At 47.6% G+C, this 72,089-nt stretch overlaps 3 protein-coding genes across 3 annotated transcripts; all 3 read left to right on the top strand.

Moving 5' to 3' along the window:
* Window positions 1–17,212: 17,212 nt before the first annotated feature.
* On the top strand, window positions 17,213–18,898 carry LOC123136179 (50S ribosomal protein L3, chloroplastic). Its single transcript, XM_044555496.1, has 2 exons — window positions 17,213–17,819; window positions 18,410–18,898. Exons 1-2 carry the CDS (start codon window positions 17,315–17,317, stop codon window positions 18,697–18,699), a joined length of 795 nt encoding a protein of 264 aa, XP_044411431.1. The 5' UTR covers window positions 17,213–17,314; the 3' UTR covers window positions 18,700–18,898.
* Window positions 18,899–20,285: 1,387 nt separating this feature from the next.
* Window positions 20,286–32,051, top strand: LOC123138966 (BTB/POZ and MATH domain-containing protein 2-like; the record flags this gene model as incomplete). The annotated part of the gene is made up of 2 exons (XM_044558809.1): window positions 20,286–20,884; window positions 31,802–32,051. Coding segments are annotated over exons 1-2 (849 nt in total), but the record flags the coding sequence as incomplete, so codon positions are not given.
* Window positions 32,052–35,546: 3,495 nt separating this feature from the next.
* Window positions 35,547–36,841, top strand: LOC123133770 (BTB/POZ and MATH domain-containing protein 1). Its single transcript, XM_044553176.1, has one exon. The coding sequence runs from the start codon at window positions 35,615–35,617 to the stop codon at window positions 36,668–36,670; it is 1,056 nt and encodes a 351-aa protein (XP_044409111.1). The 5' UTR covers window positions 35,547–35,614; the 3' UTR covers window positions 36,671–36,841.
* The last annotated feature ends 35,248 nt before the right edge of the window (window positions 36,842–72,089 follow it).

Here is a 72,089-nt window from a genome sequence, read left to right as displayed (position 1 = left end):
CATGTTATGCACTTGTTTGCCCTGTATTTACTGTTTCTTCCCCCTCTTCTCTCCGGTAGACCCCGAGACCGATGTTGCTGCTGTGATCGACTACGTACCGACGACCCCTCTTCCCTTTCAGCGGAGCTTCCAGGAAAGCCCCCCCTTTGATCATCCCAATATCGCCCATTCTATACTCTCATGCTTGCATTAGATTTTGCTACTGTTATAGTTTTCTCCTATTTTGATGCATAGTCTGCTTTTGTACTTGCTGTTGTACCTTATCTGCTTATCCAAAACTGCTTAGTATAGGTTGGTTAGTGATCCATCAGTGACCCCCACCTTGTCCTTGTTGCCCCTGCTTCATCATCGACGACTCGATCAACGTGATCAACGACCAGAGCCCGACACCTCACATCACGTCACCCCCCTATTGATGCTCGACTCTGCAGAGTTACCATCGAGTGCCGAGGGTGGAACCTCATACATCACTGCTGATGAGATCTCTGTAGTGTAGCTATTCGGTCGTGGTCAACGAGGGTGGTTCCTCTTTCACCATTCCCGATGCGGCTGTCGTGCAACACCTCAAGTGTGAACCTCGAGGGTGGATCCTCTTACGTTCACCTTGATGATTACATCAAGTGGAATCCTCCGTGGGTGATTCATCGGGTTTCCCCCTTGATGTTTGGTCACACGGTTACCTTGACTTTACTTGAGACCATTGTCAAAGTCGGGTCGGCCCTGAGGGGTACCCGCGAGTTGATGTGAAAGTCAGGCGGGCCTGTAGAGCACCCGCGAGTTTTCCACGTGGCACGGCCGGGCAGTCTGGGCCCTTGCCGTAAGTCCACGAGGCGGGGCGACGGGGTCACGTTATCGTGAGTCTCTGCTCGTCTCCGTGAGCCCCCAATGCACTAACAAGTTTGGGTATTTGTTCTGAGTTGGCCTTTGGTATTTACGCACTAACCACCACGCGAGAATAGATATGGGCCTCAACGTGGCAGTATCAGCCGAAGCTTTGTCAGACGTCTAGTTCAGCATGGCGGCACGGTCAGATCGTGCTGGCAATCCGAGGCGGTGCTGGTATCCACCCTGCGCACAACGACCCAGAGTGCTACGGGCGATGGGCCCAAGACTCCGGAGCACTTAGGATGTAAACCGGCGGGGACCTCTCTGTTGAGCCTAGGTAGGGCTGCGACGTGTTGATATTCCGAGGCCGGGCATTGACACCAGAAAGGTGTGTCCGGCCAGAGTGATCGAGCGTGTTGGGTATGAAGGAAATATGCCCTAGAGGCAATAATAAAGTTATTATTTATTTCCTTATATCATGATAAATGTTTATTATTCATGCTAGAATTGTATTAACCGGAAACATAATACATATGTGAATATATAGACAAACAGAGTGTCACTAGTATGCCTCTACTTGACTAGCTTGTTAATCAAAGATGGTTATGTTTCCTAACCATGGACAAAGAGTTGTTATTTGATTAACGGGATCACATCATTAGTTGAATGATCTGATTGACATGACCCATTCAGTTAGCTTAGCACCCTATCGTTTAGTATGTTGCTATTGCTTTCTTCATGACTTATACATGTTCCTATGACTATGAGATTATGCAACTCCCGTTTACCGGAGGAACACTTTGTGTGCTACCAAACGTCACAACGTAACTGGGTGATTATAAAGGTGCTCTACAGGTGTCTCCAAAGGTACTTGTTGGGTTGGCGTATTTCGAGATTAGGATTTGTCACTCCGAATGTCGGAGAGGTATCTCTGGGCCCTCTCGGTAATGCACATCACTTAAGCCTTGCAAGCATTGCAACTAATGAGTTAGTTGCGAGATGATGTATTACGGAACGAGTAAAGAGACTTGCCGGTAACGAGATTGAACTAGGTATTGGATACCGACGATCGAATCTCGGGCAAGTAACATACCGATGACAAAGGGAACAACGTATGTTGTTATGCGGTCTGACCGATAAAGATCTTCGTAGAATATGTAGGAACCAATATGGGCATCCAGGTCCCGCTATTGGTTATTGACCGGAGACGTGTCTCGGTCATGTCTACATTGTTCTCGAACCGTAGGGTCCGCACGCTTAAGGTTTCGATGACAGTTATATTATGAGTTTATGAGTTTTGATGTACCGAAGGAGTTCGGAGTCCCGGATGAGATCGGGGACATGACGAGGAGTCTCGAAATGGTCGAGACGTAAAGATCGATATATTGGACGACTATATTCGGAGTTCGGAAAGGTTCCGAGTGATTCGGGTATTTTTCGGAGTACCGAAGAGTTACGGGAATTCGTATTGGGCCTCATTGGGCCATACGGGAAAGGAGAGAAAGGGCCAAAAGGGTGGCCGCACCCTCCCCTTGGACTAGTCCGAATTGGACTAGGGAGGGGGGGCGCCCCCTTCCTTCCTTCTCCTTCTCTCTTCCTTTCCTTCTCTCCTACTCCTACTACATGGAAGGGGTTCCTAGTTGGACTAGGAAAGGGGGAATCCCACTCCCGGTGGGAGTAGGACTCCCCTAGGGCGCGCCATAGAGAGGGGCCGGCCCTCCCCCTCCTCCACTCCTTTATGTACGGGGGCAGGGGCACCCCATAGACACACAAGTTGATCTTCGTAATCGTTCCTTAGCCGTGTGCGGTGCCCCCCTCCATGATATTACACCTCGGTCATATTATAGCGGTGCTTAGGCAAGCCCTGCGACAGTTGAACATAAAGATCGTCACCACGCCGTCGTGCTGACGGAACTCTCCCTCGAAGATCTGCTGGATTAGAGTTCGTGGGACGTCATCGAGCTGAATGTGTGCTAAACTCGGAGGTGCTGTACGTTCGGTACTGGATCGGTTGGGTCGTGAAGACGGATGACTACATCAACCGCGTTGTTCTAACGCTTCCGCTTTTGGTCTACGAGGGTACGTGGACACACTCTCCCCTCTCGTTGCTATGCATCACCATGATCTTACGTGTTCGTAGGAATTTTTTTGAAATTACTACATTCCCCAATAGTGGCATCCGAGCCAGGTTTATGCGTAGATGTTATATACACGAGTAGAACACAAGTGAGTTGTGGGCGATACAAGTCATACTGCTTACCACAATGTCATACTTTGGTTCGGCAGTATTGTTGGATGAAGCGGCCCGGACCGACATTACATGTACGCTTACGCGAGACTAGTTCTACCAACGTGCTTTGCACACAGGTGGCTGGCAGGTGTCAGTTTCTCCAACTTTAGTTGAATCGAGTGTGACTACGCCCGGTCCTTGAGAAGGTTAAAATAGCACTAACTTGATGAACTATCATTGTGGTTTTGATGCGTAGGTAAGAACGGTTCTTGCTCAGCCCGTAGCAGCCATGTAAACTTGCAACAACAAAGTAGAGGACGTCTAACTTGTTTTTGCAGGGCATGTTGTGATGTGATATGGTCAAGGCATGATGCTATATTTTATTGTATGAGATGATCATGTTTTGTAACAGAGTTATCAGCAACTTGTAGGAGCCTTATGGTTGTCTCTTTATTGCATAAGATGCAAGTGCCATGTAATTGCTTTACTTTATCGCTATGCGATAGCAATAGTTGCAAAAGCAATAGCTGGTGAGACGACCATGTGACAACATGTTGATAAAAGATCAAGATGATGGAGATCATGGTGTCATGCCGGTAACAATGAAGATCATGACAGTACTTTGGAGATGGAGATCAAAAGCACAAGATGATTGATGATGTTTATCTTTATACATCTTATTTTGCTTAGTTCGACTGTAGCTTTATAAGATGATCTCTCACTAAATTTCAAGGTAAAAGTGTTCTCCCTGAGTATGCACCATTGCCAAAGTTCGTCGTGCCGAGACACCACGTGATGATCGGGTGTGATAAGCTCAACGTCCATCTACAACAAGTGTAAGACAGTTTTTGCACACGCAGAATACTCGGGTTAAACTTGACGAGCCTAGCATATGCAGATATGGCCTCGGAACATTGAGACCGAAAGGTCGAGCGTGAATCATATAGTAGATATGATCAACATAGTGATGTTCACCATTGAAAACTACTCCATCTCACGTGATGATCGGTTATGGTTTAGTTGATATGGATCACGTGATCACTTAGATGATTAGAGAGATGTCTATCTAAGTAGGAGTTCTTAAGTAATATGATTAATTGAACTTTAATTTATCATGAACTTAGTCCTGATAGTATTTTGCAAATAATGTTGTAGATCAATAGCTCGCGTTGTTGCTTCCCTATGTTTATTTGATATGTTCCTAGAGAAAATTAGTTGAAAAATGTTAGTAGCAATGATGCGGATTGGATCCGTGATCTGAGGTTTATCCTCATTGCTGCACAGAAGAATTATGTCCTTGATGCACCGCTAGGTGACAGACCTATTGCAGGAGCAGATGCAGACGTTATGAACGTTTGGCTAGCTCAATATGATGACTACTTGATAGTTTAGTGCACCATGCTTAATGGCTTAGAATCGGGACTTCAAAGACGTTTTGAACATCATGGACCATATGAGATGTTCCAGGAGTTGAAGTTAATATTTCAAGCAAATACCCGAGTTGAGAGATATGAAGTCTCCAACAAGTTCTATAGCTAAAAGATGGAGGAGAATAGCTCAAGCAGTGAGCATGTGCTCAGATTGTCTGGGTACTACAATCGCTTGAATCAAGTGGGAGTTAATCTTCCAGATAAAATAGTGATTGACAGAATTCTCTAGTCACCATCACCAAGTTAGTAGAAATTCGTGATGAACTATAGTATGCAAGGGATGACGAGAACGATTCCTGAGCTTTTCATGATGATGAAATTGATGAAGGTAGAAATCAAGAAAGAGCATCAAGTGTTGATGATTAACAAGACCACTAGTTTCAAGAAAAGGGCAAAGGGAAAGAAAGGGAACTTCATGTAGAATGACAAGCAAGTTGTCACTTCCGTGAAGAAGCCCAAAGCTAGACTAAAGCCTGAAACTGAGTGCTTCTACTGCAAAGAAAATGGTCACTTGAAGCAGAAATGCCCTGAATATTTGGTGGATAAGAAGGATGGAAAAGTGAACAAGGGTATATTTGATATACAGGTTATTGATGTGTACCTTACTAGTGTTTATAGTAGCCCCTAGGTATTTGATACTTGTTCGGTTGCTAAAAATTAGTAACTCGAAAAAGGAGTTACATAATAAATAGAGACTAGTTGAGGGTGAAGTGACGATGTGTGTTGGAAGTGGTTCCAAGATTGATATGATCATCATCGCACACTCCCTATACTTTCGGGATTAGTGTTAAACCTAAATAAATGTTATTTGGTGTTTGCGTTGAGCATGAATATGATTTGATCATGTTTATTGCAATACGATTATTCATTTAAAGTCAGAGAATAAATTGTTGTTCTGTTTACATGAATAAAACCTTCGATGGTCATACACCCAATGAAAATAGTTCGTTGGATCTCGATCGTAGTGATACACATATTCATAATATTGAAAGCCAAAAGATGCAAAGTTAATAATGATAGTGCAACTTATTTGTCGCACTGCCGTTTAGGTCATATTGGTGTAAAGCGCATGAAGAAAATCCATGCTGATGGGCTTTTGGAATCACTTGATTATGAATCAGTTGATGCTTGCGAACCATGCCTCATGGGCAAGATGACTAAGACTCCGTTCTCCGGAACAATGGAGTGAGCAACAGACTTGTTGGAAATAATACATACTGATGTATGCAGTCCGATGAGTGTTGAGGCTCGCGGCGAGTATCGTTATTTTCTGACCTTCACAGATGATTTGAGCAGATATAGGTATATGTACTTGATGAAACATAAGTCTGAAACATTTGAAAAGTTCAAAGAATTTCAGAGTGAAGTGTAAAATCATCATAACAAGAAAATAAAGTTTCTACGATCTGATCCCGGAGATGAATATTGAGTTACGAGTTTGGTATTCAATTAAAACAATGTGGAATAGTTTCACAAATTTATGCCCCTGGAACACCACAATAATAGTGTGTCCGAACATCGTAACCGTACTTTATTAGATATGGTGCAATCTATGATGTCTCTTACCGATTTACCACTATCGTTTTGGGGTTATACATTAGAGACAACTGCATTCACGTTAAGTAGGGCACCATCTAAATCCGTTGAGATGATATGAACTGTGGTTTGGCAAGAAACCAAAGTTGTTGTTTCTTAAAGTTTGGGGTTGCGATGCTTATGTGAAAAAGTTTCATCCTGATAAGCTCAAACCCAAATCGGAGAAATGTGTCTTCATAGGATACCCAAAGGAGACATGTTGGGTACACCTTCTATCACATATCCGAAGGCAAGACATTCGTTGCTAAGAATGGATCCTTTCTAGAGAAGGAGTTTCTCTCGAAAGAAGTGAGTGGGAGGAAAGTAGAACTTGATGAGGTAACTGTACCTGCTCCCTTATTGGGAAAGTAGTTCATCACAGAAATTTGTTCCTGTGACTCCTACACCGATTAGTGAGGAAGCTAATGATGATGATCATGTAACTTCAGATCAAGTTACTACCGAACCACGTAGGTAAACCAGAGTGAGATCCGCACTAGAGTGGTACGGTTAATCCTATTCTGGAGGTCATGTTACTTGACCATGACGAACCTACGAACTATGAGGAAGCGATGATGAGCCCAGATTCCGCAAAATGGCTTGAGGCCATGAAATCTGAGATGGAATCCATGTATGAGAACAAAGTGTGGACTTTGGCTGACTTGCCGATGATCAGCAAGCCATGTAATTAAATGGATCTTCAAGAGGAAGACGGACGCTGATAGTAGTGTTACTATCTACAAAGCTAGAATTGTCGCAAAAGGTTTTCGACAAGTTCAAGGTGTTGACTACAATGAGAGTTTCTCACTCGTATCTATGCTTAAGTCTGTCCGAATCATGTTAGCAATTGCCGCATTTTATGAAATCTGGCAAATGGATAAACAAAACTGCATTCCTTAATGGAGTTATTAAAGAAAAGTTGTATGTCATGCAACCAAGAGGTTTTGTCGATCCTAAAGGTGTTAACAAAATGTGCAAGCTCCAGCGATCCATTTATGGACTGGTGCAAGCATCTCGGAGTTGGAATATACGCTTTGATAAGTTGATCAAAGCATATAGTTTTATACAGACTTGCGGTGAAGCCTGTATTTACTAGAAAGTGAGTGGGAGCACTACAACATTTCTGATGAGTATATGTGAATGACATATTGTAGATCAGAAATAATATAGAATTATTCTGCAAAGCATAAAGGAGTGTTTGAAAGAAGTTTTTCAAAGAAAGACCTCGGTGAAGCTGCTTACATATTGAGCATCAAGATCTATAGAGATAGATCAAGACGCTTGATAAGTTTTTTCAATGAGTACATACCTTGACAAAATTTTGAAGTAGTTCAAAATGGAACAGTCAAAGAAAGAGTTCTTGTTGTGTTACAAGGTGTGAAATTGAGTAAGACTCAAAACCCGACCACGGCAGAAGATAGAAAGAGAATGAAAGTCATTCCCTATGCCTTGGCCATAGGTTCTATGAAGTATGCCATGCTGTGTACCAGATCTATTGTATACCCTACACTGAGTTTGGCAAGGGAATACAATAGTGATCTAGGAGTAGATCACTGGACAGCGGTCAAAATTATCCTTAGTGGAATAAGGATATGTTTCTCGATTATGGAAGTGACAAAAGGTTCGTCGTAAAGGGTTACGTCGATGCAAGTTTTGACACCGATCTAGATGACTCTAAGTCTCGATCTGGATACATATTGAAAGTGGGAGCAATTAGCTAGAGTAGCTCCGTGCAGAGCATTGTAGACATAGAAATTGCAAAATACATAACGGATCTGAATGTGACAGACCCGTTGACTAAATTCTCTCACAAGCAAAACATGATCACACCTTAGTACTCTTTGGGTGTTAATCACATAGCGATGTGAACTAGATTACTGAATCTAGTAAACCCTTTGGGTGTTGGTTACATGGCGATGTGAACTATGGGTGTTAATCACATGATGATGTGAACTATCGATGTTAATCACATGGTGATGTGAACTAGATTATTGACTCTAGTGCAAGTGGGAGACTGAAGGAAATATGCCCTAGAGGCAATAATAAAGTTATTATTTATTTCCTTATATCATGATAAATGTTTATTATTCATGCTAGAATTGTATTAACCGGAAACATAATACATGTGTGAATACATAGACAAACAGAGTGTCACTAGTATGCCTCTACTTGACTAGCTTGTTAATCAAAGATGGTTATGTTTCCTAACCATGGACAAAGAGTTGTTATTTGATTAACGGGATCACATCATTAGTTGAATGATCTGATTGACATGACTCATTCAGTTAGCTTAGCACCCGATCGTTTAGTATGTTGCTATTGCTTTCTTCATGACTTATACATGTTCCTATGACTATGAGATTATGCAACTCCCGTTTACCGGAGGAACACTTTGTATGCTACCAAACGTCACAACGTAACTGGGTGATTATAAAGGTGCTCTACAGGTGTCTCCAAAGGTACTTGTTGGGTTGGCGTATTTCGAGATTAGGATTTGTCACTCCGAATGTCGGAGAGGTATCTCTGGGCCCTATCGGTAATGCACATCACTTAAGCCTTGCAAGCATTGCAACTAATGAGTTAGTTGCGAGATGATGTATTACGGAACGAGTAAAGAGACTTGCCGGTAACGAGATTGAACTAGGTATTGGATACCGACGATCATATCTCGTGCAAGTAACATACCGATGACAAAGGGAACAACGTATGTTGTTATGCGGTCTGACCGATAAAGATCTTCGTAGAATATGTAGGATCCAATATGGGCATCCAGGTCCCGCTATTGGCTATTGACCGGAGACGTGTCTCGGTCATGTCTACATTGTTCTCGAACCGTAGGGTCCGCAAGATTTCAGCCACAAGAGGCAAGATTTCAGCAAAGCAGAGTTTACACAGCTTCTGTACCCTCCAGTGTTTTGCAAACTGCTCTTAAACCGCTGAACCAAACAACACCAAATTTGGCAGACAAATAGACACACGAGTTCCTGAGATCCCCTCCAAATTTCAGCTCAATCGGACATCGTTGGCCTACCCAAACTGTTCGTCTCCCAAAACTACTCTGTTCTAAAACTGCAGCAGTCAGAGCTGACAAAACCACTCTCAAATCTGATGCTCCACTGACCCAATCCTCAAACCAGCTAACCAAATCGAAGTACTCAAAGTAAGGAACGAGCTCACCAAGTTTGGGGTCAATCCAACCACGTTTGAGCCTCCAATCACCAGCTTGAACACTGTCTAGTCAGATGCAGTAAATCTGGACAGAACCTCTGCTTCTTCTTCTTCCTCTCTCTCAGGTTGTGTTTTCTCTTGTGTGCTCTCTCTCTCACTCTCACGAATGGCAGCCACCACCAGCAAGGGGTGAAGTGGCTAGGGTTTTCTTCTTGCTTCACTTCCCTTGGAAGCGCTCTCAACCGTTGGATGCAGCGAAGATCAACGGCTGACATGTGTTGGACTTATGGGCTGATGTTGGGCTGCCAACACACCTCCATGTGGAGGGACTTAGCCCAACAAACTCCCCCTCCCGACACCATGGATGGTCTTACTGCCTTCCGGCAGCCATGCCAGCGAGCCGGCGACATACTTGGAGCTTCTTCCTTGTCACCACTTTAGTCAACATATCAGCCCCATTGTCATCGGTGTGAACCTTCTCAAGTTGCATTTTCTTGGAATACAACACATCTCGAATCCAATGATAATGGACTTTGATATGCCTAGACCTTGAATGAAAGCTTGCATTCTTACTCAAGTGGATAGCACTTTGGTTGTCACAGAACAACACATACTTGTCTTGCTTAAAACCAAGCTCACAAGCCAACCGTTTCAGCCACAATAGCTCTTTGCTCGCCTCTGTTACAGCAATGAATTCAGCTTCAGTTGTAGTCAGTGCCACACACTTTTGTATCCTGCTTTGCCATGACACTGCTCCCCCTGCATATGTAACCAAGTAACCTGAGGTAGACTTCCTTCGGTCAACATCTCCAGCCATGTCAGAATCTGAAAAAGCAATCAGCTTTGCCTCACCATCACCAAAGCAAAGTTTCAGATTTGTGCTGCCCCGGAGATATCTCAAAATCCACTTCATGGCTTCCCAATGAGGTCTTCCTGGATTGTACATAAATCTGCTCACAGTACTAACCGCATGAGCAATGTCAGGCCTTGTACACATCATAGCATACATCAAACTCCCAATCGCTGAAGCATAAGGAACATGATGCATTTCCTTTTTCTGCTCATTAGTGGTAGGACATTGCTTTCTGCTCAACTTGAAATGGGCTGCTAGTGGACAACTTACAACTTTAGCATTTTCTATCCTGAACTTCTGAAGTACCTTCTCAATATACTTCTCTTGAGACAAGTACAACTTGTTGCAATTTCTGTCTCGCTCAATTCTCATTCCGAGAATGTTCTTTGCTGGACCTAAGTCTTTTATAGCAAAACATTTGCTCAACTCCTTCTTCAACTTAGCAATCCTAGAGACATTCTTGCCAACAATCAGGATATCATCAAAATAGAGCAATAATATGATGAAATCATCACCTGAAAACCTCTGAATAAACACATAATGGTCTGAGCTACACTTCTTGTAGCCTTGCTCCCCCATGACAGTTTCAAACTTCATGTACCATTGTCTTGGTGCTTGTTTCAGGCCATAGAGACTTTTCTTCAGCTTGCACACATAGTCTTCTTTGCCTTTCACAAGAAACCCCTCAGGTTGCTCCATGTATATTTCTTCCTCCAACTCACCATGAAGGAATGCAGTCTTCACATCCATTTGCTCAACCTCCAAGTTGAGACTTGCTGCCATGCCAAGGATTACTCTTATGGATGTCATCTTCACAACCGGAGAAAAGATCTCATCATAGTCAATGCCTTTTCTCTGGCCGAATCCTTTTACAACTAGCCTGGCCTTGTACCTTGGATGTGATGTGTGCTCTTCTTGCTTGATTCTGTAGACCCACTTGTTCTTCAAAATTTTCTTGCCCTTGGGCAACTTCACCAACTCATAAGTATGATTCTTATGCAAGGAATCCATCTCTTCTTGCATAGCATTTTTCCACTCCTTCTTGTGCTCATCTTCCATTGCATCTGCAAAGCATTCAGGTTCTGAACCGTCAGATAATAACACCACGTATTGATCTGAGGGATACCTGCTGGAAGGAATTCGACCCCTGTTGGATCTTCTGAGTGGAGCAGCTGGTGGACTTTCTGGTGCTGGTGCTTCCTGCTGATCCGGATCATCAACTTCAGCATCATACTCTTGTTGCTGCTGCTGGGGAGCATCTTCTTCACCTGCACCACCATGTACATCATCTTGTACATCTTCTGCATCTGCTTCAACTTGCACAGGAGCTGGAGCTGCAGGAACTGGGTCAGAATCAATCATGTCTTGCTGCTGCTGAGGAGGAACCTGCCCCTTTGTCTTCACAATATCCTCAATTGTTTGGTCTTCAACAAACACAACATCACGGCTTCTCACAACTTTCCTTGCTATAGGGTCAAACAGCTTGTAGCCAAACTCATCACCACCATAACCAAGAAAGATACATTGTCGTGTCTTCGAATCAAGCTTTGACCTTTCATCTTGAGGAATATGAACAAAGGCCTTGCACCCAAAAACCTTCAGGTGGTCATATGAGACGTCCTTGTCACACCAAACCCTGTTAGGAACATCTCCCTGCAAAGGATAACTTGGTGAGAGATTAATAAGATAAACTGCAGTCATCAAAGCCTCACCCCAAAAGTGTTTACGTAGCTTTGCACTTGACAACAAGCATCTAACTCTCTCCACAATTGTCCTGTTCATCCTCTCAGCAAGACCATTCAGCTGTGGTGTCTTCGAGGGAGTAAATTGATGCCTAATACCTTGCTGCTTGCAATATGCATCAAATGGCCCAATGTACTCTCCTCCATTATCAGTGCGAATGCACTTGATCTTCTTCTCAGTTTCTCTCTCAACCGAGGCTTGGAATTGCTTGAATACACCTAGTACTTGATCTTTGGTCCTCAAAGTGAAGGCCCAAACTTTCCTGGAAAAGTCATCAATAAAAGTCACAAAGTACTTAGCACCACCAAGAGATCTTACCGACATTTTGCAAACATCGGAATGTATCAAGTCCAGCTTCTCGAGCTTCTTGTGGGGAGGTAGAGTCTTGAAGGCAACTCGGTGTTGCTTCCCTGCTAGACAATCTGAACATTTCTTGATGTGAACTCCTTTCACACCCTTCAACAATTTTTTCTTCACTAGCACTGTCATCTGCTTCTCACTCATGTGCCCAAGTCTCTTGTGCCATAGAGCACAATGATCATCCTTCTCTAGTGCATTGACAGAAGCACTAAAGAGCTTAGCATGAACATGATACAAAACTGAGACAATTTTACCTCTTGCAACAATCATGTTGCCTTTGGTGAGCTTGTACTGCCCTTTTCCAAAACTGCTCAAGTAATTATCTCCATCAAGCAAACCAACCGAGATAATATTGAGACGAAGTGCCTCAACATGCCTCACAGATTTGAGGACTAACCTTGTACCATTTGCGGTCTCCAAATGCACATCTCCTTTTCCAATGATGTCTGCTCTATCATTGTTCCCCATCTTCACAACACCAAAATCACCTGATATATAGTTAATGAAGAGCTCTCTGCGAGATGTAGCATGAATGGTAGCACCGCTGTCCGGTATCCAAATCATCTCGTCACCATCCACAAGGTTGACGGTTTCATCAGAAACAACAGTGATCCTCTCCTCAACAGTGGAACCAAATCTGCCCTCATTTTCTTCATGCATAACAAGCATGATGTCCTCTTCTACTGCAGTAACTCGGTTGCCCTCTGTGTCACTATCACTGTCAACTTGCTTCTGATCTTGCTTCTTCTTTTTCTTTTTGTCTTTCTTCCACTTGTCACATTGCCACTTAATGTGGCCCTTCTGATGGCAGTGATGGCACTCATAATCAGCATACTTACTTTTTGATTTGCTCCTACCTCTTTCTGCCCCTTTACCTGGACCTCTGCTCTTGCTTCTCCCCCTGGACTGAGTGACTAGCACCTCTGAATGTGAGGAAGAACTGGCTTCAGCCACCTTTCTGGACTCTTCATTTAGTACCCTGGTTTTCACAAGATTCCAAGTGACAACTCCATTAGGTGCTGAATTGCAAACCGTGACCTTAAAGGTCTCCCAGCTGTCCGGTAATGAGCCTAGTAGCAGCAAAGCTCTCACTTCATATTCAAATGTTATTCCCATTGAAGAAAGCTGATTTATAATGCCTTGGAATGTGTTCACATGATCTGCAATTAGAGTGCCCTCTTTGTACCTCAAGCACATCAATTGTTTGATCAAGAACATCTTGTTTGTACCTTCTTTTCGGGAAAACAACTCTTCCAATTTCTGCCATAAGGTACGTGCATGTGTCTCATCAATGATATGGTTCAAAACATTGTCATCGACCCATTGCCGAATGAACCCACAAGCTTGGCGATGAAGTACCTTCCACTGACCTTCCTCAATGCCCTCCGGCATCTCAGTGGAGAACACTGGCTTCCAGTATTCTTTCACCTACAACAAGTCCTCCATCTTGACCTTCCATGCTTGATAATTTGTACCATTTAAAGATATCATCCTGCTGGTATTCACTTCCATCTTTCACCACAAGAAACTCAGCAATTTGCACAAGCAAACCAAGGCTCTGATGCCACTTTGTTGGGGCTGGACAGCAAAGATGCACTGCACAAGTTCACCGACACAACAAATATGCACACTACACAGCCCCCTTCACTTGTGATGAACTTTGAGGACAGCTTCAACCAACAAGTAAGTAGCGGAATAACACAAACAACATGCACAAGTGACACAGGATTTAACGTGGAAAAACCTCCTCAACTTGAGGAGTAAAAAACCACGGCTGTGCACCGACCGGTCCACACAACTTCACTATAAGAATGATGAGAACAAAGTCTTCTCTAGAACCTCTAGAGAGATTTACAACACACTCTCCATGTTGCCAACCGGCAACAGCAACAACAGCCACAAGAGGCAAGATTTCAGCAAAGCAGAGTTTACACAGCTTCTGTACCCTCCAGTGTTTTGCAAATTGCTCTTAAACCGCTGAACCAAACAGCATCAAATTTGGAAGACAAATAGACACACGAGTTCCTGAGATCCCCTCCAAATTTCAGCTCAATCGGACATCGTTGGCCTACCCAAACTGTTCGTCTCCCAAAACTACTCTGTTCTAAAACTGCAGCAGTCAGAGCTGACAAAACCACTCTCAAATCTAATGCTCCACTGACCCAATCCTCAAACCAGCTAACCAAATCGAAGTACTCAAAGTAAGGAACGAGCTCACCAAGTTTGGGGTCGATCCAACCACGTTTGAGCCTCCAATCACCAGCTTGAACACTGTCTAGTCAAATGCAACAAATCTGGACAGAACCTCTGCTTCTTATTCTTCCTCTCTCTCAGGTTGTGTTTTCTCTTGTGTGCTCTCTCTCTCACTCTCACGAATGGCAGCCACCACCAGCAAGGGGTGGAGTGGCTAGGGTTTTCTTCTTTCTTCACTTCCCTTGGAAGCGCTCTCAACCGTTGGATGCAGCGAAGATCAACGGCTGACATGTGTTGGACTTATGGGCTGATGTTGGGCTGCCAACACACCTCCATGTGGAGGGACTTAGCCCAACATATTTAACTTATGTCTGTACTCAGATATTGTTGATTCCGCTGACTCTTGTGTATCGAGCTATGTGTTCGGGCCCTCGAGTCTCCTGGCTTGTAATATAAAGTTTGTATTCTTTTATTTGTGTTTAGAGTTGTGTTGTTATCTTCCCGTGAGTCCCTGATCTTGATCATATACGTTTGCGTGTATGATTAGTGTACGATAGAATCGGGGGCGTCACAATCATCACTTAGTACTGCTGACTACATCAACTTGCATCGACCAACCTATGGTTGGATGGTTTGATGGACAATGGTATTCCCAGCTCACCAGAGTTGAAATCCCGCTGCTCACATTTATCATGGATTTATTTCAGAATTTCCGGCAATGCGCGCTCAGTGGGTGGAGACGTTCCTGTCGACTACGAGGCGCCTACGGTGACTTCGTAAAATCCCAACATGATATATCGGCTCAGTCTCTCGGAGGTGCTCATAAGGGTATGGTGTGCGTGTGTGCGTTATAGGGATGAGTGTATGCGCGTATATATGAGCACTTGCGTCTGTACTGTGTTAAAAAAAACCTTGCACCATCACTTCTTCCATTCATCTGTAAAACAATGCATGTTAAAGAAAATAACAGTTTATAGTTCAAACTTATTTTCCCCCTAATTTTTAATCTAATATGTAAAACACTGCATGTTCAATAAGTTTAACTTTTTTTTTCTAAGTGTGTGTAATAAACAGAATATAATTTGAACAATTTTTTTCTAAATGTGTGTATGTAATTTTAACTGTATTTTAATATAAATGTGTGCAATAACATAAATATAATTTTAACTATTTCTTTTCTAAATGTGTCTAATAACACAATATAATTTAAAGTAATTCTTTAAAATATGTGCTGCCTAATTTTAACTATTTTTAATCTAAATGTGTGCAATAAAAGAATTATAATTTTAACTATTTTTTCCTAAATGTGTCGAATAACACAATATAATTTTAAATATTTTTTCTAAACGTGTGTATGTAATTTTAACTACTTTTAATCTAAATGTGTGCAATAACAGAAATATAATTTAACTGTTTTGTTTTCTAAATGCGTCTAATATTACAATATATTTTTAACTATTTTTTTCTAAATGTGTGTTGTGTATGTAATTTTAACTATTTTTTAATCTAAATGTGTGCAATAACGGAAATGTAATTTTAACTATTTTTTCTAAATGTGTCTAATATCACAATATAATTTTAACTATTTTTTCCTAAATTTGTGATGTGTGTGTAATTTTAATTATTTTTAATTTAAATGTGTGCACTAATAGAAATATAATTTTAACTATTTTTTGTGATGTAACTTTTTTTTCTAAATGTTTGTACTAAACCATAATACAATTTTTCGACCTCCACGGCACGTTGGCGGACCGTGCAATCCTCGGAGAGCGGCGAGGGAAGTGGGGGGAGCGACACAGCAGGGTCACCTCCTTTGCCCTTGTATGCATCCTCCTACGTAGGTTGTCTAACGAGGCACTGGGCAGCACGTCCAGAGCCGCATCACCATGACCACGCTCGCCATGGTCCTGGCCACCCTCGCTCGCACCCTTGCCAACCGCATGACCCGCACCCTGCTCAGTGGATGCGACGCGGCATCGGCACGGCTTGACTTGTATGCCCTCCAGCGGTAGCTCTGCATCGGATTCGTCTTCGCCTCCATCATCGCCCAATAGAGGTACTCCATCGGAAGAGAGCGGTTCGGGCGCATGTGGGCCTTCTCATCGTCAGTGAGACAATTGGCGATGCCGACCGCCTCCTCGTAGAGCATCGCAAGGTCAGGGAACCAGGAGCATATCTCGCGCAGCTGGGAGAGCTTTTCCACGTTACCGACATCCACCTAAACGAGGATTTGCGCCAGCGGAGGAGTAATCTCCATTGCCGATTGGAGATTCGAAGATGACATCTGCAGATCGATTAGCGAGGGTGAGGAGATGGGTTAGGGATTTGGGGGAGATGAGGGAGAAGATGAGGAAGAGATGGAGTGAGAGGAGTGGTGGCGTGGGAGGCCGCTAGCTTGGAGTGGTGGACTGGAGACGGCTGGATTACTCCCTAAGCCTGCTGATTTGACTACTCAGTGCGGGTGGATGACAAGTGGGTCCGCGTGGCAGGGCGCATGGACCGATGAGCACGGGTTGCTTCCACAAAATGCGAGCGGGTTATACGCAAAAAGTAGCGACACACGGCGGCAGCAGAGCAGGGGACCATAGAGTGTCACGTAAAAGGACAATAAAGTGTTACGTATTCGCGTGTATAGAAACTGTACTGTAGTGTTTCTCGAGTATTGGGATTAATCGTAGTACGCCAAAGGACTTGGAGGACGAATCGTGTAATTTTCTCCCTATGTGCCAGCCGGGCAGGTGTCTTGTTGGTCCTCTGTATACGCTTTCGTCGAAAGAAGGCGTAATGCCATGAAAGCGCCTCCCACGGGCGGGAGGATAAGGGGAGGCAGCCGCAAACCCCTATCCGCACCGCATAAATCCCAAACCAAAACATCACCGGCAGCAGCAGAGTGACCGCCTCCGCCGCACGCACTAATCTCGCTCGAATCCATCGGCCATGGCCATGGCGGCCGCGAGCATCGGCGGCGCACTGGGCTTCCTCGCCCCGCGCCGTCGCGGCGTGTCCTTCGCCGCGGCGGTGGGCCGTAGGAGGCCGACGCTGGCGGTGGTGCGGGCGGCGTCGTACGAGGCGGGCGTCGGGGTGATGGCGACCAAGGTGGGGATGATGACCTACTTCGACCCGGAAAACGGGAAGCCGGTGCCGGTGACGGTGGTCGGGTTTCGGGAGGGGGGCAACGTGGTGACGCAGGTGAAGACCGCCGCCACCGACGGCTACGACGCCGTGCAGGTCGGGTACCACGGCGTGCGCGAGGACAAGCTCACCCGCCCGGAGCTGGGCCACCTCGGCAAGGCCAGCGCGCCGCCACTGCGGCACCTGCAGGAGTTCCGGCTGGTGGCCGTCGACGCCGTCGACCCCGGCCAGGCGCTCGAGTTCAACGAGCTCTTCAAGGAGGGCGACCTCGTCGACGTCTCCGCCAAATCCATCGGAAAGGGATTCCAAGGTGAGCGACGCTTCGATCCCAATTCGATTTCCTGTCAATGCTTGAACCATGCCGTGTACCAACGCCTGAAACTACCAACATAGCAATGCCATTTCCTCAATGCCATTCATGTCAATGCAATGTATTGCTTTGCAATGCCTCTAACATTCGTTTCAGTGCTTGACAGCGTTTACAGTTTCTTTATTTGCAGCTTAATGCAAGCATTGCCATGGGCCTTGGTTTAATTTTTTGAATGTTAAGAACATTGACAGTTTGTGACATGCCTGTGTTTCATTTCAGTTGATTTGTTTGTCTGAAGGTTAAGAATATTGACAGCTTGTAACATACCCATGGTTCAGTTTCTGAAGACTAGCAACATCGATCAACATCCTTTGTGCTCTTTGTTTCGAATATTGACAGCTTGTGACATGCCTTTCTGATAGCTAACTTGGGACATCATCAGTTGTGTGTGCCCTTGATTTATTTTAGTAATGGCTAAGAACATTGATAACCTGTGGCATTCTCATGCTCCATTTTCAGATGTCTAACAACATGGATCGGCATCTCTTATACTCTTAATTTTTGCCTCATGGTTTGTCATTGTTGTGCAGGTGGAATTAAGAGGCACAACTTCAAGCGTGGTCTGATGACCCACGGTTCCAAGAGCCACAGAGCCCTAGGTTCGATCGGTGCGGGGACAACCCCAGGGCGGGTGTACAAGGGGAAGAAGATGCCCGGGAGGATGGGCGGAACCAAGACCAAGATCAGGAAGCTCAAGATCGTCAGGATCGACAATGATCTCAAAGTTGTGATGATCAAGGGGGCCATTCCTGGGAAGCAGGGGAACCTTCTCCGCATCACGCCCGCGAAGATTGTCGGCAAGAACATCCCCAAGAGCTAGATCGGTGCTGCGTTTCATCTTGTAAGAGTTCATTCGTTTCTTTTTCCATGACTGGCACTGTTGTATTCCCAGGTCCAGGTTTTGTATACATGTTCAGTTTGCTAAAGCTAATCTTCGGATACAAGTGCATTCTCCTCTGTGTTGTCAACCACTTCACCTTCTTTTGGACTCAAAACTAAGCAGATTCTCTCTATTGTCATATGCTTGGGGATCAGATTTTACTGTAATTATAGGTTGATTATTGATATTGGCATGCCCAAAGGGTACATGTCAGGACCTAGGAAACAACCGATGGAATCCGAGAGGCAGCTGGCTTGCCGTGATACAGAGATACAGAGTTGTTTGTAGGGAAAAAAGTACAGACTGGAAGGGAAAATGGAAGAGAATGATTAAAAAAAATTGATAGCTTGCCTCCCACCCACCCTCTGCGCTGCCCTTTATATCAAAGAGGCAGTGCCGAGAGCAGGGTGTCACCCTGCTGGCTTGGCTCTCTCGGTGGGAGCAAGCCCACCCGGGTTCGAGTCCGGAGGTGACCCGGGTGCTTAGAGAATTTCTTCTATAAAAATATACCTCCAAGGGCTAGTCATGGATGGTCTCATTTTTTTTTAAAGAGGCAGTGCCTATGTTTGGTTTACAATGGTTAAACTCTTCTTACATACTTAAGTATGTACTTTTTTGGTGCAAAAATTGCAATTAATCCGAACACTGAGTAGCCAAGAATGTAGACCATCAGATCGACTGGCAGCACTAAGCTTGCATCCTGGTTGTTCCCTCTCTCCCTTCGCTGTTTAGCTCTGTTCTGAACATTCTGAACTTTTAAACACTTGCAAGTAGCTTCAGCCTTCAGGCACCAGGTTATACCTGGGGCCTGACAGTGCATCACTGCTTCACATATGGAATGAAGGGCAGTTCCAAAACAGTGACACAACAATAACAGTAATGAAACAGCGGTACTTAAGAAACGAAACACTGAAAAAATGTAGGTCAGCTTATATCAAGCAAAATTTACCTGCGCCGTGATGCCGCCTGTGAAATCCCCCGTTAAATCAGAAAGGACCCGAATATATATCTAACTTCAGATTTTTCTTAAATCTGGCGACCTCAGATACGTCAGATCCCGATTGGACGCACGGCAATTATCCACTGCAACATGTCAATGTTTCTGATAATTCTTATGCTACATGACAATTTTTATTGGGCGTCGCTATGCGTCTTCGGGCGGATGTATTAGAAACATCCGCCGCATGGAGCACCGTTGGATGAGCGCCCTGACAGCCGTCTGATCTAACCATCGCACGTGCGTGACTATCTCCCTACTTCCTGCAACAGCTGCTCGGTTTCTGAAACAGAATCTCCTCTCCGTCGTCATTCCACAGCTCCGCCCAGCGCGCCGGTAGTCGCCGCCACCGCAAAATCGTTGTCGTCGGCGCGCCGGGGAACTAGTCCTTGCCGTGCTCGCCGGAGTTGCTTCTCCTCCGTATCAGCCCCGCGAGCAGCTGCTAGCTCCATTCGAGCACGATGGCGGCGACCTCTCACGCCCGACGCTTCTTCGGCGATTTCTGCAACCGGAGCTATGTTTCTGAAACATGCCTCATGTTGCAATGTCTGACCACTCACTCTCTAACGTCGGGCGCTCCTGCGGCGCTGCAACTCGGGTTATGTTTTTGAAACAAGACCCTTGTTGCAGAAAAAAAAAACTTCACAACCGAAACATTTCCTATACCTTCTACCTCCAGGACCCCGCGGCGCCGGAGACCGGGGAGAAGCACATACTCAGATCCGGCCTCCAGAAGTTCTCATCCACTAATTCGGTCTGCGGTAGGTACGACTTTGTGAAGAAAGCCGATTTGGCCGCATCCGGGTGCCTCAAGGATGACTGCCTAGTGATCAAGTGCACTGTCAAGGTCATTACCAGGCTGATTGACGACCGTCAGGAGGGCGACGACAACACCAGCGTCATTGTGCCACTTGCGGACCTAAGCAAAGATCTGTCTAATCTTCTAGACAGCGGCCTCAAGGAGGACCTGACCGTCAGGATCGGCTGGTTCAAGAGATTCAAGGTGCACGCGTGCGTGCTCGCTGCGAGATCGCCGGTCTTCCGAGCCCAGCTGTGCGGCGCCATGATGGAGAGCAGAGAAAGCAGCATCCGCGTCGAGGACGTGGATGCCAAGGTTTTCAAGATCCTGCTGCATTGTTGGGTCAAACCCAGTCTACAGGATTGAACACAGCTGCCGTTGCTTAAGCTAGGCTTTCTCCAGTCCAAAAGCCTGAGGTAGCTAAGTAACGTGAGGCTTTCTCTGGTTAGAAAGGAGCTGAGTAGTGGACGATGAGTAGTAGTAGTCTTTCTCCAGTAAAAAGCCTAATGTGGAGAACTAGTATTAGACTTTATCTAGTCAAAAAGGCTGAGCTGAATTAGTACTACAGCTCATGTACTACAGCCTCATGTTTGCATGCATCCCTATAAAAGGGCATATGCACCTCCGTTGTAAATCACTCCTCCGAGCAATAGAAAAACAACAAGCCAGTTTCTTCTACTAGTGCTAGTACGTGAGCTCCTCACTTCATGTGTGTGTGCGGCAGCAGCTTGTGTGCAAACATCTAGCTAGTTCTCCTCTGTTGAGTGTACAAGTGAGAGCTATTTACTAGTACTCCGGGCTAACAATTGGCATCAAAGCCTCAGGTTATGCCGAAGCATATGCCGAAAGGAGGCGTCGCCGACGATGGTTCCAAGACCGCCGAGCAGAGCTCGGCTGAGGACACCCGTGCGGCGGACGCGCTCGCGCTGCGAGGCAGGCCGGGAGGTGAGCTGGGTGCGCCACGCTCCGTGCGAGACGTGGGCATGTCCAGCACCTCCTTCCCTCTCCTCACGCGGACCAACTACCCCAGTTGGTCGGTCATGATGAAAGTCATCATGGAGGCGCGGCATATGTGGAAAGCCGTGGAAACCGGCGGTGTCGAGTACGAGGAGGACCGGCTGGCGATGGAGGCGATCTTGCGCTCCGTCCCAGAGGAGATGGTGCTCACCCTTGGCGCCAAGGAGACGGCCAAGGAAGCATGGGAGACCATCAAGACTCTGCGCATCGGCGTGGAGCGCGTACGAGAGTCGAAGGCCCAGACCTTGCGCCTCCAGTACGAGGAGATCCGGTTCAGGACCGGTGAACAAGTTGACGACTTCGCCTTGCGGCTGCAAGGTCTCGTCAACGAGCTCGCAACGCTCGGAGATCACATCGACAACAAGATGGTGATTCTGAAGTTCCTTCGCGTCGTCCCCAGGCAGTACAAGAAACTGGCCTGGTCCATCGAGAGCTTGGCGGATCTCTCCACCATGACGATCGAGGAGCTGGTAGGGCGGCTGAAGGTCGTCGAGGAGCGCGGCGATGAAGCCGACAACCGTGCTGGCGGCGAACTACTGCTCACCAAGGAGCAGTGGGACGCGCAGCTTCAGCAGCGCGGCCGCGACGGCTCTTCCGGCAGTGGGGGAGGCGCCCCCACGGGAAGCAGAGGTCGCGGCAGAGGCAGAGGCCGCGCCCAGAGCGGTGGCGGCAACCGCGGTCGCAAGCCAAGCCGGGCAGGGCGAGGCGCTGGCAACGGTGGCAAGTGCCGCTACTGCGACATGTCGGGTCACTGGATCCGGGATTGCCACAAGAGGAAAGCCGACGAGGCAGCCGCGGCAATGGCAAACCTCGTCTAGGCTGACGTGGATGGCGGGCCGGCAATGATGCTGGCAAGAGTCGAGCCCGTGCAGGAGAGCACAGCGTCTCTCGCGACCACGGCTCCGACAACCACCCATTCCGTGCAGGAGGCACGGAACCCGTCCACGGGAACCATCACTCCAGTGACAGGCCACACCTCGACAACGACGTTTTCGGGGCCTGTCGACTGGGAGGCGATGAAGGCTCGGGTGTGGGGGAGCCACACCCCGGCGACGGCATCCCCAAACTCGGGACCCGACAAGGTCGCGCAAGTTGGCGCGACAACGACGCATATGGCGGACCATGCTCCGACCATGATGCTGGCGACCATCGACTCCGTGCAGGAGCGCACGCACACTCAGGTCAGCCACACCCCGACAACAAAGTGTTCGGGGTCCACCGAGTTGACGGGAGATGGCTCCCTGACAACGGTGTGTGCGTGCGGCTACGTCTTCCTCAACGAGGAGAGAGCCGTGACCACACCCACGCTTGCAGGCGGCAAGCAAAGTGAGGGTTGGTTCCTCGACACCGGCGCCACGAACCACATGACTGGTTCGGTCGACGCGTTCGCGGAGCTGGACCGCTCAATCACTGGGAAGGTGCGGTTCGCGGACGGATCCGTGGTGGAGATCCACGGGCGCGGGACCGTCGTCTTCGCCGACAAAGGGGGTGATCACAGGGCGTTCACGGACGTCTACTTCATCCCGGCGCTCAAGAGCAGCGTCGTGAGTGTCGGACAGCTCGACGAGGGCTGGTTCGACATCGGCATCCGCCGCGGTGTTCTCACCGTGCGCGACCAGCAGAAGAGGCTGCTCATCGAGGTAACCCACTCGGCAAACCGCCTCCATGAGCTCTTCTATCGACCCATGCATCCTATGTGCCTTGCCATGGGCCATGTCTCCGATGCATGGCATTGGCATGCCCGGCTAGGACACCAGCACTTCGACGGGTTTGCGGAAGATGGCGCGAGGCAACCTCGTTTGTGGGCTACCTCACATCGAGCACGCCGACGAGCTGTGCGATGCATGTCTTGCCGGGAAGCAGCGGCGCCTGCCCTTTCCCGAGAAGGCACGCTATGGGTCGCAGAAACCCCTGGAGCTGGATCATGGGGACCTCTGCGGCCCAATCACCCCGGCAACGCCAGGAGGGCGTCGCTACATCCTGCTGCTCGTCGACGACTATAGCAGGTTCATGTGGGTGCTGCTCCTCGCCTCCAAGGATGAGGCGGAGCAAGCCATCGTCAAGCAGCAAGCGGCAGCAGAGGTCGAGTGCGGCCACAAGCTGCGCGTGCTGCGCACGGACCGTGGCGGCGAGTTCACGTCGGCCACGTTCTACAAGCACTGCGACGAGAAAGGGGTGCAACGTCACCTCACAGCCCCTTACTCGCCGCAGCAGAATGGCGTCGTCGAGCGGAGGAACCAGACGGTGCTCGGGATGGCACGCTGCATGCTCAAGGCAAAGCAGGTGCCGAGCACGTATTGGGGGGAGGCCGTGCTCACGGCCGTCTTCATCCTCAACCGCTCCTTCACAAGGAGCGTCGACGGCAAGACGCCTTATGAGGCGTGGTATGGGAGGAAGCCCAGATGTACGCTTCCTCCGCACCTTTGGCTGCGTCGGGCACGTCAAGACGACGCGCCCACAGCTGAAGAAGCTCGACGACAGGAGCACCCCAATGGTGTTCATGGGCTACGAGATGGGCTCTAAGGCGTACAAGATGTACGACCCCGTCTCAAAGCGTGTGCATGTCTCTCGCGACGTCATCTTCGACGAAGACGCGCGATGGACTTGGGAGGCGTCGGGGGAGGCCCCGGCAAGCAGCTCCTTCACGTGGAGTACCCGATGTACTCTACGACCCCGGGAAGCAAGACCCGGGAAGTGCCACCCCGGGAAGCTCGGGAGGTGTGGATTCGGGAACAGCAACCCCGAGAACACCGTCCCCGAGTACGGTGTCGCCGGACACCATAACGTCAAGCAAGGTGGGTCCCGGGAGGCAGTTCGCAACCCCGCCAACGGCGAGGTCGGAGTTGTTCGACGCCGACGACAGTGTTGGCGCCCCACACAGGTTCCGACGCATGGGGGATCTTCTCGGCGAGCCTGCGACAACGCGGCAGCAGCCCGAGGATGAGGACGCTGATGACGACGAGGTCCTGCATCTGATGGCCGGCGAGGAGCCAACCACGTTCGCGGAGGCCGAGCAAGAGGAGTGCTGGCGCCACGCGATGCTGGACGAGTTGGCGTCGATCAACGACAACGCCTCTTGGACACTCACCACACTGCCTGCTGGGCACCGAGCCATCGGGCTCAAGTGGGTGTTCAAGGTGAAGAAGGACGAGCACGGCGCCATTTTCATGCACAAGGCGCGCCTCGTCGCCAAGGGCTACGTGCAGCGTGAGGGAGTGGACTTCGAGGAAGTCTTCGCTCCGGTGGCAAGGCTGGAGTCCGTGCGGCTCATCCTTGCCGTGGCTGCTCACTGCAGGTGGGAGGTACACCACATGGACGTCAAGTCGGCGTTTCTCAACGGCGACCTTAACGAGGAGGTGTACGTCTCCCAGCCTCCAGGGTTCGTTGCCAAGAGCCACGAGCAGGGCGTGTACAGGCTACACAAGGCCCTGTACGGTCTCCGGCAAGCCCCAAGGGCGTGGAACACCAAGCTCGATGCAAGCCTCGCATCCCTTGGGTTCTCACGCAGCGCTTCTGAGCACGGCGTGTACTCGCGTGGCACCGCGAACACGCTGCTCATCGTCGGCATCTATGTCGACGACCTGGTCATCGCCGGGGCAGAGCCCGAAGAGGTTCGACGCTTCAAGGGAGAGATGCATCGTCTCTTCAGCATGAGCGACCTCGGGCTGCTCCGGTACTACCTCGGGCTGGAGGTGAACCAGGAGGGTGGTCGCATCACGATCACGCAAGCGGCCTACGCCGCCAAGATGCTCGAGCGGGCAGGCATGAAGGACTGCCATGCCGTGCATGCTCCAATGGAGGCACGACTGAAGCTCAGCAAGGATAGCTCCGAGAAGGCGGTGGACGCTACGCTCTACCGCAACATCATCGGGAGCCTCAGGTATCTCGTGCACACCCGACCGAACATTACGTTCATTGTCGGGTACCTGAGTAGGTTCATGGAAGTCCCGGCAAGCGATCACCTCGCTGCCGTCAAGCACCTGCTCCGGTACATCGCGGGTACGCTCACGCATGGATGCGTGTATCGCCGTGGCGACGGCGAGAGCTTGGTCGGATACAGTGACTCCGACCACGCTGGTGACGTGGACTCCCGAAAGAGCACCTCGGGCATATTGTTCCTTCTTGGGAACAGTCCCGTCAGCTGGCAATCGGTGAGGCAGAAGGTTGTCGCCGCTTCTTCGTGCGAGGCGGAGTACATCGCGGCAGCTACAGCGGCATGTCAAGGTATTTGGTTTGCTCGCCTTCTCGGCGAGATGCTGAATCAGGACACCGCCCCTGCGCTCATCTTCGTCGACAACAAGTCGGCGATTTCCCTCTGCAAGAATCCAGTGCTTCACGACCGCAGCAAGCTCATCGATCTCCGCTATCACTTCATACGTGATTGCGTCGAGAAGGGCACGGTGATAGTGGAGTTCATTAGGACAGGTGAGCAGAAGGCGGACATCCTGACAAAAGCTCTTGGTCGCGTTCGGTTCCAGGAACTGTGCGACAAGGTCAGGATCGTCGACGTCAAGCCTCTTCGACAGGTTTGAGGGGGAGATTGTTGGGTCAAACCCAGTCTACAGGATTGAACACAGCTGCCGTTGCTTAAGCTAGGCTTTCTCCAGTCCAAAAGCCTGAGGTAGCTAAGTAACGTGAGGCTTTCTCTGGTTAGAAAGGAGCTGAGTAGTGGACGATGAGTAGTAGCAGTCTTTCTCCAGTAAAAAGCCTAATGTGGAGAACTAGTATTAGACTTTATCTAGTCAAAAAGGCTGAGCTGAATTAGTACTACAGCTCATGTACTACAGCCTCATGTTTGCATGCATCCCTATAAAAGGGCATATGCACCTCCGTTGTAAATCACTCCTCCGAGCAATAGAAAAACAACAAGCCAGTTTCTTCTACTAGTGCTAGTACGTGAGCTCCTCACTTCATGTGTGTGTGCGGCAGCAGCTTGTGTGCAAACATCTAGCTAGTTCTCCTCTGTTGAGTGTACAAGTGAGAGCTATTTACTAGTACTTCCGGGCTAACAATTGGCATCAAAGCCTCAGGTTATGCCGAAGCATATGCCGAAAGGAGGCGTCGCCGACGATGGTTCCAAGACCGCCGAGCAGAGCTCGGCTGAGGACACCCGTGCGGCGGACGCGCTCGCGCTGCGAGGCAGGCCGGGAGGTGAGCTGGGTGCGCCACGCTCCGTGCGAGACGTGGGCATGTCCAGCACCTCCTTCCCTCTCCTCACGCGGACCAACTACCCCAGTTGGTCGGTCATGATGAAAGTCATCATGGAGGCGCGGCATATGTGGAAAGCCGTGGAAACCGGCGATGTCGAGTACGAGGAGGACCGGCTGGCGATGGAGGCGATCTTGCGCTCCGTCCCAGAGGAGATGGTGCTCACCCTTGGCGCCAAGGAGACGGCCAAGGAAGCATGGGAGACCATCAAGACTCTGCGCATCGGCGTGGAGCGCGTACGAGAGTCGAAGGCCCAGACCTTGCGCCTCCAGTACGAGGAGATCCGGTTCAGGCCGGTGAACAAGTCGACGACTTCGCCTTGCGGCTGCAAGGTCTCGTCAACGAGCTCGCAACGCTCGGAGATCCCATCGACAACAAGATGGTGATTCTCAAGTTCCTCCGCGTCGTCCCCAGGCAGTACAAGCAACTGGCCTGGTCCATCGAGAGCTTGGTGGATCTCTCCACCATGACGATCGAGGAGCTGGTAGGGCGGCTGAAGGTCGTCGAGGAGCGCGGCGACGAAGCCGACAACCGTGCTGGCGGCGAACTACTGCTCACCAAGGAGCAGTGGGACGCGCAGCTTCAGCAGCGCGGCCGCGACGGCTCTTCCGGCAGTGGGGGAGGCGCCCCCACGGGAAGCAGAGGTCGCGGCAGAGGCGGAGGCCGCGCCCAGAGCGGTGGCGGCAACCGCGGTCGCAAGCCAAGCCAGGCAGGGCGAGGCACTGGCAACGGTGGCAAGTGCCGCTACTGCAACATGCCGGGTCACTGGATCCGGGATTGCCACAAGAGGAAAGCCGACGAGGCAGCCGCGGCAACGGCAAACCTCGTCCAGGCTGACGTGGATGGCGGGCCGGCAATGATGCTGGCAAGAGTCGAGCCCGTGCAGGAGAGCACAGCGTCTCTCGCGACCACGGCTCCGACAACCACCCATTCCGTGCAGGAGGCACGGAACCCGTCCACGGGAACCATCACTCCAGTGATAGGCCACACCTCGACAACGACGTTTTCGGGCCTGTCGACTGGGAGGCGATGAAGGCTCGGGTGTGGGGGAGCCACACCCCGGCGACGGCGTCCCCAAACTCGGGACCCGACAAGGTCGCGCAAGTTGGCGCGACAACGACGCATATGGCGGACCATGCTCCGACCATGATGCTGGCGACCATCGACTCCGTGCAGGAGCGCACGCACACTCAGGTCAGCCACACCCCGACAACAAAGTGTTCGGGGTCCACCGAGTTGACGGGAGATGGCTCCCTGACAACGGTGTGTGCGTGCGGCTACGTCTTCCTCAACGAGGAGAGAGCCGTGACCACACCCACGCTTGCAGGCGGCAAGCAAAGTGAGGGTTGGTTCCTCGACACCGGCGCCACGAACCACATGACTGGTTCGGTTGACGCGTTCGCGGAGCTGGACCGTTCAATCACCGGGAAGGTGCGGTTCGCGGACGGATCTGTGGTGGAGATCCACGGGCGCGGGACCGTCGTCTTCGCCGACAAAGGGGGTGATCACAGGGCGTTTACGGACGTCTACTTCATCCCGGCGCTCAAGAGCAGCGTCGTGAGTGTCGGACAGCTCGACGAGGGCTGGTTCGACATCGGCATCCGCCGCGGTGTTCTCACCGTGCGCGACCAGCAGAAGAGGCTGCTCATCGAGGTAACCCGCTCGGCAAACCGCCTCTACAAGCTCTTCTTTCGACCCGTGCATCCTGTGTGCCTTGCCGTGGGCCATGTCTCCAACGCGTGGCGTTGGCATGCCCGGCTAGGACACCAGCACTTCGACGGGTTTGCGGAAGATGGCGCGAGGCAACCTCGTTTGTGGGCTACCTCACATCGAGCACGCCGACGAGCTGTGCGATGCATGATCTTGCCGGGAAGCAGCGGCGCCTGCCCTTCCCGAGAAGGCACGCTATCGGGCGCAGAAACCCCTGGAGCTGGTTCATGGGGACCTCTGCGGCCCAATCACCCCGGCAACGCCAGGAGGGCGTCGCTACATCCTGCTTCTCGTCGACGACTATAGCAGGTTCATGTGGGTGATGCTACTCGCCTCCAAGGATGAGGCGGAGCGAGCCATCGTCAAGCAGCAAGCGGCAGCAGAGGTCGAGTGCGGCCACAAGCTGCGCGTGCTGCGCACAGACCGTGGCGGCGAGTTCACGTCGGCCACGTTCTACAAGCACTGCGACGAGAAAGGGGTGCAACATCACCTCACAGCCCCTTACTCGCCGCAGCAGAATGGCGTTGTCGAGCGGAGGAACCAGACGGTGCTCGGGATGGCACGCTACATGCTCAAGGCAAAGCAGGTGCCGAGCACGTATTGGGGGAAGGCCGTGCTGACGGCCGTCTTCATCCTCAACCGCTCCTTCACAAGGAGCGTCGAAGGCAAGACGCCTTATGAGGCGTGGTATGGGAGGAAGCCCGACGTACGCTTCCTCCGCACCTTTGGCTGCGTTGGGCACGTCAAGACGACGCGCCCACAGCTGAAGAAGCTCGACGACAGGAGCACCCCAATGGTGTTCATGGGCTACAAGATGGGCTCTAAGGCGTACAAGATGTACGACCCCGTCTCAAAGCGTGTGCATGTCTCTCGCGACGTCATCTTCGACGAAGACGCGCGATGGACTTGGGAGGCGTCGGGGGAGGCCCCGGCAAGCAGCTCCTTCACCGTGGAGTACCCGATGTACTCTACGACCCCGGGAAGCAAGACCCGGGAAGTGCCACCCCGGGAAGCTCGGGAGGTGTGGATTCGGGAACAGCAACCCCGAGAACACCGTCCCCGAGTACGGTGTCGCCGGACACCATAACGTCAAGCAAGGTGGGTCCCGGGAGGCAGTTCGCAACCCCGCCAACGGCGAGGTCGGAGTTGTTCGACGCCGACGACAGTGTTGGCGCCCCACACAGGTTCCGACGCATGGGGGATCTTCTCGGCGAGCCTGCGACAACGCGGCAGCAGCCCGAGGATGAGGACGCTGATGACGACGAGGTCCTGCATCTGATGGCCGGCGAGGAGCCAACCACGTTCGCGGAGGCCGAGCAAGAGGAGTGCTGGCGCCACGCGATGCTGGACGAGTTGGCGTCGATCAACGACAACGCCTCTTGGACACTCACCACACTGCCTGCTGGGCACCGAGCCATCGGGCTCAAGTGGGTGTTCAAGGTGAAGAAGGACGAGCACGGCGCCATTTTCATGCACAAGGCGCGCCTCGTCGCCAAGGGCTACGTGCAGCGTGAGGGAATGGACTTCGAGGAAGTCTTCGCTCCGGTGGCAAGGCTGGAGTCCATCCGGCTCATCCTTGCGGTGGCTGCTCACCGCGGTTGGGAGGTACACCACATGGACGTCAAGTCGGCGTTTCTCAACGGCGACCTTAACGAGGAGGTGTACGTCTCCCAGCCTCCAGGGTTCGTTGCCAAGAGCCACGAGCAGGGCGTGTACAGGCTACACAAGGCCCTGTACGGTCTCCGGCAAGCCCCAAGGGCGTGGAGCACCAAGCTCGATGCAAGCCTTGCATCCCTTGGGTTCTCACGCAACGCTTCTGAGCACGGCGTGTACTCGCGTGGCACCGCGAACACGCTGCTTATCGTCGGCATCTACGTCGATGACCTGGTCATCGCCGGGGCAGAGCCCGAAGAGGTTCGACGCTTCAAGGGAGAGATGCATCGTCTCTTCAGCATGAGCGACCTTGGGCTGCTCCGGTACTACCTCGGGCTGGAGGTGAACCAGGAGGGTGGTCGCATCACGATCACGCAGACAGCCTACGCCGCCAAGATGCTCGAGCGGGCAGGCATGAAGGACTGCCATGCCGTGCATGCTCCAATGGAGGCACGACTGAAGCTCAGCAAGGATAGCTCCGAGAAGGCGGTGGACGCTACGCTCTACCGCAACATCATCGGGAGCCTCAGGTATCTCGTGCACACCCGACCGGACATTACGTTCATTGTCGGGTACCTGAGTAGGTTCATGGAAGTCCCGGCAAGCGATCACCTCGCTGCCGTCAAGCACCTGCTCCGGTACATCGCGGGTACGCTCACGCATGGATGCGTGTATCGCCGTGGCGACGGCGAGAGCTTGGTCGGATACAGTGACTCCGACCACGCTGGTGACGTGGACTCCCGAAAGAGCACCTCGGGCATATTGTTCCTTCTTGGGAACAGTCCCGTCAGCTGGCAATCGGTGAGGCAGAAGGTTGTCGCCGCTTCTTCGTGCGAGGCGGAGTACATCGCGGCAGCTACAGCGGCATGTCAAGGTATTTGGTTTGCTCGCCTTCTCGGCGAGATGCTGAATCAGGACACCGCCCCTGCGCTCATCTTCGTCGACAACAAGTCGGCGATTTCCCTCTGCAAGAATCCAGTGCTTCACGACCGCAGCAAGCTCATCGATCTCCGCTATCACTTCATACGTGATTGCGTCGAGAAGGGCACGGTGATAGTGGAGTTCATTAGGACAGGTGAGCAGAAGGCGGACATCCTGACAAAAGCTCTTGGTCGCGTTCGGTTCCAGGAACTGTGCGACAAGGTCAGGATCGTCGACGTCAAGCCTCTTCGACAGGTTTGAGGGGGAGATTGTTGGGTCAAACCCAGTCTACAGGATTGAACACAGCTGCCGTTGCTTAAGCTAGGCTTTCTCCAGTCCAAAAGCCTGAGGTAGCTAAGTAACGTGAGGCTTTCTCTGGTTAGAAAGGAGCTGAGTAGTGGACGATGAGTAGTAGCAGTCTTTCTCCAGTAAAAAGCCTAATGTGGAGAACTAGTATTAGACTTTATCTAGTCAAAAAGGCTGAGCTGAATTAGTACTACAGCTCATGTACTACAGCCTCATGTTTGCATGCATCCCTATAAAAGGGCATATGCACCTCCGTTGTAAATCACTCCTCCGAGCAATAGAAAAACAACAAGCCAGTTTCTTCTACTAGTGCTAGTACGTGAGCTCCTCACTTCATGTGTGTGTGCGGCAGCAGCTTGCGTGCAAACATCTAGCTAGTTCTCCTCTGTTGAGTGTACAAGTGAGAGCTATTTACTAGTACTCCGGGCTAGCATGCATTACATGTACAATGATCGTCTGCTAGAGTCTATGGATGAGACAACTGAAGAGACCACAAAGATGACGCGGCATTTGCTCGTCGCGGCTGGTCGTTACGCAATGGAAAGGCTAAAGCTGGTGTACGAGAGCAGGCTGAGCAAGGGGTTAGACGTCAACACGGTGGGGTTCACCTTGGATCTTGCAGAGCAATACCACTGTTTCAGCAGCTTAAGGATTGTCGTCTCAGGTACTCCCTCCGGTCCTTCTTACTCTGCATATTAGGTTTGTCTGAAGTCAATCTCATCCAACTTTGACCAAGTTTATACAAAGAATTATTGATATTTACATAACAACACCAACATCATTAGATTCATCTCGGAATATATTTTCATATTATATTTATTAGATATCATAGATGCTAATAATTTTTAATATAAATTTGGTCAAACTTAGCTAAGTTTGACTTTCGGCAAATCCAATGTGTAGCAGAGTAAAAAGGACCGGAGGGAGTATATGACAAGTGACGGTGAGCGGTTACGAGACATTGTAAACACCAAGGGGTTTGCTCAGCTAAAGCGAAACCAACCACGCGTCGCATTCGATATTCTTGGACACGTTTTTTTTTTGCGGGAAATATTCTTGGACAAGTCACGTCCTTGGGAGCAGAAACAGATACCAGCTTCTTTTTTTAATGCAAACAGATACTAGGTTGATCTCTATATATTTACTGATGTATCATGAATTTGGTAGTTTTTATTTTTTGAGAAATTGTTCATTCAAATCACGAATCAGTATAGAGTAGGTGACCCTTACAAGCACACTGAAACGCAAAAACAAAGAACCATGAACACCTAGAGTACCCTAAGACAACCATAACACAAGAAGATCTCCGGAGCCCTGTGTCATCATCCCTGAATCTTGAGAGAAGACCCCTGCAGCAGAAGGATCTGCAACCAATCGCAAACAGGTCATCATCTTCAACCACGGTACAATTGCCGCCACGCTGCTTCCTCCTTTCTTGACACCAGCGCTGAGAGGGTATGGACATCAATCCAACACACCTGCAACGGCCGTCGTCATCTTTGGCTTTGAGTACCGCGAAAAGTGTCCCTTCCGGAAGGAAGAGAACTCGAGTCATCCGACCGGTCCGGCACCGCGGCCGGGCCATCCGCCCGGGCAAAGCAGGATCTCCCACCAGCATCAGCGTAGAGGAAGTAGAAGAACAGCAGCAGCAAATCGTACCAACAAGGAAGAAGAAAGGTCTTCGTCTCCCTACCTCCATCGCCCATCTGAGGATCCAAACGGCCAGTGCCGATGGACCTCCAACCACCATAGCCCGCGACCTCGACGAGATCCGGGGATCCCCAACACCGCTGGCTCCTAGACGAAGGCAAAAGCCTCGCCTGACCGCGAACGGAGCCCGGAGAAACTTATTTCGACGCGACACCACCGCAACGGCTTCGGCAGCGTCTCCCTCAACCCTAACCCTACCACACACCCACCTAGTGAACAGACCCGAGGTTCCCCCTCCCTCCCGCCGCCGGAGCGGCCGACGGAGAGAGAGGGAACCGGCGGCGTCACTGGCGGCGCGCAAGGGACCCCTAGTCGCCTCCCTGATCGCCTCGAGCGATCCAACTTTTCCGGACGTGCGGTTAGGAAACGATAGTTTTTATTCTTTGAGAACTATGAATTTGGCAGCTTTGTCCTTGACGCACCACTTTAAAGCATGTCCGATAGCTTATGTTTTATTTTCTAATAGGAATATTCATTTTACAAGTCCACAACCGTTCATACAACTAGTGTAATACAGTGTATGGTGACTAAATATACAAGTTGGTTCTTTACATAGTACTAGAAGCTTACTCCCTCTCCTCACAAATAGGCGTGCTACATCCCTGTATCTCTTAAGCTTACCAAAGTCCAACGATGAACAGTTTCCACAAATTCACCATGTTCACCACAGATGATTATAGATATTGGCATGCCCAGAGGGTTCATGGACCTCGCGAACTACCGATACAAATTTTCATGCAGCTAGCTTGCCGTGATACAGAGATACAGAGAGTTGTTTGCAGGAAAAGTGAAGAACTTTTTTGATAAAAGGCGCTTTTATTATCTCAAAATGTAGTATTAAGAGGACACACAACATTATGAAGAAAAGTGAAGAATTGAAAGGAAAAAATGAACAGAATGAAATTTTTGGCTTTTTCATAGCTTGCTTCCCACCGGAAGAGGCAACGCCCATGTTTGGTTTACAGTGATTAAACACTATTCACACACTTAAGCGCATTTTAGGTTAACAAAATTACAATTAATCCTAACACCGAGTGCACAAGAATGTAGACCATCAGATCGACTGGCAGCACTAAGCTTGCATCAGGGTCACTAATAAGCTTGCATCATGGTCGTTCCCTCTCTCCCTTCTCTCTTTAGCTGTCTTCTGAACATTCTGATATTTTGAACACTTGCAAGTAGCTTCAGGTTGACTTGGGGCCTGACAGTGCATCACTGCTCAAAACACACATACGGACTGAAGGACAGTGTCAACAATAACAGTATTGAAAATGTAGTACTTAAGAAAGGAAACACTGGCAAAATTGTGATCGTGATCCACCTCTATGAAAAACCGCATTAAATCTGAAAGGACTCCAATATACATGTGATGTCAGATTTTTAGGGTTAAAAATTTGGTGCCCTCATGTACGTTGGATCCCGATCGGACGCATGGGAATTACTCGCTGGAGCATGGTAATTTTTTTGATAATTTGTTTACACTGCATGACAATTGTTACTCTAGAACATGACAAATTGGTAAACACAAGCATGAAAAATCCATCTGCTTTCAGATGGCAAATCTAGCATTCGCTGTGAAATATTACAAATCTGGTGTCGATTTTTAATATTCCTGATCTGAAAAACATTTCAGCCTCACATTCGTGATTTTCTTTTGGCACAGTAACACATGCCTCATTCATATAATATTTATCAAAGGTAAAGCTATCACCCGTTGAAAGAATCTTGTTAAGGTGGTACTCTGGAGAGCCAATTTCAGATCTGATACTCCCCTCGACTAAAACGATAGAGGAGAAAACCATACCTGTCATTCACGAACCACGAACATAGCACACGATCCATTATCTTTCAGATGCCGCCGATCAAACCACAGTCTACATCTGCTCCTGGACTACATTGCAAGCTCTGCGTCGGGGCCGGAGCAAACGATCGCAATGGCAAAGCCTAAAGACATGCGTCCTCCACAAGGATGTCATCGCCACCACACCATCCTCGCTTGAATATACTGGTTTTCAAAACAATGTCTAACCATAGAGCGATAGCCTCCACCTTTTCTTTCAAAAAAAAAATAGAGCGATAGCCTCGTAGGGAAAAGATTAGCAGCTTCTTTATTTAGCCGTCCTTTGCTGTCGTCGAAGCCAAGACGTTGGACGACACCGAATCCTAACCTGCTAGGGACTAAAACCTAAAGCTACATGATTTGCCCGCACGGGTCCGCCGACCCTCAGCACCGACGTCCGGCAGTCGTCAGCGGAGGGGATCCGCCTGACGGCGCTGGTAGGCCAGACTTGTCTGGCCAAGATTGCTTTCGTTTCTTCCTGATGAAGAAAAAGGAAACGTGTCTGTCCCCCTTGGCCCGTTCTGTTGCCCTCACGTTTGTGATTACCAAGTATCCGGGTAAATCTCCGATAAATATGGGCGCAGTTAAAAACATCGATCGTTGTACGTACGTGGCTCTGTGCCTGCCCATCGATTCGTTTAGGTCGATTTTGTTTCTCGAAACCTCTACGCTACAAGTCCGCCGGCCGGCCGCCATGGTTACCAAGTCCTCCTCGGCGGTGGTAATTCACTCCGGCGAGCACATGTTCAAGGTCGTCGGCCACTCCACGATCACGGGCAAGATTACGCTTACTTCCGACACTTTCCGCGTTGCTGATCACGACTGGGCTATCCTGTACTACCCGAACGGCGACGGTAGGATCGTCGACGATCAGTTCAGTTCGGTTTTCCTTAAGCTGGTGAACGCCGGCGAGGAAGAGGTCACGGCCTACTATTCCTTCTGCCTCCAGGACCCCGCGGCGCCGGCGACAGGGGAGAAGCACAAATACAAAACCGGCCCCCACAAGTTCTCATCCACTAATTGGGCCTTGGGTAAGAGCAATTTTGTGAGTAAAGCCGATTTGTCCGGGTGCCTGGACGATGGCTGCCTAGTGATCAAGTGCACCGTGGAGGTCCCAAGACCGATGGACGACCAACAGGATGGCAACGATAATGACAGCGTTATCGTGCCACCCGCAGACCTAAGCAAAGATCTAGCTAATCTTCTAGACAGCCGGCTCAAGGCGGACCTGACCGTCAAGATCGGCTGGTTCAAGAGATTCAAGGTGCACGCGTGCGTGCTCGCTGCACGATCGCCCGTCTTCCGAGCTCAGCTGTGCGGCCCCATGATGGAGAGCAGAGAAAGCAGCATCCGCGTCGAGGACGTGGATGCCAAGGTCTTCGAGATCCTGCTGCATTACATGTACAATGATCGTCTGCCAGAGTTTATGGACGAGACAACGGAAGAGACCACAAACATGGCGCATCATTTGCTCGTCGCGGCTGATCGTTACGTAATGGAGAGGCTAAAACTGATATGCGAGAGCAGGCTGGGCAAGGCGCTGGATATCAACACGGTGGGGTTCACCTTGGATCTTGCAGAGCAATACCATTGTCACCAGCTCAAGGATTGCTGTCTGAGGTATATGACAAGAAACGGCAAGAGATTACAAGAAATTATAAACAACGAGGGGTTTGCTCAACTAAAGCGAAACCACCCACAGGCCGCATTCGATATTCTTGGACAAGTTATTGCCTTACTGGCAGCTTAGTCATCTCATATTGACATGAATCAAGTGACGATACATCTTGAAAGCAGAAGCACATACCAGCTTGATCTCTATGTATTTGCTGGTGTATCATGAATTTGGTTTGTCTAATTGGGCTGTGTGAATGACCTTGACGCACTACTTTAAAGCATCTTCCATGGCTTGTATCTTATTTTCTGGTAAGAGTGTTTATTTTACAAGACTACAACCAGTATAATACAGTGTATGGTGATTAAATATAAAAGTTGGTTCTTTACATACAAGCTTACTCCCTCTCCTCATATATGTGTGCTACATGCCGGTATCTTGACCTTTTTCGTGATCAATAATATTTTACTTGATGTACATACTTTTTTTCCAGAAACTTTTGATATATCCATCTTCAATCATGACAGTTCAACAAATATCAGACATAATAAAAATTACTCCCATATGCATAGACCACCCAGCGACGACTAAAGCAGTGAACCGTGCCTGCCGTCATCGCCCATCACTCGCCGGAGCCGAGCAAACTTGTTGTAGTAGACAGTCAGAAAGTCATCGTACTGTAGATAATGATGGATTTGACAGCGACAGCTAGGGTTTGAGAGGTATTTATAAGAGCTCTCCCAAGCTTCCTCAGTAGATGTTGGTTCTCTCCTTTGATCCAAGGGCTCAAAATGAGTCAAATCCTCTCCCCAACACATCTGAGTGTCCTTGGATATTTGTGGGCATTCGGTTTGGTGAAGACAATATTTTAATTCAAACTATACACTTTGAATAAATTTTATGCTTGAACATAATATTTTCCTCACCTAGTACTCCCTTCGATCCATAATAAGTGTAGCAGTTTTGAACTAGACGTATATTTAACCTTAGTTCAAAATTCTGACACTTATTTTGGATTAAAAGGAGAAGAATTTATGTCTAACGTATATTCTTTCCTATCCGTATTATTTATGTTTGAAACATGCTTTTTCTTTCTGAATAAATTTTATTTATTGAAAGGCATCCATGAATTTGTATTAACACCGCCTTTCAAAAGTTTCAGCCACACAGGAGTTGGGTGGACCCACCTCCAATTGCCACATGCATTAAAATTCATGTACGACCGGGTCGTACAGCCTCGACGGTGAGACCATTCTCCCGCAGAGGACATGTAGCAAAACTGATCTCAAAGCAATCTCCTTAGGCCAATTTCAACGGGTGACTCCATTTGGTCCGGCCGCGTCCATTTGGGGTGAAATGGACACAAATCGCAGCCCAACACGCGACCGCAAATGGACGGGCTTACATTTTTCGTTTGCGCTCAACCCATTTTCAGCCCAAATTTGGGTCGCATTTGCGTCGAAATGGATAGCACACGAATGCATGCGGGCGCTCTCTTTGTCCTCCACCTGACTTGCGCGTCGGTGGAACATACCCCCTTCCCTATGCGGCCTGCACCCCCCCTCCCCCCGCCATAGCCACCACCGCCCGTTTTTCTGGCTACACAATAGCCCCGCAGCATCGACACAAATCCCCCACCCCTCGCCGGCTTTCCGGGGAGTTCTTGCTGGTGTTTGTGGGCTTTCTTCGCCTCCTCATGTACTAGAGGAACCACGGCCGCCAGCAACACCCATCTGCCCCAACACCACCCGCCTCACGCTGCAAGGCCACCCGCCACACTCGTCTCGCTACTACAAGCCTACTTCCTATACGGGGAGGCCAAGGTGCTCTTCACCGGTTGCGTCTCTACCACGACCGCAAGGTGTTCGCTACTTTGCTCGCAAGTTACCATGGATAGTGCACTACAAAAAAAAGACACATCCATGACATTTTGGGCCGAACGATTTTTTTACTGTCATGCTTATGACACTTCTATGACGATAATTGTGACAAAACCCGGTATCATCATAGATGTGGTGGGCTCCTACTTCTATGACAAAAAATCATGATAGAAAATTGGCTTTTCGTCCTGGGCGGGTCGGAGACGCAGCTGCATGACATTCTTTGGGTCATCCATGACCGAAAAAATCATGAGAGAAGCGAGGGCGAGGAAAATATCGGGGAGTTCCCGGTTACGGTGGGTGGTTGGGGCCGAGTGATGCACGGAGGTTTGCTAATTTTCTCTCGTATACATACGAGCGTGTGTGTGAGGCATTGGGCTCTAACTGAACCCGAGTGTGGAGTTCGCTTATTGAACCCGAGCGATTGCACTAGCTACGTTACTGAACCCGAGCGATCGGTCCCTGGCTGTTAACTGAACACGAGCGATTCCTTCGCTACTGCTGCTAACTGAAGCCGATCGAACCTGCTGCCTCTTGATGAATAGTGAGCATTGTTGGGGGTTGGATGAACAGTTTTCTCTATTTTGCGGTACGCCAGACCCCTCCCAATGAACAGGATCCCGCAACCATAGGCGGTCGAACAGAATGCCTTTTCCTTCGTTCTGCGGTACGTCAGGCCTCGTTTCGGCTGTTCCGTTCAAGCCGGTTGGCTCCCGATGAACAGGATGTATTCCGTTGCCTCCTGATGAACAAGATGCAGTTTCTCCATTCCGACCCAGCCGGTTCGCTGCCGATGAACAGGACACCGCCGCTGTACGTGTACGAGACCCCGCCCATATGTACGTACGCAGTCGTATTTACTTTCTTGCAGCGTGGTTGTATGTGCACGTACACGATATAGAAGGGACTGCGTGACATGCTACACCCGTGCCTCTACTACGACACGTGCCGCTCCTTACTCGGTCACGGTTCATCGTTGCAGAGAGACCGATTGACCAGTATGTACGTACACGTTTGGGACTAGACAGACAACCCTACGTACGGTTCGACCGGGTGGGTCCTAGTAGTCAGGGAAGATAAGGAGGCACTTCCTTGCGTGCGAAGATATAGCTCGTGGGTCCCAACTGTCAGGGGAAAGAATCATTTTTTTGTAATATAGACACACTTCCTTGCGTGTGAAGATGTAGCTGGTGGGTCCCAGCTGTCAGTGGCAGGAATAAGGAGCCACTTCCTTCTGTGCGAAGATATACGTGGTGGGTCCCAGCTTTCAGGGGGAGGAATAATTTTATTTTCGCGTAATAAGGAGGCGGTTGCATGCGTGCGTCCATGGACCTGGTGCATCCCCATTGTCAGCCTCTCCATGTACAACCCTCTTCCGATGACTCTCGTTTGTTGACCACATTAACCACGCCGCACCAAGCGCATTCAAGGTGATGGACGACGCCGAGGCCCCGGACGGTAACGAGCCGGAGATTGGGAGACGCGGAGTGGAGTCGCAGACGGAGAAGTGTACGAGGGTTAACTGGTTCTGGTGTGGCGTGGTTCGGCAGTCGGTGAAGAATAACATGAGGTGTGGAGGGATGGCCTGGCCAGCGGTGGGGTAGCGCTTCACAGCAAAGAATGCTAAGTAGAGCTGCTAGCAGCAGGAGGTGGGAGCAGGTGGTCCCGGGGGCGCTGGAGGAAGAAGACGAGAGACTGAAGATGGATGCCGGCCGTTGGATGTAAATCCAACGGCTATCGATGTCAGAATCATTTGTTGACTAAGTTGACAACAACTTGCGTTGGCTTCGACCTGTTGGCCCACATTCCAGCCTCCAAAAATGTGGCACATATTCAACCCATTTTTTCAGAATTTACAATCCATTTGATTTTTTTTGAGAATTACGGTCCATTTGCTAGGCTGGGTGAACAAATAATGTATCGTCCATGCAACCCAATGTTTTAAAACTACAACCCATTTTCACTTTCTCGAAATATACGAATTTGCTGGGCTGGCTAAATAAATAATGTAGCATCCATGCGGCCCATTTATTTTTTTTCCTAAAAATTACAACCCATTTGCTCTTTCTTGAAATACAAGATTTTGCTGGGCTGATTCTAATTATAATGTTGGGTGGGCGCAGCAATGCTATCAAAAAAGAAACATGGGCTCAACATTTTGTTATAAATATATTTAAATAATAGGTGCATTATTATTACATTGGTCCTTAAATCTTACCAAGCTTCTGTACACAATCACCAGGATTTTCGTTGCCTTAATGTAAAAAAAACTAGGATTTTATTGGTAAAAAAATATTTTTATAAGTTAATAAGACGAGGGATATTTTTTTCTTATATATATAAGTATCTGTTAAATATATGATGACAATAACAATAATATATAATAACATATAAAATAATATAAATATATATAATATAGTTAGAAAGGAAACAAGTTGGACCTGGCGTTCCTATTCTTATATTGAAAAATAGAACATACCTCTGTGTTTTCTTCAAAAAAATACATAAGTTGGACCGCGGATGTTTCAGAAAAAAAAACCCTAGGATGGGAGGTCTATAGGCCGGTCGATACATGACGACCCTCAAGAAAATACAAACCGGCATGTCGTGGGCTGCGCATGTTAAAAAAGAAAGCCTAGACGAGGCAGCCCACAACCCAACTAATACTTGCCGGGCCACTGATAATAAATGATACCTGCCAGCTCCCCAGCTTCATTGTAAATTTATCTCCTTTAGTAACTACGTTGAAACACCTAAAAAATTTAACTATGTTGACAAACCCATGGGCCCGAACGTCAGTATAGCATTAGGAGGAAGTATTTTTTCAACGAGGCACTTTCTTGCGTACGACCATGGACCTGGTGGGTCCCGACTATCCACCTCTCCACGTATAGTCCTCTCCAGATTCCTCTCGTTTGTTTAGCATGTTCACAACGGCAAACAACGGCGTCACGTGGAGCACGCAAAGCCGGAGGATGACGTCCAGGCCCCGGACGAGAACGAACCGGAGCCAGGGAAGGCATGCTACTGTAATGGTAGACGTTGTGCCTAATTTCTAGCAAAACTACTGAACTAGCCCAGTGGCCAAGTGACACTACCTGACCGCTGTTCCGCCCGGGTTCGATTCCACCTGATCCAGTGAAAATATCTCCAAATATTTTGCCTCTGCCATTATTGACATGTGGGTCCCCATTGCCATCTACGCACACCACCTCCAACACTTGCCAAAACTTCGTCCCTCGTTTTCTTTGTTTTTCGCACACCCGACATTGTGTGGACATTTTAAGAATAGCATATCTTTTTGATTGTGCGTCATATGAAGATGTGTTATGCATGGATATTGAACAACGTGATATTAACTAACTAGCAGTTCCATTTCCGACCATGAATAAAACTTCCAACATGATGTTATCCCTATTTGAAAAGGGCGTGTTAATATAAATGCTCTGCCTTTGAAACTTGCAGTTTCTTATTTGAAACTGAAACTTGTAGTTTCTTCTTTGAGAATCACATTGTCTGCACTTTTATATGAAACTATATTTTTTTAAGTGCTAAAAATAGATCTCTAGAATTCATAAAATAATTCATATGATCAACACTGCAAATCTGAGATTTAAAAGACATTCATATATGAAAGTACTCTCAAAATACACAACACAAAACACAATTCACAACCTGTAAATACTGACAACCCTAAGCTCCTCCTGACAATTCACAATCTGCCCAACTATTGGGTTAGGGGGCAGTCCCCTCCTATTCCTTGGCAACAGACAGCCACCCCATGAGATGAGGTGAGTGGCGAGGGAGAGGATGGCGGGGAAGCGTCGTCGGGCCAACTGTTTTTCTCCTCTTGCAGTTGGGTTTGGTCGATGAAGACTCCAACGGCTCGCTCTGGCACATCACCCTCACAAACGGCACCCTGTAGATGCTCGATCCTTCAATCTCTAGTGGATGCTCCATCTTGGATCGATACTCGCAACACAGCTGCCTCACTATCGGATTCGATGAATCTGTTTGCTCCATGGCCCAGAGGAGCGGCTCTATGTACTCTTGCATGACTCCCTTTGGGAGTATCGCTGTCTTTTCGCTCTGTTGCAAATATTTGGCTATGGATGTCGCCGTCGCCGCTAATTGGTCTTTGTTGTCAAACCAAGACTGTATCTCCAACATCCTAACTAGCTTCATAGGGTCACCGTCTGCGATCCTCACGTATCAGTTGTACTCCTCCGTCTATCTACTTATCCACAACACTCACTCACCAGCGGTGGTTTTTGAATGGAAGAGGAGAGGAGCGGTGCTAATTTTGTATTAGAACGGGAGAGGAGCGGCGCTGGATTTGGATTGGAACAGGAGAGGCGAGGCGATGGTTTTGAAATGGAAGAGGAGAGGAGCGGTGCTGGATTTGTATTGGAACAGGAGAGGAGCAGCGGTGGTTTAAGAGGAGAGGAGCAGCGCTGGTCTTGGAAGTATTTTTTTGTTTTCCGTATTCTGGGTCAAAGTTTGACCATGTACTGTATTTGACAAGCAAATTGTGAATGTATGTCATCAAAAATTGTATCATTTGGTTCGTATCTGAATGTATTTGCAAATTATATTATGTTTTCAACATATAACATATATTTTATTTGTGAAAATCATGATCAAATATGACCTAGAATACAAGGGAGACTAGTTAATGTGGGGTCGCTTTCTTAATTGAAGGGTAAATTGATTTTGATTTTGATCCAGTCACAGCGCGTCGGCCCTCTCGCCCAATCCTAAATCGCCGACGCACGCTCCTCTCCCTCTCCCCATCGCAAAACCACCTCCTCTCCTCTCCATCATCTCCATTCCAAAACCGCCATCTTGCCTCTCCATGTTCTCCATTGCAAAACCAAATCCTCTCATCTTCATCGTCTCCATTCCAAAACCACCGTCTCGCCTCTCCCTATTCTCCATTGTAAAACCACCCCCTCTCCTCTCCATCTTCTCCATTGCAAACCCACTGTCTCACCTCTCCCTCTTCTCCATTGCAAGACCACCTTCTCTCGTCCCATCTTCCAAAGCTAGCACCGGACCTCTCAGAAGGACATCTATGGAGAGGATGCAGCAACAAATCAGGCAGATCGTCGGTGGCGACCAGGAGAAGTTAGCCAGGTTGAAGGATATCCTTACTTTGTTTGACAACGAGTGGGAGATTTTCAGGACAGTGAGGGCCATGTGGCAATGTATGCGAAAGGGCGAGACGGCAACGATGTACTCCTCAGCGGCAGTCATGCCGCAGTCCTTCGAGTTCATCGAGTATCTCCTCTGGCCGATGGAGCAGACATATTCGCCCGAGGAGAAAGTCAGACAGAGGTGGTGGGCGTACATGTCAAAGGTCAAGCATCCATAGGATAACGAATCGATCGAGTACAGTGTGCCGTTCGTGAGGGTGCGGTGCCAGCTGGAGCCACAGGAGTATTCATTCTCTCACCACAAGAGGAGGCTGGATGGTACGACGTTGCTTCCCCGCCGTTCTCCATGGTTCCCTCGCCACTAACCTAATCTTCAATCTTCTCATGCTTACAATCAGTGTGACGGCTACTGAAAATCATGCATACAATCAGTCTTCGAGTACTACGCCAATCACCCTAAAATAGCTCTGGACCAAAAACAAAGTTGTGACACTATAAAAATAAATAAAAATAGATTGGTGCTTCTTTCAGAAAAGAGTACTCCCTAGAAAAGTGCAAATATAAGCTACTAGTATTTGATTAGAGGATTTGCTGCCGAGAAAGATCTGTCCAGAGAGAACGCCACCCATCCCACTGGTGGTGGTGGATGCCAATGCTTAGATGGAGCATGGTTGGTGTCGGTAATTTTTACTTGGCACCTTGCACTCTGCCTATATGCTAGTTCCATCCGTACATTTGTGCAGTTCCACCAAAATGCAGTTGAATAACCTTGTTTGCACAGATAATGAAAAAGGGTGATTACTGTTGGGTTTCGTAGTAATTTCAAAAAAATTTCCTACGCGCACACAGGATCATGTGATGCATAGCAACGAGAGGAGAGTGTTGTCTACGTACCCAACGCAGACCGACTGCGGAAGCGATGACACGACGTAGAGGAAGTAGTCGTACGTCTTCACGATCCAACCGATCAAGTACCGAAACTACGGCACCTCCGAGTTCGAGCACACGTTCAGCTCGATGACGATCCCCGGACTCCGATCCAGCAAAGTGTCGGGGAAGAGTTTCGTCAGCACGACGGCGTGGTGACGATCTTGATGAACTACAGCAGCAGGGCTTCGCCTAAACTCCGCTACAGTATTATCGAGGAATATGGTGGCAGGGGGCACCGCACACGGCTAAGGAATCGATCACGTGGATCAACTTGTGTCAACTTGTGTGTTTAGAGGTGCCCCTGCCTCCGTATATAAAGGAGTAGAGAGGGGGAGGCTGGCCGGCCATAGAGGGAGGCGCAGGAGAGTCCTACTCCCTCTGGGAGTAGGATTCCTCCCCCCAATCCTAGTCCAACTAGGATTCCTCGGAGGGGAAGGGAGAGAGGGGGGCCGGCCACCTTCTCCTAGTCCTAATAGGACTAGGGGAGGGGGAAGAGGCGCAGCCACCTTGGGCTGCCCCTTTCTCCTTTCCACTAAGGCCCATGAAGGCCCATATGGCTCCCGGGGGGTTCCGGTAACCTCCCGGTAACCCGGTAAAATCCCGATTTCACCCGGAACACTTCCGATGTCCAAACATAGGCTTCCAATATATCAATCTTTACGTCTCGACCATTTCGAGACTCCTCGTCATGTCCGTGATCACATCCGGGACTCCGAACAACCTTCGGTACATCAAAATGCATAAACTCATAATATAACTGTCATCGTAACCTTAAGCGTGCGGACCCTACGGGTTCGAGAACAATGTAGACATGACCGAGACATGTCTCTGGTCAATAACCAATAGCGGGACCTGGATGCCCATATTGGCTCCTACATATTCTACGAAGATCTTTATCGGTCAGACCGCATAACAACATACGTTGTTCCCTTTGTCATCGGTATGTTACTTGCCCGAGATTCGATCGTCGGTATCCAATACCTAGTTCAATCTCGTTACCGGCAAGTCTCTTTACTCGTTCCGTAATACATCATCTCACAACTAACATATTAGTTGTAATGCTTGCAAGGCTTATGTGATGTGTATTACCGAGAGGGCCCAGAGATACCTCTCCGACAATCGGAGTGACAAATCCTAATCTCGAAATACGCCAACCCAACATCGACCATTGGAGACACCTGTAGTACTCCTTTATAATCACCCATTTACGTTGTGACGTTTGGTAGTACCCAAAGTGTTCCTCCGGTAAACGGGAGTTGCATAATCTCATAGTCATAGGAACATGTATAAGTCATGAAGAAAGCAATAGCAACATACTAAACGATCAGGTGCTAAGCTAATGGAATGGGTCATGTCAATCAGATCATTCTACTAATGATGTGACCTCGTTAATCAAATAACAACTCATTGTTCATGGTTAGGAAACATAACCATCTTTGATTAACGAGCTAGTCAAGTAGAGGCATACTAGTGACACTCTGTTTGTCTATGTATTCACACATGTATTATGTTTCCGGAAAATACAATTCTAGCATGAATAATAAACATTTATCATGATTATAAGGAAATAAATAATAACTTTATTATTGCCTCTAGGGCATATTTCCTTCAGTCTCCCACTTGCACTAGAGTCAATAATCTAGATTACACTGTAATGAATCTAACACCCATGGAGCTTTGGTGCTGATCATGTTTTGCTCGTGGAAGAGGCTTAGTCAACGGGTCTGCAACATTCAGATCCGTATGTATCTTGCAAATCTCTATGTCTCCCACCTGGACTAGATCCCGGATGGAGTTGAAGCGTCTCTTGATGTGTTTGGTCCTTTTGTGAAATCTGGATTCCTTTGCCAAGGCAATTGCACCAGTATTGTCACAAAAGATTTTCATTGGACCCGATGCACTAGGTATGACACCTAGATCGGATATGAACTCCTTCATCCAGACTCCTTCATTTGCTGCTTCCGAAGCAGCTATGTATTCCGCTTCACATGTAGATCCCGCTACGACGCTTTGTTTAGAACTGCACCAACTGACAGCTCCACCGTTTAATGTAAACACGTATCCGGTTTGCGATTTAGAATCGTCCGGATCAGTGTCAAAGCTTGCATCAACGTAACCTTTTACGATGAGCTCTTTGTCACTTCCATATACGAGAAACATATCCTTAGTCCTTTTCAGGTATTTCAGGATGTTCTTGACCGCTGTCCAGTGATCCATTCCTGGATTACTTTGGTACCTCCCTGCTAAACTTATAGCAAGGCACACATCAGGTCTGGTACACAGCATTGCATACATGATAGAGCCTATGGCTGATGCATAGGGAACATCTTTCATATTCTCTCTATCTTCTGCAGTGGTCGGGCATTGAGTCTTACTCAATTTCACACCTTGTAACACAGGCAAGAACCCTTTCTTTGCTTGATCCATTTTGAATTTCTTCAAAATTTTGTCAAGGTATGTGCTTTGTGAAAGTCCAATTAAGCGTCTTGATCTGTCTCTATAGATCTTAATGCCTAATATGTAAGCAGCTTCACCGAGGTCTTTCATTGAAAAACTTTTATTCAAGTATCCCTTTATGCTATCCAGAAATTCTATATCATTTCCAATCAGTAATATGTCATCCACATATAATATCAGAAATGCTACAGAGCTCCCACTCACTTTCTTGTAAATACAGGCTTCTCCAAAAGTCTGTATAAAACCAAATGCTTTGATCACACTATCAAAACGTTTATTCCAACTCCGAGAGGCTTGCACCAGTCCATAAATGGATCGCTGGAGCTTGCACACTTTGTTAGCTCCCTTTGGATCGACAAAACCTTCTGGTTGCATCATATACAACTCTTCTTCCAGGAATCCATTCAGGAATGCAGTTTTGACATCCATTTGCCAAATTTCATAATCATAAAATGCGGCAATTGCTAACATGATTCGGACGGACTTAAGCATCGCTACGGGTGAGAAGGTCTCATCGTAGTCAATTCCTTGAACTTGCCGAAAACCTTTTGCGACAAGTCGAGCTTTGTAGACAGTAACATTACCATCAGCGTCAGTCTTCTTCTTAAAGATCCATTTATTCTCAATCGCTTGCCGATCATCGGGCAAGTCAACCAAAGTCCATACTTTGTTCTCATACATGGATCCCATCTCAGATTTCATGGCTTCTAGCCACTTTGCGGAATCTGGGCTCACCATCGCTTCTTCATAGTTCGTAGGTTCATCATGATCTAGTAGCATGACCTCCAGAACAGGATTACCGTACCACTCTGGTGCGGATCTTACTCTGGTTGATCTACGAAGTTCAGTAGTATCTTGATCTGAAGTTTCATGATCATTATCATTGGCTTCCTCACTAACTGGTGTAGGTGTCACTGAAACAGTTTTCTGTGATGAACTACTTTCCAGTAAGGGAGCAGGTACAGTTACCTCGTCAAGTTCTACTTTCCTCCCACTCACTTCTTTCGAGAGAAACTCCTTCTCTAGAAATGATCCATTCTTAGCAACAAATGTTTTGCCTTCGGATCTGTGATAGAAGGTGTACCCAACAGTTTCCTTTGGGTATCCTATGAATACACATTTCTCCGATTTGGGTTCGAGCTTATCAGGTTGAAGCTTTTTCACATAAGCATCGCAGCCCCAAACTTTAAGAAACGACAACTTTGGTTTCTTGCCAAACCACAGTTCATAAGGCGTCGTCTCAACGGATTTTGATGGTGCCCTATTTAACGTGAATGCGGCCGTCTCTAAAGCATAACCCCAAAATGATAGCGGTAAATCAGTAAGAGACATCATAGATCGTACCATATCTAATAAAGTACGATTACGACGTTCGGACACACCATTACGTTGTGGTGTTCCGGGTGGCGTGAGTTGCGAAACTATTCCACAATTTTTCAAATGTACACCAAACTCGTAACTCAAATATTCTCCTCCACGATCAGATCGTAGAAACTTTATTTTCTTGTTACGATGATTTTCAACTTCACTCTGAAATTCTTTGAACTTTTCAAATGTTTCAGACTTATGCTTCATTAAGTAGATATATCCATATCTGCTCAAATCATCTGTGAAGGTGAGAAAATAACGATATCCGCCACGAGCCTCAATATTCATCGGACCACATACATCGGTATGTATGATTTCCAACAAATCTGTTGCTCTCTCCATAGTACCGGAGAACGGTGTTTTAGTCATCTTGCCCATGAGGCACGGTTCGCAAGTACCAAGTGATTCATAATCAAGTGGTTCCAAAAGTCCATTAGTATGGAGTTTCTTCATGCGTTTTACACCGATATGACCTAAACGACAGTGCCACAAATAAGTTGCACTTTCATTATCAACTCTGTATTTTTTGGTTTCAACATTATGAATATGTGTATTACTACTATCGAGATTTAGTAAGAATAGACCACTCTTCAAGGGTGCATGACCATAAAAGATATTACTCATATAAATAGAACAACCATTATTCTCTGATTTAAATGAATAACCGTCTCGCATTAAACAAGATCCAGATCTAATGTTCATGCTCAACGCTGGCACCAAATAACAATTATTTAGGTCTAATATTAATTCCGAAGGTAGATGTAGAGGTAGCGTGCCGACCGCGATCACATCGACTTTGGAACCGTTTCCCACGCGCATCGTCACCTCGTCCTTTGCCAGTGCCCGCTTATTCTGTAGTCCCTGTTTCGAGTTGCAAATATTAGCAACAGAACCAGTATCAAATACCCAGGTGCTACTGCGAGCATTGGTAAGGTACACATCAATAACATGTATATCACATATACCTTTGTTCACCTTGCCATCCTTCTTATCCGCCAAATACTTGGGGCAGTTCCGCTTCCAGTGACCAGTCTGCTTGCAGTAGAAGCACTCAGTTTCAGGCTTAGGTCTAGACTTGGGTTTCTTCTCTTGAGCAGCAACTTGCTTGCCGTTCTTTTTGAAGTTCCCCTTTTTCTTCCCTTTGCCCTTTTTCTTGAAACTAGTGGTCTTGTTAACCATCAACACTTGATGCTCCTTCTTGATTTCTACCTCCGCAGCTTTCAGCATTGCGAAGAGCTCGGGAATAGTCTTGTTCATCCCTTGCATATTATAGTTCATCACGAAGCTCTTGTAGCTTGGTGGCAGTGATTGGAGAATTCTGTCAATGACGCAATCATCCGGAAGATTAACTCCCAATTGAATCAAGTGATTATTATACCCAGACATTTTGAGTATATGCTCACTGACAGAACTGTTCTCTTCCATCTTGCAGCTATAGAACTTATTGGAGACTTCATATCTCTCAATCCGGGCATTTGCTTGAAATATTAACTTCAACTCCTGGAACATCTCATATGCTCCATGACGTTCAAAACGTCGTTGAAGTCCCGATTCTAAGCCGTAAAGCATGGCACACTGAACTATCGAGTAGTCATCAGCTTTGCTCTGCCAGACGTTCATAACATCTGGCGTTGCTCCAGCAGCAGGCCTGGCACCCAGCGGTGCTTCCAGGACGTAATTCTTCTGTGCAGCAATGAGGATAATCCTCAAGTTACGGACCCAGTCCGTGTAATTGCTACCATCATCTTTCAACTTTGCTTTCTCAAGGAACGCATTAAAATTTAACGGAACAACAGCACGAGCCATCTATCTACAATCAACATAAACAAGCAAGATACTATCAGGGACTAAGTTCATGATAAATTTTAAGTTCAATTAATCATATTATTAAAGAACTCCCACTTAGATAGACATCCCTCTAATCCTCTAAGTGATCACGTGATCCAAATCAACTAAACCATGTCCGATCATCACGTGAGATGGAGTAGTTTCATCGGTGAACATCATTATGTTGATCATATCTACTATATGATTCACGCTCGACCTTTCGGTCTCCGTGTTCCGAGGCCATATCTGCATATGCTAGGCTCGTCAAGTTTAACCTGAGTATTCTGCGTGCGCAACTGTTTTGCACCCGTTGTATTTGAACGTAGAGCCTATCACACCCGATCATCACGTGGTGTCTCAGCACGAAGAACTTTTGCAACGGTGCATACTCAGGGAGAACACTTCTTGATAATTTAGTGAGAGATCATCTTATAATGCTACCGTCAATCAAAGCAAGATAAGATGCATAAAAAGATAAACATCACATGCAATCAATATAAGTGATATGATATGGCCATCATCATCTTGTGCTTGTGATCTCCATCTCCGAAGCACCGTCATGATCACCATCGTTACCGGCGCGACACCTTGATCTCCATCGTAGCATCGTTGTCGTCTCGCCAATCTTATGCTTCCACGACTATCACTACCATTTAGTAATAAAGTAAAGCATTACATCGCGATTGCATTGCATACAATAAAGCGACAACCATATGGCTCCTGCCAGTTGCCGATAACTTGGTTACAAAACATGATCATCTCATACAATAAAATTCAGCATCATGCCTTGACCATATCACATCACAACATGCCCTGCAAAAACAAGTTAGACGTCCTCTACTTTGTTGTTGCATGTTTTACGTGGCTGCTACGGGCTTAAGTAAGAACCAATCTCACCTACGCATCAAAACCACAACGATAGTTTGTCAAATAGACTCCGTTTTAACCTTCGCAAGGACCGGGCGTAGCCATACTTGGTTCAACTAAAGTTGGAGAGGCAGTCGCCCGCAAGCCATCTCTGTGCAAAGCACGTCGAGGGAACCGGTCTCGCGTAAGCGTACGCGTAAGGTTGGTCCGGGTCGTCTCGTCCAACAATACCGCTGAACCAAAATATGACATGCTGGTAGGCAGTATGACTTGTATCGTCCACAACTCACTTGTGTTCTACTCGTGCATATAACATCAACATCATTAACCTAGGCTCTGATACCACTGTTGGGTTTCGTAGTAATTTCAAAAAAATTTCCTACGCGCACACAGGATCATGTGATGCATAGCAACGAGAGGAGAGTGTTGTCTACGTACCCAACGCAGACCGACTGCGGAAGCGATGACACGACGTAGAGGAAGTAGTCGTACGTCTTCACGATCCAACCGATCAAGTACCGAAACTACGGCACCTCCGAGTTCGAGCACACGTTCAGCTCGATGACGATCCCCGGACTCCGATCCAGCAAAGTGTCGGGGAAGAGTTTCGTCAGCACGACGGTGTGGTGACGATCTTGATGAACTACAGCAGCAGGGCTTCGCCTAAACTCCGCTACAGTATTATCGAGGAATATGGTGGCAGGGGGCACCGCACACGGCTAAGGAATCGATCACGTGGATCAACTTGTGTCAACTTGTGTGTTTAGAGGTGCCCCTGCCTCCGTATATAAAGGAGTAGAGAGGGGGAGGCTGGCCAGCCATAGAGGGAGGCGCAGGAGAGTCCTACTCCCTCTGGGAGTAGGATTCCTCCCCCCAATCCTAGTCCAACTAGGATTCCTCGGAGGGGAAGGGAGAGAGGGGGGCCGGCCACCTTCTCCTAGTCCTAATAGGACTAGGGGAGGGGGAAGAGGCGCAGCCACCTTGGGCTGCCCCTTTCTCCTTTCCACTAAGGCCCATGAAGGCCCATATGGCTCCCGGGGGGTTCCGGTAACCTCCCGGTAACCCGGTAAAATCCCGATTTCACCCGGAACACTTCCGATGTCCAAACATAGGCTTCCAATATATCAATCTTTACGTCTCGACCATTTCGAGACTCCTCGTCATGTCCGTGATCACATCCGGGACTCCGAACAACCTTCGGTACATCAAAATGCATAAACTCATAATATAACTGTCATCGTAACCTTAAGCGTGCGGACCCTACGGGTTCGAGAACAATGTAGACATGACCGAGACATGTCTCTGGTCAATAACCAATAGCGGGACCTGGATGCCCATATTGGCTCCTACATATTCTACGAAGATCTTTATCGGTCAGACCGCATAACAACATACGTTGTTCCCTTTGTCATCGGTATGTTACTTGCCCGAGATTCGATCGTCGGTATCCAATACCTAGTTCAATCTCGTTACCGGCAAGTCTCTTTACTCGTTCCGTAATACATCATCTCACAACTAACATATTAGTTGTAATGCTTGCAAGGCTTATGTGATGTGTATTACCGAGAGGGCCCAGAGATACCTCTCCGACAATCGGAGTGACAAATCCTAATCTCGAAATACGCCAACCCAACATCGACCATTGGAGACACCTGTAGTACTCCTTTATAATCACCCATTTACGTTGTGACGTTTGGTAGTACCCAAAGTGTTCCTCCGGTAAACGGGAGTTGCATAATCTCATAGTCATAGGAACATGTATAAGTCATGAAGAAAGCAATAGCAACATACTAAACGATCAGGTGCTAAGCTAATGGAATGGGTCATGTCAATCAGATCATTCTACTAATGATGTGACCTCGTCAATCAAATAACAACTCATTGTTCATGGTTAGGAAACATAACCATCTTTGATTAACGAGCTAGTCAAGTAGAGGCATACTAGTGACACTCTGTTTGTCTATGTATTCACACATGTATTATGTTTCCGGAAAATACAATTCTAGCATGAATAATAAACATTTATCATGATTATAAGGAAATAAATAATAACTTTATTATTGCCTCTAGGGCATATTTCCTTCAATTACATTATAGTGGCACTAGTTGATGAAACATACACTAATAAATAAAATAAAATATTGTGATAGTATCATAGTATGCCATGCTATGAGGGTGAGATGGGCCCTGCGACGCCTCATACGGTAGGCCTCATACTGGAAGTCGACCCAATTCTCCCCAATACAACTTCTGCCAGTGATGAACATCAGTGTACATCAGTAGTAAAAGGAGGGGCCTTGAGATATTCCAACCTCTATTTTTGTGCAGATCAACTAAAATTAAGAACCCTAGTTTGAATAAACACTTAAACATTAACAACGGGACTAGTTGATGAGACAAATACTAACAAAGAGAAACACTTTCTTTATCTACATTGGAATTGAAATGATTGAGAGGACACTCTTTCTATTTTAACTGTATTATTACTTCATTTAATTAGTGGCACTAGGGTCAAGCATGTGGCAAGCGAGGTGTATCATGCGTCGCTAGGATGGAGGTCAGGGGTGCTTAGACTGGGATGCTGAAGCTGGCTCTTTCAGTCCCTATCTTTCCCCCTGATGTTTCTGTGGCATTTGGGTTGTAATCCAAACTTGGTCTAGCTGGTGCTTGATACGTCTCCAACGTATCTATAATTTATGAAGTATTCATGTTGTTATTTTATCATTCTTGGGTGTTTTACAATCATTTTATAGCAACTTTATATCATTTTTTGGGACTAACCTATTGACCCAGTGCCCAATGCCAGTTGCTGTTTTTTGCTTGTTTTTTACATCGCAGGAAATCAATACTAAACGGAGTCCAAATGCAACGAAACTCCACGGTGATTTTTTATGGACCAGAAGGAACCCAATGGGCCTGACCTGCACCTGGGGGGGGGGGGTGCCTCGAGGGGGCACAACCCACCAGGGCGTGCCAGGGCCCCCTGGCGCTGTCGGTGTCAAAACCGGTGAATCTCGGGTAGGGGGTCCTGAACTGTGTGTCTAAGGCTAATGGTAACAGGAGGCGGGGGACACAATTTTTACCCAGATTCGGGCCCTCTCTATGGAGGTAATACCCTACTTCCTCCTTAATTGATCTTGATGAATATGAGTATTATAAGAGTTGGTCTACCACGAGATCGTAATGCCTAAACCCTAGAAGTCTAGCCTACGATGTTATGATTGTTGTAGCTAAATCCTAGAATTCTAAACCCTCCGGCTTATATAAACACCGAGGGGTGATGTCTACTACACGACCTTCTTCTTGTAGACGTTGTTGGGCCTGCAAGTGCACAGGTTTGTAGGACAGTAGCAAATTTCCCTCAAGTGGATGACCTAAGGTTTATCAATCCGTAGGAGGCGTAGGATGAAGATGGTCTCTCTCAAACAACCCTGCAACCAAATAACAAAGAGTCTCTTGTGTCCCCAACACACCCAATACAATGGTAGATTGTATAGGTGCACTAGTTCGGCGAAGAGATGGTGATACAAGTGCAAAATAGATAGTAGATAAAGGTTTTTGTAATCTGAAATTATAAAAACAACAAGGTAACAAGTGGTAAAAATAAGCGTAAACGGTATTGCAATGATAGGAAACAAGGCCTAGGGTTCATACTTTCACTAGTGCAAGTTCTCTCAACAATAATAACATAGATAGATCATATAACAAGCCCTCAACATGCAACAAAGAGTCACTCCAAAGCCACTAATAGCGGAGAACAAACATAGAGATTATGGTAGGGTACGAAACCACCTCAAAGTTATTCTTTTGGATCGATCTATAAAAGAGTTCGTACTAGAATAACACCTTAAGACACAAATCAACCAAAACCCTAATGTCACCTAGATACTCCATTGTCACCTCAAGTATCCGTGGACATGATTATACGATATGCATCACACAATCTCAGATTCATCCATCCAACACAAAGTACTTCAAAGAGTGCCCCAAAGTTTCTACCGGAGAGTCAAGAACGTGTGCCAACCCCTATGCATAGGTCCATGGGCGGAACCCGCAAGTTGGTCACCAAAACATACATCAAGAGGCACATGATATCCCATTGTCACCATAGATAAGCACGGCAAGACATACATCAAGTGTTCTCATAAAAGACTCAATCCGATAAGATAACTTCAAAGGGGAAAACTCAACTCATCACAAGAGAGTAGAGGGGGAAAAACATCATAAGATCCAACTACAATAGCAAAGCTCGGGATACATCAAGATCGTGCCATAGAGGGAACACGAGAGAGAACACGAGAGAGAGAGATCAAACACATAGCTACTGGTACATACCCTCAGCCTCGAGGGTGAACTACTCCCTCCTCGTCATGGAGAGCGCCGAGTTGATGAAGATGGCCACCGGTGAAGGATCCCCCCTTCGGCAGGGTGCCGGAACGGGCCCCTGAGAGGTTTTTGGTGGCTACAGAGGCTTGCGGTGGCAGAACTCCCGATCTATCTTCTCCGTGGATGTTTTTAGGGTACGTGGGACTATATATGCGAAAGAAGTTAGTCGGGGGGTTCTCGAGGGGTCCACGAGATAGGGGGCCGCGCCCTGTAGGGGGGCCCCCCTGTCTCCTGGGCTCCTCGAGGATCTTCTGGCTTGATCTCCAAGCCTCCAGGATGCTATTCTTCCAAAAAATCACGATGTCGAAGGTTTCATTCCGTTTGGACTCCGTTTGATATTCCTTTTCTTCGAAATACTGAAATAGGCAATAAAACGAAAATATGGGATGGGCCTCCGGTTAATAGGTTAGTCCCAAAAGTAATATAGAAGTGTATAATAAAGCCCATAATCATTCAAAATAGATAATAAAATAGCATGGAACAAACAAAAATTATAGATACGTTGGAGACGTATCAAGCATCCCCAAGCTTAATTCCTAGGTAAATGATAAAAACAATTTTTTTTTGATGTGGAATGCTACCTAGCATGATTCTCAATGTAATTTCTCTTTATTGTGGCATGAATGTTCAGATCCAAATGATTCAAGATAAAAGCTTATAAAACATAAAAATAATAATGCTTCAAAGCATACTAACAAATAATCATGTCCTATCAAAATAGCATAGCCAAAGAAAGCTTATCCCTACAAAATCATATAGTTAGGCCATGCTTCATTTTCGTTACACAAAATACTCCCATCATGTACAACCCCGATGACGAGCCGAGCAATTGGTTCATACTTTTTAACGCGCTTCAGCTTTTTCATCTCTTACGCAATACATGAGCGCAAGCCATAGACATAGCACTATGGTGGTATATGGTGGTTGTGAGGACAAAAAGGGAGAAGATAGTCTCGCATCAACTAGGCGTATTAACGGGCTATAAGGAGATGCCCATTAATAGATATCAATGTGAGTGAGTAGGGATTGCCATGCAACGGATGCACTTAGAGCTATAAATATATGAAAGCTCAACGAAAGAAACTAAGTGGGTGTGCATCCAACTTGCTTGCTCACGAAGACCTAGGGCATTTTGAGGAAGCCCATCATTGGAATATACAAGCCAAGTTCTATAATGAAAAATTCCCACTAGTATATGAAAGTGACAACATATGAGACTCTCTATCATGAAGATCATGGTGCTATTTGAAGCACACGTGTGGAAAAAGAGATAGTAGCATTGTCCTTTCTCATTTTTTTTCTTTTCTCATTTCTTTCTTTCTTTTTTTGTAAAGTCCAAAGTCTCATCCCGACTTGTGGGGGAATCATAGCCTTCATCATCCTTTCCTCACTTAGGACAATGCTCTAATAATGAAGATCATCACACTTTTATGAATTTACAGCTCAAAAATTACAACTCAAAGCTAGAACAAGATATGACTCTATGTGAATGCCTCCGGCGGTGTACCGGGATATGCAATGAATCAAGAGCGACATGTATGAAGATTATGAAGGTGGCTTTGCCACAAATACGATGTCAACTACATGATCATGCAAGGAGCAATATGACAATGATAAAACGTGTCATAATAAATGGAACGGTGGAAAGTTGCATGGCAATATATCTCGTAATGGCTATGGAAATGCCATAATAGGTAGGTATGGTGGCTGTTTTGAGGAAGGTAAATAAAGGGTTCAATACCGGCGAGAGTTGCGCGGTAATAATAAAGGCTAGCAAAGTAAAAGGATAAGTGTGCATATGTCCATGGACTCGTAGTCAAAAAAAGAACTCATATACTTATTGCAAAAATCTACTTCGCCCTCGAAGCAAAGTACTACTATGCATGCCCCAAGAGGGATAGATTGGTAGGAAAAAATTCCATCGCTCGTCCCCGACTGCCACTCATAAGGAAGACACTCAAAAGAGCACCTCATGCAACAAATTTGTCACACAACTTTTACCATACGTGCATGCTACAGGACTCGCCAAATTCAACAAAAGTATTTCTCAATTTCATAATTATCCACTAGCATGACCCTAACATTACTACCTTTATATCTCAAAACAATTATCAAGCATCAAGTTGATCATAGCATCCAATTCACTTCCTATGATAGTTTTCATTCAAATTACCATGCTGTTTAAGACTCTCAAAATAATATAAGTGAAGCATGAGAGACTAGCAATTTCTTCAAAATATAAGCACCTCCATGCTCTAAAAGATATAAGTGAAGTACTAGAGCAAATGACAAACTACTCCGAAAGATATAAGTGAAGATCAAAGAGTAGCTAAATAATTATGCAACTATGCAAAGACTCTCTCTCATTAAAGAATTTAAGATCTTGGTATCTTATTCAAACAGCAAGCAAACAAAATAAAATAGCATTGCAAGGATAGCACAACTCATGTGAAGAAGCAAAAACTTAGGCTCAACCGATACTAACCTATGATTGTCGAAGAAGAAAGGTGGGATGCCTACCAGGGCATCCCCAAGCTTAGATGCTTGAGACTTCTTGAAATATTATCTTGGGGTGCCTTGGGCATCCCCAAGCTTGAACTTTTGTGTCTCCTTAATTCCTCTCATATCATGGTTTCTCTTTTTATCAAAAGCTTCATTCACAACAAACTCAACAAGAACTCGTGAGATAGGTTAGTATAAACCAATGCAAAACCATATCATCCTCTACTGTAACAAATCACTAAAATTATTATTCAACATTGCATACTAAATGCCTCTGCATATTTAATACTCCTATCCTCAAATAGAATCATTAAACAAGCAAACATACGCAAACAATGCAACCATAACAGCAATCTGCCAAAACAGTACTAGTCTGTAAAGAATGCAAGAGTATCAATACTTCCCTGACTCCAAAAATTATGAACTAAAATTCCCACTGTAATAAATTTATCAGAGCTTAATATGCAAAAAGATTCAACGTTATACCATTCTCTGACTTTTCTAGGGAATTTTTGCAACAGCGGTAAACTTTCTGTTTTCAAACAGCAACATGTATACTAGCAAAATAAGCATGGCAAAGGCTATCCTTGACTTTTTATTGAAACTAAAGATGAAAACATTATTCTAACTAACAGCAAGCAAAAACTAACAAAATAAAATGACGCTCCAAGCAAAACACATATCATGTGGCGAATAAAAATATAGCTCCAAGTAAAGTTACCGATGAACGAAGACGAAAGAGGGGATGCCTTCCGGGGCATCCCCAAGCTTAGGCTCTTGGTTGTCCTTGAATATTACCTTGGGGTGCCTTTGGCATCCCCAAGCTTAGGCTCTTGCCACTCCTTATTCCATAGTCCATCGAATCTTTACCCAAAACTTGAAAACTTCAACCACACAAAACTCAACACAAAACTCGTAAGCTCCGTTAGTATAAGAAAATAAAACCACCACTTAGGTACTGTAATGAAATCATTATAAATTCATATTGGTGTAATATCTACTGTATTCTAACTTCTCTATGGTTCATACCCTCCGATACTACTCATAGATTCATCAAAATAAGCAAACAACACAGAGAAAACAGAATCTGTCAAAAACAGAACAGTCTGTAGTAATCTGTATCAAAAGTATACTTCTGGAACCCCAAAAATTATTAAAGAAATTTATGGACCTGAGTAATGTGTCTATTAATCATATGCAAAAAGAATCAACCTAAAATCACTCTCCAGTAAAAAATGGCAGCTATTCTCGTGAGCGCTAAAGTTTCTGTTTTTCACAGCAAGATCATATAAACTTCACCCAAGTCTTCCCAAAGGTTCTACTTGGCCCTTTATTGAAAAAAGGCTATAAAACATGATTACTACAGTAGCATAATCATGTGTACACACAAAAACAGTAAGGGTAAATATTGGGTTGTCTCCTAACAAGCGCTTTTCTTTAATGCCTTTCTAGCTAGGCATGATGATGGCAATGATGCTCACATAAAAGATAAGAATTGAAACATAATGGGAGCATCATGAAGCATATGACTAGCACATTTAAGCCTAACCCACTTACTATGCATAGGGATTTTGTGAGCAAACAACTTAGGGGAACAATAATCAACTAGCATAGGAAGGTAAAACAAGCATAGCTTCAAAATTTTCAACACATAGAGAGGAAACTTAATATTATTGCAATTCCTACAAGCATATGTTCCTTCCTCATAATAATTTTCATTAGCATCATGAGTGAATTCAACAATATAACCAGAACCTAAAGCATTTTTTTCATGATCTACAAGCATAGAAAATTTACTACTCTCCACATAAGCAAAATTCTTCTCATTCGGAATAGTGAGAGTATCATAAGAGACTTGAACACTAAAAATTGTTTCCACATTAAAAGAGTAACATTCAGAAAAAGGGTAATCATAATCATGACAATATTTGTAAATATAATCATCACTACTTTTTATAGCATAAGTTTCATCAGAATAATCATCATAACTAGCAATTTCATTCTCATCATAATCGATTGAAACCTCTCCCAAGATAGTGGAATCACTAAATAAAGTTGACACTCTTCCAAATCCACTTTCATATTCATCACAATAAAATTCAACATCCTCCAAAATAGTGGGATCATTACTTCCTAAAGTTGACACTCTTCCGAACCCACTTTCATATTCATCACAATAAAATTCAACATCCTCCAAAATAGTGGGATCATTACTTCCTCAAGTTGACACTCTTCCGAACCCACTTTCATCAATATAATCATCATAGGTACAAGGCATGCTATCATCATAACAACTTTGCATATCAAAACTTGGGATGCTAAAAATATCATCTTCATTAAACATATCATCCCCAAGCTTGGGACAAACATTAATTTCAGCAAATATATTCTCAAATATTTCATCCTCCTCAAACATAGCTTCCCCAAGCTTGGGCCCTTTCATATCATAAGCATAATCACTCTCATTATTAAAAATATGGATAGCACCAATAGTAAAGCAATTATCATCATTACAATGAGTAGTAGGAGCAACATCATTTGGGAGGGATGCCTTTTTACCTTTGTTGCTCCTTCTTTTCTTTTTCTTCTTCACATTATGTGTGGGTTCAACCTTCCTTTTTGAGCTCCTTATTGACAAGATTGTTTGAATAGAAAGCTCCTCCTCGTTGCCTGATTCATCATAAGAAATAATAGGAGGATATTGGGAAGTCTCTTCCCTTTCATTAGTATTCTCATCATCTTCTATTTGCTTTCTTTTCTTTATTGGAAATATAAGGATTTTCAATGCAATTCTCCGCACAAAACATATAAATCTTTTCTAGATCAATATCAAGGAATTTCTTATGGGCAAATTCTGGAAGATCCTTAAGTAAACGTTTCAATTCTTCATAACCCAAAAGTAAACTAAGTTCATTGTAATGTGCAGGGGAGATCAAATCATCACAATTTTTGGACACGATTCGATCATGAAACAATTTGCATTGGAGATGTAAATGACCACGTTCATTGCAAAGTTCACAAGTACGGCAAAGGAATTTTAAATTTTCAGCACTCACATCTAGCCTTTCTTGCAACCATTTAGTTTCTAAATGCTTATGCCTCTTGCAATAAATATCTTCTCTATTAGGTGTGTTCATGCAAACATGCACTCCACAAAAGTTGACATGCTCATAAGAGATATTTTCATCATGACTAGAGCAATCATCATTAATACTATGGATATTCAAGGAGTTCATACTAACAACATTGCAATCATGCTCATCATTCAAAGATTTAGTATCAAGCATTCTAATGCATTCTTCTTCTAGCACTTGAGCACAATTTTCCTTTCCATCAAACTCACAAAAGATATTAAAAAGACGAAGCGTACGAGACAAACTTAACTCCATTTTTTGTAGTTTTCTTTTATAAACTAAACTAGTGATAAAACAAGAAACAAAAAGATTCGATTGCAAGATCTAAAGATATACCTTCAAGCACTCACCTCCCCGGCAACGGCGCCAGAAAAGAGCTTGATGTCTACTACACAACCTTCTTCTTGTAGACGTTGTTGGGCCTGCAAGTGCACAGGTTTGTAGGACAGTAGCAAATTTCCCTCAAGTGGATGACCTAAGGTTTATCAATCCGTAGGAGGCGTAGGATGAAGATGGTCTCTCTCAAACAACCCTGCAACCAAATAACAAAGAGTCTCTTGTGTCCCCAACACACCCAATACAATGGTAAATTGTATAGGTGCACTAGTTCGGCGAAGGAATGGTGATACAAGTGCAAAATAGATGGTAGATAAAGGTTTTTGTAATCTGAAATTATAAAAACAGCAAGGTAACAAGTGGTAAAAATAAGCGTAAACGGTATTGCAATGATAGGAAACAAGGCCTAGGGTTCATACTTTCACTAGTGCAAGTTCTCTCAACAATAATAACATAGATAGATCATATAACAAGCCCTCAACATGCAACAAAGAGTCACTCCAAAGCCACTAATAGCGGAGAACAAACGAAGAGATTATGGTAGGGTACGAAACCACCTCAAAGTTATTCTTTCAGATCAATCTATAAAAGAGTTCGTACTAGAATAACACCTTAAGACACAAATCAACCAAAACCCTAATGTCACCTAGATACTCCATTGTCACCTCAAGTATCCGTGGGCATGATTATACGATATGCATCACACAATCTCAGATTCATCTATTCAACCAACACAAAGTACTTCAAAGAGTGCCCCAAAGTTTCTACCGGAGAGTCAAGAACGTGTGCCAACCCCTATGCATAGGTTCATGGGCGAAACCCGCAAGTTGGTCACCAAAACATACATCAAGAGGCACATGATATCCCATTGTCACCACAGATAAGCACGGCAAGACATACATCAAGTGTTCTCATAAAAGACTCAATCCGATAAGATAACTTCAAAGGGGAAAACTCAATTCATCACAAGAGAGTAGAGGGGAGAAACATCATAAGATCCAACTACAATAGCAAAGCTTGGGATACATCAAGATCGTGCCATAGCAGGAACACAAGAGAAAACACGAGAGAGAGAGAGAGAGAGAGAGAGAGAGAGAGAGAGAGAGAGATATCAAGCACATAGCTACTGGTACATATCCTCAGCCTCGAGGGTGAACTACTCCCTCCTCGTCATTGAGAGTGCCGGGATGATGAAGATGGCCACCGGTGAAGGATCCCCCCTCCGGCAGGGTTCCGGAATGTGCTCCCGAGACGTTTTTGGTGGCTACAGAGGCTTGCAGCGGCAGAACTCCCGATCTATCTTCTTCGTGGATGTTTTTAGGGTACGTGGGACTATATAGGCGAAAGAAGTCGGTCGGGGGGTGCTCGAGGGGTCCACGAGACAGGGGGCCGCGCCCTGTAGGGGGGGGGCCCTATCTCCTGGGCTCCTCGAGGATCTTCTGGCTTGATCTCCAAGCCTCCAGGATGATATTCTTCCAAAAAATCACGATGTCGAAGGTTTCATTCTGTTTGAACTCCGTTTGATATTCATTTTCTTCGAAATACTGAAACAGGCAATAAAACAACAATATGGGCTGGGCCTCCGGTTAATAGGTTAGTCCCAAAAGTAATATAGAAGTGTATAATAAAGCCCATAATCATTCAAAACAGATAATAAAATAGCATGGAACAAACAAAAATTATAGATACGTTGGAGACATATCAGGGGGGACTAGGGTTGTACAAAGTCGGTTACAGAGAAAGGAATCTACATATCCGAATCGCCATGCTTGCCTTCCACACAAAGGAGAGTCCCATCCGGACACGGGACGCCGTCTTCTATCTTGTATCTTCATAGTCCAACAGTCCGGCAAAAGTATATAATCCGGCTGTACGAGGACCCCTTAGTCCAGGACTCCCTAAGTAGCCCCTGAACCAGGCTTCAATGACGATGAGTCCGGCGCGTAGATTGTCTTCGGCATTGCAAGGCGGGTTCCTTCTATGAATACTTCAAAGTAGACCTCGAACACAAGAATCATGTCCGGCTCTGCAAAACAGGTCCGACAAACCACCGTGGAGAGTATAATATTTACGAGTCCAATCCGCTGACAATTTTGGTAGTACGACATTACGTCATTACCCGGCCATTATTTTGAATCGTTTTCTAGCCTGGCACCCCATGTTTCGGGAGGCGGTTTTTATTGGCACGTCTTGTCAAAGCAGAGATCATGTCCCCTTATTGTGGGATTTTCATCAACACGGGCGTGGGTAACCCAACCGTTTCGTTGGCACGATTCCTTGGGAATAGGCATGTTTTAAGGCCACGGAGGGGGCGCTTGATATTCGTCGCCTTTATAAAGGGGCTAAGGCCTGTCCTTTTTCTTCCATGCTAGTTCTTTCCTTCACCCCCACCTCAAGTTCCAACACCCAAGTGTCAATCCAGTTGCTTCGAGCCTCTAGTCATGTCCAGACCTGGTCTTCAAGGCCGGTGGATGGCCTCTTCTGTCACAGAGGAAGATATCTCGAAGCTCAGGGAGGCAAGATACTTGACTGCGGAAATCTACCACAGGCTTCCTGCTCAAGGGCAGGTTATTTCTACTCCCACATCCAATGAGAGGGTAGTGTTTATCTCTCACTTCCTTTGAGGGCTTGGGTTTGCTCTCCATCCCTTCATTTGAGGGTTCATGTTTTATTACGGGCTAGATTTCCATGATCTACCGTCGGACTCCTTCCTCCACATCTCGGCGTTCATCACCACGTGCGAGGCCTTCCTTCGCATTTCCCCACACTTTGGCTTATGGATTAAGACCTTCAACGTGAAACCGAAGGTAATCAACGGGAAACAAGCGGAGTGCGTAGGCACATCAATAAGCAAGCTTATCAACTCCACTTGGACAAAGGGATCCTTCGCGGAATCTTTTGACTTATGGCAAAAGGAGTGGTTTTACATCACCGAACCCCGCGATAAAAAGCGGGCAGCCACACCTGCGTTTCGGCCCGGCCCTTCGCCACAGCTCGCATTGTGTATTAACAAGGGGCTGGAATGGGGATCTACTGATGAAGTGCGGATGCTGCAAAGCCGCATTCGGAGCCTCATTGAGAAGGACATCGGTCTCATCGATGTAATCCAAGTAATGTTAGCCCGCCAGTTCCTACCCTGTCAGCGACGCCCTCTCCGCATGTGGGAGTTTAATCTGGAAGGTCCATGGACCCTTCAGCACCTTTCTGGCACGATGCTCAAAGAGATGTGGAAATTGTTCTTCGGCGCACGAAAACAGTGGCTGGATACTACAAAAGACATCGGTCTTGACTACAACCATCTGGATACTCCGGTGAGTACTCGACCCCTGAACATGATTTAGTCAAATTATTCATGACAATGTACTGATAAAACTCTATCCAGCGAGTGCTAGCTAAAGAAGGTGGAGAGGATCAGGTGTTCGGCTCCACTTCCCGAAGACACTGCCGATCTGTTATTAACAAGGATGCTGGCTCTAGCGCCGTATCGAGTGCCGGCGGGGGAAGATAAAGAGGAGGACGAAGAGGCCCAAGGCAGCTTCCACTCTCGAGGCTCACCAGGCAACTTATCCGGGGGGATTAGAACTCCCACTTCCAAAGGTGGAAGGGAAGGGCGAACTGACATCCCTTCTCCCCATGGGAAGAAAAGGGCCGCCTCCGAAGACTCGGAAAGAGAAGCTTCTACGCGGTGGAAGGTATCCCAGTCAGGGGGTGATGTTAACATGCAGTCACCCCGCAAAGATAGGCCCTCAGCCGCATCGTAAGTGAATCCAGGTGTTTTAAACATGTCCCATTCTTTCCTGGCTATAAGGGAATATTTTAAACTCATGTTTGCAGTCCGCCACGCGGCCCTCCTCAACAGTCCTCCTCTTCGGGGGATCTACTTCCTGAGATGATGGAGAGCGAGATGCCTCCACAGATCTCCTTGCTTGATAAGGCAGATGACACCGAGGTGTCATCCCAGAGGATCATTCCCGATCTGTGGGTGGCGCAAGGGACAGTGAGGACCGGGGCCGAAGGTAATACATCGGCCGCCCAGGGTCAGGGGTGTGCGGCCTCTACAGGGAACAACAAAAGTCCCGGACTATCGAATGTCCAAGGTACGTCGGATACATTGATGGACATTTTGCAACATGCCTCCGTCTTAGAGGAACATCATACCTTGATGGGTACGGTGTTGGAAAGTTCGGTCCGCGAAAAGTGGATTGAATGAAGCCTTTTCTAGCCTACTAAGGGGCTTCGAGGTACGTAGTGTAATTTCAATTATATTGTAAGTGCAAATTGCACCTGTGTATAGATAGTAGCCCCTGAGACTCTAGTTGACATCCAAAGGGATGCGATCGAAGGATAAAAAATATATGCCCATGAAATGATCTGACTAATTGAAACACAACTTGTTACATCTGTGGCGACTGCCCAAGCTACCGAGGTAGCACATCTGAATCAAAAGGTTGATGTGGCGGATGATGACATCACGCTTATTAACAGGCAGCTCGACGAGGCGCGGGGTATGTCTTTGGGGCATTCAGTACATGCTACTACTATAAAATGAGCGTGATACTGATTATTTGTATTTTCATACCTGCAGATGGTGCCACCGCAATTGAAACCCTTCGGGGGGAACTTGCCCGGGCCAAGGAGCAAGCCAGGATGAGCAATGCGGTTGCCGAAAAGGTAGCCGCCGAATCAAGAGTCGAGCAGACTGCTCGGCGTTAGTGCGGGGAGAGGATATCTACCATGGCACTTGATCTGAAGAATGCCACTAGCCGATGCCAAGTTCTTGAGGAAGATAATGATGCCAAAGCGGCCGATCTTGACAAGGACTTACAAGATGTGAAGGAATCCCAGTCTGAGTCTAGAGCAGCTCGGGAGGAGATCCGACAAGGTGGGAAAATCACGGCTGGTAAGCCCTTTTTATTGCAAACTAAGTTTGGCGATCCGAAGTATGCGCCGCTTAATCAACTGTGGAGTTCTACAGACACCTTTATGGACCTGCCGAAGAGTGCTGCCGATGCGAATCAGTTTTTCCACGCGCAAGAAGGACATGCGACAGAGAAGTTGTTTTGGTCGCAATTTGACACGCCGAAGCGTCCACTGTTGAACGAACAGATGGCCCAGTGGACCGAGCTCCACAAGATGTCCAGCAATGCCATGAAGGACGTCATAGCCCGGCTATGGCCAACTGAACTTATTCCAAATAGTTATTTTTTTTGGTGCAGCGACTTGTTAATGCGGTGCCGCGTATCGACGCTGTGAAGCGGTCAACGTGCATAGAAGGTGCACGGATGGCCCTTGCCCATGTCAAGATATACTGGGCGAAGATGAAGACCACTGATATTGCGGCACAGAGTCCACTCGAAGGCAAGGACCTTAACATGCCAGAACATTACTTTGAAGATGTCCTAGAGGGTGCCCATTTAATAGAGGGTCAGTGCTCAAAAAATATTATGTTAGAGTGAAGTGTATCAAAATTGTAATAACAATATTATGATCGGTAACACGAACGGCCGAAAACGCTAATCGCTGAGAGGGCTCGGTTTAGGTGCGGTTATACTGTCCTTAATATTATGATATATTTAGGGCTATGTTTTTATACTTTTTGCCTGAAAAGTTTTAGTGCCTCTTGAAAGTTTGCAGTCGTCGGCTTCAGGCCCCCCGCGTATAACATGGGGGTGTTCGGAAAAGCACTTGATCACACTTAACCCAACATATTGGTCCGTTAAGGAGGTGTAGTGTGGTGAACTAGGCAATCGGACTATATATGGAGCTTTAACACTTTCACTTAGCCATAGGAGTTTGATGGTGGGGCTACTATATAGCCCCTGGTATGTCCGCGGTTATCCGAATATGGTGCATATACATACTTGACCGGAAGGACGGTCCTTCATTTAACACGGAGGGAATCGCGAAGATTCCGATGAGTCATCGAGTGGTTGACCAGCTCTCGCCGCATCATGACAGTCAGTTTTCGGCTTTCTCTACTGAGGTGCTCATCCGAACAAGCCGGGACACAATCGCAGTAGTTCACCCTTTACTACCCTAGCCGATATAGCGAAACGTAAGGTAGTAAGCACAGGAGCCTGGCAACCCAACTATTGACCAAAGACATGATTTGGAGCCTATGCATATAAGGCCAAACTCGCGACGCCGAACACTCCCTATAGGTGTCTGGACTTTTCAATATACACCGGGCTGAATACAGCCCCTGGTGATAGCCCCTGGTATGAAGGCACGTATGGCAATCCGACGTGGGGAAAGAGCGCAGGTGGTGAGAACATAAATCTCAAACACAATATGAACTGAGCTGATTCTATAACATCCACTTTAGTTCGGTGAGTCGTAACTTTATAGATAATGCCGATATCTTTCTTGGACATTTTACATGCCAGGAAAGTATAAAACAAAGAGAGATAAAAAGGTTTACACATGGTCTTAATCTAAAAGAGAAACCTTAATACGGGGCCCTACTGCATGTCTGCGCCTTTGTCTCCATTGTAAAGTGTCCTTGAAGGGTATAGTATGATGGCCATCTGTAGAGAGGAAAAAACCAAGTAAAATAATTCTGGTGTGGTCCTAAGTAAAGATGGTTCGTTTTAATGAACCGTAAAATATAGCTTCTGGAGTCTGAATAGAGTCGAGATGAACTATGGACTTTTTGTGTAAAGTGTGCCCCGTCGCCACCCAAGGAGTTGTGAGTGTATATTTATGTATAAGTGGTACATATGCGGTCTCCTTATGGGGTGGTCGATGGCGGCGTAGCTGCTAATCGAGTTTAGGTTTATCTGAGCTACCACACTAAGGTGTGCGCCGGATATGTTTAGCTAGTTTCGCGGTCTTAAAGACCGACAAACAGCTCGGCTTGAATAGGCCATTTTGTGCTTCGACTCCTAGAGCCGCCATTTATTCTTCTGTACGAAAACAGCGCTTCGTATTTCCACTGACCGTGATGACGGTACATGGTCCAAGCATTTTGAGTTTTAGATAAAAACGGGCGAAGGCCGTTCTTCCGACCAGTGCATGATAACCGCTTCGAAACGGAGCAATGTCAAAGATTATTTCTTCACTTCAAAAGTTGTCGGGGGAGCCGAATACAACATCCAATGTTAGAGAGCCCGTGCAGCGGGCTTCCACGCCCGGTATGACTCCTTTAAAGGTAGTGCTGCTTGGATTGATTCTTGACGGGTCTATCCCCATCTTGTGGACAGTGTCTTGACATATCAGATTGAGACTACTGCTGCCGTCCATGAGGACTCGAGTGAGGTGGTATCTGTCGGTGTTCTGGGAATGAGGGTCCCCGGAGTTGCCTGCCTGCAGCCTGCGGTGTGGCTCAGGCAGTGGCCCACTGCGGCCCATCTTCATCAACTCAAGCTCAAGACCCTCGCGAGGGGCCAAGCCAAGCGGGGCGGACTATAGGAAGCTTCCTCAGGAACGGCCTCACTTGGAAGGCTCACGAGGAGGCGGAGAGATCAAGGCAGGGTACCTCGCGACGTGCTCATGACCCAAGCCATGACGATTGAGACCAGGCGGGCGCTAGGCGGGCGCCGGCCTGCGCAGTGTCCTTGTTTCCTCTTTGGTGCAAAGGGAGCAAGCACAGACCAAGGCATCATGGAAAGGTTGCCATTCGGGTGCAACAAGACCAAGACCAGCGGAGCGGCAGGATGGAGGTCATCGTGGAGCCCAAGACAGCATCATCGTCAGGGCCTTTGGCAGTCGAAGATCAACTTTAGTGAGGATAAATGTACTAGATGTTCCCCTTCAAAATGGCCGTTGTTGGTGCCCTTCCCGCTCAATATTTGGGGAGAGGACCAGGGCCTCTATATATAGGACTAGCCACCACAGTAGGAGGGCATCTAGAGATCAGATAGACATCCAAGAGGCGATCGAACTCACCCAAGCAGTTCATCGCACTAGCTCAAGAACACCTATCTCGAGGCTCTTCTTCCCCTGTATTGTTCATCATCAGCCCCTGAGGCAATCCACACACCACACACTGGAGTAGGGTGTTACACCACAATGGTGGCCTGAACCAGTATAAACTCCGTGTCCCTTGAGTTGTTCATCTTGCTAGCCTAGATTCCGAGCGAGGCGTTGGGACGTGAGTTGGTAGGGGAGAGATCTTCGCGCGCGCCCCAGAGTTCGAACCTCAAGGGTCTGCCGGAACCCGAAATCCGAAATTTGGCACGCCAGGTAGGGGTGTGCCAGAATCTTTTCCTCCGTCGTCTCGCGTCCTACCGTCCGTCGTGTTCATGGCTGACACTCCCGAGCCAAGCGTCGGGCTGCTCTCGCTGCCCATGTCGCCCAGACGGCTCCTGTCGGTGGGCCTCCCTGTCGTTCCCCGTCGCCTACCGCCCACGCCGCCACCGGCCCGGCGGGGAACGAGCAGCAGACGTCGTCACTGCATCCCTCGGTGCGGCGAGAAGGCCGCACCGCCACCCTGTCGCTGACTCCAGCAGGCTCGTCATTGCACGCTCGTCGCGCCCCTGCGAACGCGCACGCCGCGTTGCTCCTGGCGCGTGAGCTCCTGCACTACCGTCCCGTCGACGACCTCTATGAAGAGTGGCTCGCTCGCATCACCGAGCTCGTCAGCACCGCAGGGGGCCCCCCTGCGTCGTCCCTTTTGCTGCATCTCCCTCTGCCTTGCGCGGGCAACGTAGCCGCGGAGGCGCCTCCGCCGCCTCCTCTCCAAGAAGGCGTCCTGGCCCCAAGGCATGCGGCCCCTGGGCAAGACCCACCGCGCCCAGCGCCTGCGCAGCAAGAAAGGAGCTGCCAAGAAGTCCCTCGCCCTTAAGAAGGCGCTCGCGTGCTCCCTGCACGGTGCATCATGATCGCGTTCCTGCTCCGGCACGCCAAGACCCCGCGCTGCTCCCGGCGGCAGCGTGCGGAGACCCCTAGGATCAAGCCCTTCATCAGCAAAGGCCCCAGCTGGCCACCGCAGGCTGCCGTGCCTTCACCATCGAGCTGCGCAGTGTGGCCTGGCCGGGCAAGTTCAAGCCGGATCTGCCTCCTCGCTACGACGGCACCGCCGACCCTGCGGAGTTCCTCCAGCTCTGCGAGCTGGGCATCGAGGCGGCCAATGGAGACGAGAAGGTGATGGCGAACTGGTTTCCCATGGAGCTCAAGGATGGTGCCCGCACCTGGCTCATGAACCTGCCTCCCAGCACGATCTCCTCTTGGGACGAGATGCACACCCGCTTTATCGCCAACTTCCAAGGCACTCGAGACCGGCCCCCGGCCATGAGTGACTTGTGCCGGATCAAGCAACAACCTGGAGAGACCCTGCAGAAGTACATCCAGCGCTTCAACAACGCTCGCCTCAAGATCCCTAGGGTGACTGAGGAGGCCATCATCTCAGCCTCCTCTGATGGCGTCTGCAACATCAAGATGAAGGAGGAACTGGCAATCCATGAGGATTTGTGCACATCTCTGGAGCTGTTCAACTTGGCAACCAAATGCGCCAGGGATGAGGAGGGACGCCTCTCCCTCCTCGAGCTTCCAGCTGCTGATCCTGAGGAGAAGAAATCCAAGGCCAAGGACGTGAAGCGCAAAGGAGCAGTTGTGCTCGTAGCTGAGCCAGACACCAAGCGTGGCAGAGATCAGCCGGAGTCGTCCAAAGGCAGCCGGTACTGCGTGTACCACGACCTCCACACTCATAACACCAACGAGTGCCAAGATCTCAGAGCCGTGCGAGATGGACGTGTCGGCCGACGCCCCGAGCGCAGCGATCGGTGCTACGACCGAGGAGGAGGACGATGGGAAGATCGTGGCCCTCGCCAAGGGTGGCGTGACTGCCCTCGCGAGGACCACTGGCATGACCAGCCTCGCGAGGGGGTTGGAGGGATCAGCCTCATGAGGATCACCCGCAAGGCAATGCAGGCCTCCCTCCTCTGCCACCGCCACCAAGGAGGAATGAAGACCAGCATCAGGACGAGGGGGCTGGGGGCTTCCAGGAGCCGCGTGCTATCGCTTGCATCTTGGGCGGAGCTCAAGCCCCAGCCTCTCAGCGCATCTTCAAGTAGTTTGCTCGCGAGGTGAATGCAGTCCTCCCAAGGCTCGAGGCCTCGCGCTCTCTCCGGTGGTCCACGTGTGCCATCACGTTCAGCTCGGCGGATCAGCTCAAGTGCGCAGCAACAGCCGGGGTCCTCCCGATGCTCTGTTCCCTAGTCATCAGCAATGTGTAGGTCACCAGGACCCTCATCGATCGTGGCGCGGGGCTCAACGTTCTGTCTGTCGAGACGTTCAACAATCTCCAAGTGCCATATGATCAGCTTCAACCAACCAAGCCTTTCTCAGGAGTCACTGATGGTTCTACCACCCCGATAGGGCAGGTCCGCCTCCCTGTCACCTTCGGACAGCGCAAAAACTATCATACCGAACTCATCGACTTCGACGTCGCCCACATTCGCCTGACGTACAACGCCATCCTCGGGTATCCAGCCCTAGCCAAATTCATGGCGGTGACTCACCATGGCTACAACGTCCTCAAGATGCCAGGAAGTGGTGGGGTCGTCACAGTCCCCTGTGAGGAAAAGGATGCGGTGTGTTCTCTCGAGCGCGCCTTCCAGGCCGCGTCAATTGAAGACCCAGATTGCAAGAGCGGGAGCCTTCCCGAGGCATTTCCCAAGAAGAAGAAGACATCACCTGGTCCGAGCCCTCAGAAGGCAGGCACCTCTAGTGGCGCGGCGTCAGGATCCGCGCCCATTCATGGGGCACCTCC

Source organism: Triticum aestivum, chromosome 6B (genome assembly GCF_018294505.1).
Source record: "Triticum aestivum cultivar Chinese Spring chromosome 6B, IWGSC CS RefSeq v2.1, whole genome shotgun sequence".
In the NCBI taxonomy this organism is placed as follows: Eukaryota; Viridiplantae; Streptophyta; class Magnoliopsida; order Poales; family Poaceae; genus Triticum; species Triticum aestivum.
The sequence above is the reverse complement of the archived record's forward strand: the minus strand, read 5'-3'. Positions and strand labels throughout refer to the sequence as shown.

What these genes read in the sequence shown, in the direction of transcription:
- LOC123136179 (XM_044555496.1), top strand. Translation starts at nt 17,315, where the DNA reads ATGGCCATGGCGGCCGCGAGCATCGGCGGCGCACTGGGCTTCCTCGCC. An exon ending in CATCGGAAAGGGATTCCAAG is followed by an intron (nt 17,820 to 18,409) that starts GTGAGCGACGCT and finishes ATTGTTGTGCAG; the next exon opens with GTGGAATTAAGAGGCACAAC.
- LOC123133770 (XM_044553176.1), top strand. Translation starts at nt 35,615, where the DNA reads ATGGTTACCAAGTCCTCCTCGGCGGTGGTAATTCACTCCGGCGAGCAC.